Below are 60948 nucleotides of genomic sequence, written 5' to 3'. Positions count from 1 at the left end.
TTCCAACTGGATCTCTGGATCGCCGACCTTCCCTGGCTCGCAGAAACTACGCAGTGTGGGTTTCCCTCGGGCCTGCCCTGTTCCTGTCCTGGGTTTCCTCCCCCTCCTCCCGGTCTGAACCACCTTAAACCCCAATGTGCAGCCAGGAAGGTGAGGGTGACTCTCTAAAAGACCATTGAGGAGGGACTTTCCTAAACACCACTGGGACGAGCACCCAGGAGTTCGCAGGGCTCTTCCCCTCCTGTGTGTCACATGCTACTCTTCCCCGCCCCCAAGCCCAGGCGCAGCCTCTTCCTACCCAGCAGCCAGCTCTCCTGTCTGCATCTGCCCCTCCAAATTCTGAGCCACAAGAAGCAGCACGTCGTCACTTCCTCAGATCTCCCCATCTCTCCCCCTGTTCTCCAAGCCTGGGAGAGCACCAAGTCCCTGGGCAATTCCAGCCCTTCTGTGGGTTCTCCCCGAGCACCGCCAGGGGGCACTCCTGAGCACAGCTGGGTGTACGAGGGAAGAAAAAGGAAGGAGAGCAAGGGAGAGGAGGGAAAGGAGCAGAAGGAAGGGAGGAAGAAGGGAGGGAGGGAGGAAGGGGGGAAGGAGGGGAGAAAGGAGGAGGGAAGGAGACAGGAAAAGGAAAGAAGGGAAGGGAAGGAGGGAGGGGAAAGAAATGAAGAAGGAAGAGCAGGAGGAAAGGAGGAGAAAGAAGGGAGGGAAGGAGTCAGGGGAAGAGTGAAGAAAGAGAGGGGAGGAAAGCTGGAGGAAGAAGGAAGGGAAGGGAGGTTGTAAAGAAAAGGAAAGAAGGCGAGAGGAAATGAGAGTGAGACGGATATACAGACGGACAGACAGCTTTGCTCCCTCACCAGGATTGCCCTCAGGTAGGTCAGAGAGAACCAACCCTCAGGCCTGGTCACTGCAGTGCTGACCTCACCGCCACACCCAGGTCTGGGGGGCTGTGTGCACTGAAGTGGGGGTCCCTACTCAGAGCGCCCCGACATCAGAATCCAGCAGGGCATATGGGGTGATGGGTACGAGGGGCACGTGCTGGTATGGAGGGCTTGATGGCAGGGACTTTGCCATGCTCTGGATAAGGAGGGCATCTGCTGACCTGGGTTTGACCCCCGGCATCCCATGGGTCCCCTGAGCCTGCCAGGAGTATCCACGAGTGCAAAACCGGAGTAAGCCCTGAGCTCATATGGTGTGGCCCCCAACCCACCCCCTAAAAAAGGGGGAATAGTGCCATGTCAAGGCTTAAAGCACAGGTGACCAGCAGGAGATCTGATTCCCTCCCCAACACCCCAGGGTCTCCTGAGCACTGCTGGGAGTGACTCCTGAGCCCTGAATGGAACCTGAGCACAGCCAGGTGTGTGTCCCCGACAGAAAGCCAAAAGCACCTAAGGGCCAGGGAAGCAGGACCACGGGAGAGTGTCTGCTGGCTCGGCCACCTCCTGTTCCATCCCGGACTGCCAGGAGTGATACTGAGCACAGAACCGGGAGCAGCCCCTGAGCACCATAGGGGGCACTTGAGCACAGAGGAGCACTGGCAGGAGGGATTCCTGAGCACAAAGAACACCAACAGGCAGGAGGGATTCCTGAGCAAGACAACAACAACACTCCTCCCCCCCACACACACAAACCACCACCCCGCCCAAGATGGGACAAAGAGATGCTACTAGGAGCCACATCCACCGCTCGGAGTGGGGGATTGCCGCCGCCTCCCGCGCCCCCCCTGCCGGCGACCGTGTGGAACTGCAGGCGGGTACCCCGCCGCGGTGCCAGGACCCAGCGCGCGGGTGATGCGACCACCCCTAGCTGCGGCGCAGAAGCGACCCCAGTCCAGACTGGCATCAGGTTTATTATTATCTCTGGTTAAATATTTCAGCCCTGCTCGGAGCCCGGGTGGGGGGCAGGGAGGAGCGGCGGGGCTTCTCCCGGTGTTTTCCAGACCCGGGGTGGCACAGCCCGAGCAGCGGGTCTGGGGGATCCCGGGTCTCTCGGGCTGAGCCCTCGCCCCTCCGTGTCGCTCCTCTGACGGGGGAAGGCCTCAGGGCATTAACTGGCTCCATCTCGCTGGTGATGTCTAAGGGGGACAGCCCCAGAGCATTCCCGAACCGCGGACGGGGTGGAGGGGGGTCTGCTGGGCAAGCCCCTGCTCACTGCACAATTGTCACTTGTCCTGCAAGCGTCTCCTGGGTGGGGCAGGGGCTGGGTCTTGTTTGTAAGCTGGGAAAGGGTGGGCAGAATGACTCTGGCCTGCAAAAAGGGGGCCTGGCTGCACCCCAGCTGGGGCGGGTGCTTGACCAGTCCGGGAGTGACTAGGGCAGCCCTGGGGGCGGAGCAGAGTGATGCATGACCATCCTGCTGGCCCCAAACCTCCCATGGATCCGTCTCTCCTAGGGGTGAGGCAGATGTAAGAGCCAGATTTGGGTGACTTCAGTGGGGTGCCCTCAGCTCCAGACCTGGGCCCCGATGCCAGCCTGTCCAGGGGCCTGCAGCTCTCCAAGGGGCTCTCTTCTGCTGGCAGAAGCACTTAGGAAAGTGAGCGGTGGGAAGTCCTCACCCAGTGCTCTGCGAGTGTCTACCACCATTAAAGCTGGCACGGAAACATTTTTTTCCAGGGCCTCATTCTTCTGGCCCCCCTGGGAAGTGGCACTGGGCTGGAGTGGGCGCAGGGAGAAGCCCCAAGGGGCTCACTGCTTAGCCCACCTGCGGGAGAGGCCCTGGCGCTCCTCTATTCCTCCTGTGTTGCTCTGACATGGAGCTGGGAGAGGGCCTTGAATACTGGGGTGCAGGAGGGCAGAGGGGGTGCTGGTGTCTGAGGGGCTGCAAGCCCCCCTGCGTGTGCCATTGTGGATTCCCAGAACCCCCTACGGATCCTGTATAGAAATGGGGTCCTCAGTGCCCAGCAGGGGGTGGGGGACTCCCTTTCAGGTAGGCGGAAAAGGAGACCCTTTCCTCCACAGGGCACCCTGGCAGCAGGGGTGATGACTTTGGGGCAACTATGGTCGTCTTGGGGGTCCCTCTCCTCAGCTAGGGAGGGAGAACGGGGGGAGGGTCTACTTCCTGCCAGAACTATGGGTTCTGCCAGTTTTGGACCCCTCTGCTCGTGGCGACGCAGAGCCCAGGGTTTGGGGGGCCGCGTGGGCAGCGTCAGAAGCTGCTGTCAGTGGAGAAAGGCTCACGGGCCGACACACAGCCCCCCTCGGCGCCCGGCAGCTCTCGGTACTCCCCGTTGTAGAACACCTGGATGGCGCGGGATCCGCGGGGGTGTGGGGATGCCCCGGTGGCCTCGTCCCCATCCCTGTGGTGGCCAGAGGTTCCTTTACAGCTGTGGGGACAGGAGAGGGCGGGGGTGAGACACGGGGAGAAGCAAGGCAGGAAGGAACGACAGTTCCCAGAACTCGAGGCATCAGAAATGCAGGCACGTGCACATGCACAGATACAGGCATTCATGTGCACTCACATACACAGGTGCAAGCATGCACGTATGAGTATGCGTGTGCACACACGCACTCACATACACATGAGTGTGAGAGAAGGTTCCAGAATACATGGAAGAGCCTTGTTGGCTCCTGACGTGACATCAAAGGTGTGGGAGAAGGTTCTGGAAAAATGGAAGAGCCATACTTCGCATTGCTTGGTGGGGGTATGTGGTGCCAGGGATCAAACTCAAGAACTGTGCCTGCCGGGGATCAGAGCAACAGTACAGTGGGAAGGGCGTTTGCCTTGTACACGGCCGACCTGTACAAGTGGTTCGATCCCCAGCATCCCATGTGGTCCCCTGAGCACCGCCAGGAGTGATCCCAGAGTGCAGAGCCAGGAGTAACCCTTGAGCATCACTGGGTGCAGCCAAAAACAAAACAGAAAAGAACTGTCCACCTTGGCTGGGCATGGTGGATCTTCCCGGGTATCAGAGCAGCTTTCCCACCTCACAGAAGGCAAGGACAGGGACAGGTATGGCCTGGCATGGACAGGCTGGGGGCCCTGGTACCTGAGCCTGCTTTCTTGTCTGTGCCGGTTCTCCAGCTGCTCGAATTCCTCCGAGGCCAGCACCATGCCGCTGTCCGTCTGGTTGTCCTGTGCGGAACAAGTGTGCCAAGGTCGGAGGCCCCATCAGGGTCCATCCTAACGTTAGGCAAAGGGGTAGCTGTCCCCCGCATGGTTGGTCCTCGGTCACTAACATGCGTCCTGTCCAGTGGATCCCGAGAAGACCCTTTCCCCAACCTGGGTATGAGTCAGGGCTAGAAAGAGGAACTGAGGCTGGGAATGGGGGAGAGGGGAGTGAGTGGGATGGTCTGGACAGTGCCTACGAGGTGGCTGATGGGGGTCCCTGGAGGGTGGTCAGTGAATGCTGAGGGCAGAAAGGAGCAGCAGGGGAAAGGGGCCCAGCAGCAGGAGGGTGCTGAGCTCTGCGGGAGCTGCTACATGGCCCGGACGTGGCCTTGTGCACGGGTGCCCTGTCTCTGTGGGTGCCGTGTCTGGGGGTGCCGTATCTGTGTGGCTGCCATGTGTCTGTGGGTGCCGTGTCTTTGAGTGCCATGTCTGGGGGTGCCCTGTCTGTGTGGGTGCCTTGTCTGTGTTGGTGCCGTGTCTGTGGGTGCCATGTCTGTGGGTGCTGTGTCTGTGGGTGCTGTGTCTGTGAGTGCTATGTCTGTGTGGGTGCCGTGTCTGTGGGTGCCATGTCTGCTTGTGCTGTTTGTGGGTGCTGTGTCTGTGTGGGTGCCGTGTCTGTGTGGTTGCTGTGTCTGTGGGTGCTGTGTCTGTGTGGGTGGTGTTTGCAAGGCTGCTGTGTGTGTATGCAGGTGCAAGGCATGTTCATAAGTGTGTGCGCACACACATGTGCGTATACAAATGTTTGAACATACACAGTGTAATGTGCATATGCCTATGCATGAGCTTGTGTGCATTTCTGTGCAAGGGATGCCTATATATATATGCACACACGGGGCTGGAGTAATAGGGAGAGAACTTGCCTTGAATGCAGCCGACCCAAGTTTGATCCCCAGCATTCCAAAGGGTCCCCTGAGCCCACCAGGAGTGATTCCTGAGCACAGAACCAGGAGTATGCCCTGGGCATTGGGTGTGACCCAAAAACGAACAAAAAACCCACAAGTAAATGCAGGTATATGCATTTACAACACATGAGTGCAAGCATGTGTACACATTTCTGGTGTATATACATGAGTTTGACACATGCACATGGTGTGCGCTGTGTATATGTACTGCACATACATGTATGTGTGACCTGCCTGCGTTTATATGTCCTTGTGCTGTGTGTGCATGCATGTGTGACGCATGCGTATCTTGCTGCAGGAAAGGGCGCACTTGAGCTGCGGGTAGCCAGATCACGTGTGACGTGGCTCTCCCAGGAATGGCCCAGAAGGACAGGGCACTGGTGAGCTGCAGGGGCCCTTGGATCTTCACGAGGCTGCAGGACCTGGGTCCTTGTCTGCAGAACCAGTGCCCACCGCACTGACCGCCACCCAACCTCCCGCCTCCAGCTCACTCAGACCCAGCTGCGGGGAGCTCGAACTGGAAGGTTCCAGAAGCCTCAGGCTGCCTTTCTGGAAGTGGAATCGCTGGCTTGGACAGGCTCTGCCCACAGTGGAGACCAACACGGGCCCCAGTGCCTGCTTCTGTCCTGGGGACCACCAAGCCCTTCCCCCAGGGCAGGGAGACACCCCAAGGCGGACCCTCGCAGGCAGACTCAGGAGGTCCTGCAGTGGCAAGACCTGTCCTTCTCCTGTGGGTGCTGGGGGCTGCACGGGGGCAGAGTCCATGGGAGAGGTAAGACTCGGAATTCAGCCCCCTGCTGCTCGGATACCATCCGTGCCCTGCCCATGCCAGCTTCCGTCTGCCCCCCAAGAGTCTGGGGAGAGGCTGGGGCGCAGCATACGCCACTCCCTACTACTTACCACTGAGGCTTTGTAGGTAGTAAGGGTCATGGGAAACTCCTCAAACGTCTTCATTCTGGACGGCTCCTGGGCCTGCGGGCCCCGGGCCAGGCACCCCGGGAAGGACACGCAGTTGTAGTATCTGTGGAGGCAGGTAGGTAGCACAGGAACACCTAAGCATGCGCGGCCTGCCCCAAGCCCCTCCCCTTCCCTCCTGCCCCCCTAATTCCCAGGAGGGGGGGACCTGGGGTACAGGACGGGGACCTGGGGGTGCTGAGGGCTGGCTTGGTCCCCTTCCTGGGGCCCCTCCCAGGGATCGCCCAGAAAAGGCCGGCACTCAGCTTCCCAGGGACACATGTGCATGCATGTATACTACAAGGTGCGTGTTTACACAATCTTCATATCACATACATGTTTACATTGCATGTGTGTGCACACATGAGCACACATCTATTCTGTGCACCCAGGTGAATATGCATGTAGATCCACATGACTGTTTGTGCACTGTGAGCATGCGCACATGGATATGTGCGCCCAACAGACATGAACTATGTATGGGTACATACATACACAGGCACACATAAATCGACATGTGCACTGCGTGTATGCACATAAGAACACGCATGTGTGTTTGGTGTGCGTGTTTGAGGGCTGGGAGAGAAACCAGATTCTCTGGTGAGTTGCAGCCTTCCTTAGGGCTCAGCTGCCAAGATCAGGAGCATCTCACTGGGGTCTGGGGGGCGAGGTGGGCTCTGTGCTTGCCTCTGCTCCGTGGGGGGCCTGCCCGGCGTCCGGGATCCACATTGGCAGCCCCTGATTCCCCTCCACTGCCCCACCTGCCCGCTGAGTGCCCTGTGCTCTGCCTGTGCTCCAAGGTCACGCCCTTGAGGGGTGCAGAAGCCCACCCCAGCAGCCCCCTCCCACTGCCACACACTGCTGTCCTCTGCTGTTTGGGTTGACACCCAGCGGTGCTGAGGGCTGACTCTCAGCAGGGTCAGGGCCACTCTGTGGTGTGGGGGCTGGAACCCAGGCCAGTGGCCGGCCAGGCCTTCCATGCCATCCCGTCTCCGCAGCCCCTTAACCCCTGAATTCGTGTGTGGCCCCTCCGTTATCCCCTCCATACACTCTGCTTTCCTCTCTCTTCCTAGCTGCATAGGGGAGGGCGGGGCTGACCTGGCGGCCAGGCTGTGTCGATGCTGGCTGGGGGGGCTGTGGTCAACCTGGGCCACGTGCAGGGCGGTGGTGGATGCCTGCAGGAAGCTGTCGCCATCATCGTCTTCGTCTAGGCTCTGAGAGCCACCGGGGGCTGAGACCTCATCATCATCCTGCGAGGGGCACAGAAGCAGCTGGACGCTCCATCCCCGCTGAGTGGGTTCCCCGCTCAGCTCAGGAACCCGCAGCCTGTGAATCCCCATCAGCCCCACTGCTGGGCTGTGGATGTCCGTCTCTCCGTGGAATGAGCAAGGCTGGTCCTCCCCAGTGACCCCCGGGGACCTAGGGGAGTGACCCCAGGGATTTTTCAGAGCATCCCCCCCTCAGTGCAGAATCCACCAGGGTCCAGCTCACACCCTACCCTCGTGAGAGGTGCAGAAAACTGGCCGCCCGCTACCCACCCCGGTACTGGCCATCATGAGTCTGAGCCAGGTTTGTCCCCTGTCCCTGGGCAGCCCTGTGGGGAGGGACACAGCCACCAAGGGGTGGTCAAGTGTGGGGGGCAGAGAGATGAAAAGGGGGTGACACCAGCGTCTAAAGGTGCAGAACCTGGGTCTCACCTGCTGCCCCCTGCCCTGGAGCAGGTCCCCCAGGATGTCCACGAGCTCAGAGAAGGATGGTCTGTGCTTGGGGTCCCCTGACCAGCAGCTGAGCATGAGGCGGCGTCTGAGGGGAGAGAGATGAGGGGTGAAGTGGTGTGGGGGCATTGCCCGTCCTGGAACCCCCGGGTTTGCGTCTCTGCGGGATGCCCTCCCTCGGGGGGTGCAGGTACAGGGGGCAGTGGGGGCTACTGCTTCACAAGCCAGGCACGCACATGGCGGGGGTGGCCAGGTCCGGGGTCCGCATGCGCGTGCCCTCCTTCAGCCGCTGGCAGAACTCCTCGTTGATCTGCACCCCGGGGTAAGGAGAGGCGCCTGGAGGCAGAAGTTAGCAGGGGTGAGGAGAGCGGGGCACTGGTACCTGCCCCTGGCACCTCTGTTCTGGGCCCCCGCTAGGTGCCTTCCCCTCAAGATCTCCAGCCCTCAGAGAGGAAGTGGGGGGCAGTGGGGGTGGGCATGTGCAGAGGGCTGGAGCGAGCCGGACCCCGATTTTTTTCCTCGGCACTGCGTGGTGTCCCTCCCCCAACCCCGCTGACACCACTGGGCTGACTCATGATCCCCACTGGGGTGACCCCGATCATGGAATGACCACGACGGGCACTGAGCTTCTAAGTCTGCATCTGCTACAGACACCTGTGTCGGGAGGTGGGGTTCTCGCCCTGCACCCGCTTCCCGAGTCCTGTGGCTCTGCCTGCCTTCGAAGTACCCACAACTCTAGGCCTTTCCTCCTGTCCCCAGGGATAAGCCGCGGAGCCGGGGCACCCCTCGACTCTCCACACCCCAGGAGGTCTCAACCCCCAGCCCCCACCCCACCCACTGGTTTGGGGATATAGATGCCACCCATCCCCAGCCTCCTTATCTGCCCTGTAGCCACCCTTGGGTGCTCACCTGTTTGAACTGGCCCTGGGGAACCCTGCAAAGACCACAAGGGCCCCTCAGACAGTCTCACCACCCATCTGCATCATTCATTCCAGAACTTTCTATCTTGCCCAATGAGGGCCTCCCCTCCCCAGACAGTTTCTGGATCCTGGGGTTCCCATGGGATGCTTCAGAGAGGTGCCCCTGTGAACTGGGCACCAGGTTCCCCCTGGTCTGCCCCCCTTTACTAGAGCAGGCCCGTCTCAGCAGTGAGCTGCCCAGTCTACTCTAGGATTTGGGTTCAGACAGGAGCACCCTGCCCTTCCTGGGGCTGGTCTGTGCCGGAGATGACAAGGGCTGGGGTATTATGTGCCCAGCACTCACCCTGGGGCTGATCTGTGCCAGAGATGACAAAGGCTGGGGTACTATGTGCCCAACACTCACCCTGGGACTGGTCTGTGTGGAGATGACAGAGACTGGGGCGCCCAGCACTCACCCAGGGAGAAGATCTCCCAGAGCAGCACCCCGAAGGACCACACGTCGCTCTGCGTGGTGTAGACCTTGTCGAAGATGCTTTCAGGCGCCATCCACTTCAGGGGAAGCCGCGCCTAGGGGTGGGGTGGGAGTTCCATGGTAGAGGGCTGAGAGGGCAGGGCCATCCCTGGACCCACACCCCGAGAAAGGCTTGGGGGAACGAAGCAATAGTCCAGTGGGAGGGCGCTCGCCTTTCATGCAGCTGACCCAGATTCCATTCCCTGCACCCCAAAAGCAAAAACAATAACAACAACCAAAAAAACCCACCTCTGATGGCACCCTTGTAAAGGGTTCACAAGGGACCTCCTCCCCCCTCTATCCCCCAAAACAACATGCCATCCTTAGCATCTAACCTTTCCTCTGTGATAAACCAGACTCCATCCAGACTCGGGGATCTCTGCTAGACAGCTTTGTATTTTTATTTATTTTGGGGGACATACCTGGCAATGTTCGGGGGTTACTTCTGGCTCTGCACTCAGGAATCACTCCTGGCAGTGCTCAGGGGACCATATGAGATGCAAAGCCGGCACCCTACCCACTGTACTATCTCTCTGGCCCACACATATGTGTGTGTGTGTGTTTGTGTGTGTATGGGCTGGAGCGATAGCACAGCAGGTAAGGTGTTTGCCTTGCACGCAGCCAACATGGCTGACCCGAGTTCGAGTCCTCCGCCCCTCTTGGAGAGCCTGGCAAGCTACCAAGAGTATCTCGCCTGCACGGCAAAGCCTGGCAAGCTACCCGTGACAAATTCGATATGCCAAACACACTAACAACAAGTCTCACAATGGAGACATTACTGGGTCTGCTCGAGCAAATTGATAAACAATGGGACAAAAGTGAAAGTTTTATATATATATTTTTTACTATATATATATATATATATATATATTTGTTGATTGTTTGCCACGCTCAGCTGTGTTCAGGATTTATTCCAAACTCTGAGTCCGAGCTGACTCCTGGCAGTGCTCAGGGGTCGCTAAGGAGTCCTGGGGGTTGAGCCGGGGTTGGCTCCTTGTAAGGCTCCTTGTAAGGCCTTCGCCACTGTCCCATCTCTCTGGCCCCTGCTTAGCTTCTTAAACACTTTCCCCATCCCAAGCACAGGGGTGCGGCTGGGGGACACCCAGTTCCTTGAATCAGGGTCTGATCTTGCACGTGGACAGTGTGTGTTCAGCGCTCCTCCATCCATGGCCCGAGGCACGTGTCAGCAGCCCCCCACCCCCCCAACACCGCCCATGACCGCACTCACGCTGCCTTTGCGCACGTAATCAGGGTCCTTGTAGATGTCCCTCGCCAGCCCGAAGTCACAGATCTTCACCACATCGCTCTCTGAGAGCAGGATGTTGCGGGCGGCCAGGTCCCTGTGGATGCACTAGCGGATAGGGAGGAGGCCGCGGGGACCGCGGGGTCAGTGCGGCCTCCTGGAGGGGGCAGCCGCCCGCCAGAGCTGGGGCCCATCTCCGGATCGGGTGGGCCGAGTGCTGGGCAGGGCGGGGCCGGACTCTGGAGGGGGCACAGCCTATCACTGGGCGCGAAGAACTTCAGGGGACCCCGAGCTCGGAGTGAAACGGAACTTGAGGGGGTGGAGCAGAAAGCTCCAAGCGCGCGCACGGAACTCTGCACAGGGGGCTCTGGCCGTGGTGCTGCGCTCTGGGGCCCCCAACAAGGGCCACTTCCAGGCGCTAGACCGGGGGTCCTTCTAGGCTAAACGGAGAAACACGCCTCAGGCCCGCCCGAGTCCCGGGGGAGTGGGCTCATAGGGCCTGCGGATGGGGGTCGTGGGCACACTGGCTGGGGTCGGTGGCACCCGGAGGGGGTCAGGAGCACGCGGGTGGGGGTCGGGGACCCCCGGGCGGGGGTCGGGGGCGCGCGGGCGGGGTCGGGGGCGCGGGCGGGGTCGGGGACGCGCGGGCAGGGTACACCCCCTGGCCCCGCCGCGCCTCACCTTGCGGGAGGCGAGGAACTCCATCCCGCGGGCCACCTGGAAGCTGTAGCTGAGGAGGTCCTCCATTGTGAGCGGGCGGAACCACAGGTCCTGGGCTGTTCAGAGGGGCCGCTCAGGATGGGTCCCCCAGCCCACGCCCCTCCCAGCCCACCCCGGGATGGTCTAGGCAACCAGACTCGGCTGGAGCGGCTTAGACCCCTGAGCCCCCCCCCCCACCGGCTAAGCAGTAAGTGGACCCCTGCCCACCTCTGTCCCTGGGCTGCCACCAGCGTCCACCAGTCTGGAGCAGTGAGACGGCTGCGTTCCAGGGTGCAGCGCCCACTCTCTCATCCTGGACGCCCCTACCCCCTCATCCAAGCAAACCCCTTCCCGGGATCCCCAAGGCAAAGCCCAGGGCCTGGGAAGCCGCCAGACCCCTGGGCATGCAGTCTCTAGCGCAAACCGTTCTGGCACGTGGGGGATCCCCGCCCCAACTCCTCCCTGGCACATGTCCTTGGAACAGGCCAGCCAGGTGCTCTCACCTTCGTGCACGGGAGGGGCCCGCCCCGCCGCACCCCTGCCCACCAGCAGCCTGGCCAGCAGGGCCCTGTCGCTGCCCGGGGGTCTCCGGTCGGCCTTGGCACCCTCCACCAGGGCGCGGATGTTCCTGCGCTGCTCGGGCGACTTCTCCTACAGGGTGTGAAGGCGGTTCGAGTTGGGGCCGTCCCCCATCTCCCCTTCAAGCTCCCGCACTTATTCTATAGGGCTGTGAAGGCTGGCCGGGGTCGGGGCCGCCCCCCACCCCGCACTGATCCCCGCACTCCCCGGGACCCGGTGTGGGCGCCCACCTACCGCATAGGGGGCGAAGGTGTCACGCTTGGCGCGCAGGAAGTTGGAGAGGTTGCCGTATTTGCAGAACTCCACGATCACCATCAGCGGGCCTGGTGCGGGGGAGGGGGGAGAGGGGAGGGGGCCGCTGGGTGACTTGGCAGGAGCACTGTGTGCTGTGGGCCCCGCAGGCTCCAGTCACGCGTCCCCCACCCAAGCCACATGCCCCGGGTCCCGCACCCCCATGGCGGGCGGTGCCCCTGCGGGGACCCTCACCATTGGGCTTGGTGGGGCCCCTGAGGCTGACCGCGCTGAGGTGGACCCTTACCGTTGGGCTTGGTGCAGGCCCCCAGCAGGTTGACCACGTTGAGGTGGTTCCCGATGTGGATGAGGATCTTGAGCTCCGACATCAGGGCGCGGTGCTCGCTGGCGGTGGCACCCTCTGAGGGGGCAGGGGCTGCGTTCCCCACCGCTCCTGCCCCCCCTTCCCGCGTGTCCCCCTCTCCGGCCACTGCCTTGGTGCCCATGCTGCCTGTCCCACAGGCTCCCCGACCCTGCTCTGGCCTCCCCCACCCGGAGGGCCCGGGCGGGACCCTAGCGAGTACCGCTTCCCCCGTCACCCTCCAGCACCCAGAGCATCACCCTGGCACCTCCCCACCTTTCAGCATCTTCACCGCCACAGTGTCGCAGCTGCCGCCCTTGTGGATGCCGAACGCCGACGCCTCCACCACCTTCCCGAAGGCCCCGTGGCCCAGGACCCTCCCTGGACGGGGTGGTGGACAGACAGGTGAGGCGCCATGGGGTGGGCAGCCAGGGCCACCCGCGGGACGGCCAGGAAGGAAGGCCAGGCTGGGGGAGGGAAGCCCCCCCCCACTGCCAAACAGGAAGCGCAGGGGCGCGGGAAGGGCGCAGAGGGGCAGGAAAGGCTGCATCCTCTCCAGCAGGTGTGACAGGCGGGCCCGTCCCGCTCACCACGCAGGAAGTGACCTCGGGAGCCTGGGAACGGGTCTCTGGGCTGCAGGGGCACGCACGCCCAGCTGGACAGCCAGGCCAGGTGGAGGCGGGAGGCGAGGCCGGCTGGCCAGCTCTAACCAGGGAGGGGTTTCCGCCGCCTCCAGCAGACCCCGGCGGTCAGCGCGGGGGGCCTCACCCAGGTGCAGCCGCTCGCGGGGGAACTCCCACTGGCTGGCATCGTAGGACAGGTATTCACACTGCTCCTCCAAGGGCACCTCCCCAGGGTCCATGATGATGGACAGGTAGCCAGTCTTGATGTCTGCATGTGCCGGCTGGGGTAGGGGGCGGAAAGGGCTTGCTGACTGGGCAATCCAGCGGGGGCAGGAGAGAGGGCTAGCCTGGGCATTTGGGACTCTCAGACAGCATTGGGGCTCCTGGGCCAGGGAGGCGGCTCCAGGGGTCCCTTAAGCTGGAGCAACAGTGGCGTGTAGGGGGCTTGCCTGCATGTGATCGACCTGTTTTCTGTCCCTGGCACTTCATGGGGTCCCCCAGCCCTGCCAGGAATGATCCTTGAGCACAGAGCCAGGAATAAGCCTGAGGACCGCCGGGTGGGGCCCCCAAACCAGTAAAAAATTAAAAAAACAAAAGAATCAAAAGGGCAACTGAGCAGACTTTGCGTGCAGAAGGCTCAATTCTCTCCCTGCACCGCGTGGTCCCTCAGCCACGTCTGAGTGTCCCCTGCCAGTGTGGCCCAGGACAGGCCGACAGGATGGAGAGTGCTGGGAGCTGAGACTTACAGGAGGTGGGGGCGCGCACGTGTGGGAGGGGGTCTTACTCCTTAGGGGGTGGCAGGGTGGAGGGCCAGGGAAGGGGACCGCAGGGGGAGGCATGCGCACCCGCCGCATGTTACAGAAGATGAGGAGGAGGAGGATCCAGAAGAAGACGGCGATGACCCCGGTGCCCACCAGGATCACGATCTCCATGCTGCCTTTCTCCTCAGAGCCTGCGTGGGCAGAAAAGGGGGCGGTGTCCGTGAGCACATGTGCAGAGGTGCTGGGCTCAGCTGCGCTTCTTGAGAGGGGGGGGGGCTTCCCTGGGGGAATATTGGGCAGGGCAGAGCGGTGCAGGGCTGGGTGGGCGGGGCAGGATAGGGCAAGGTAGCACAGGGCAGGGTGGGCTGGGTGGGGCAGGGCAGGGCGGGAGAGGAGGGGCGGGGCAGGGCAGGGCGGGATCAGGGCAGGGTAGGGTGTGGCGGGGCGGGGCGGGCAGTGCAGGGAGGGGAGGGGCCGGGCGGGCCGGGCGGGCCGGGCGGGCCGGACCTTCAACCGCCAGCGTAGCGGAGGAGTTGACGCAGCCCTTGGGGTTGCACACGCTGCACAGGTAGCGGCCCGCGTCCTCCTCGCGCACGCGCTGGATGCTCAGCTTCTGGTTCGAGTCGGCCAGGTCGATTCCTGCACAGGTGCGGTTGGAGTGGGGAGGTTGAGGTCCCGGCTTGCCCTCTGACCCCCGCGCCCCCCTCCCCCAACCCCTTACCGGACTCCTCCTCCAGCAGCCGCTCGTCCTTGTACCACACGATGCTGGGCACGTGCGCGCCGGCAACGGGGCAGCGCATCTCCAGGGAGTCGCTCACGTTGACCAGGAGATCCGTCAGGTTCTGCGTGAGCCTGGGGGCCTCCAGGGCTGGGGGCGGGCGGGGGGGTTGTAGGGGGCAGCGGAGTGCGGGCCCGCGCCCCAGTCCCCAGCCACCCCCGGGCTAGCTGGGGGCGACCCTGCAGCTCCGCGCGCCCCGCCCGCGCCCCCCAGACCCCCGCCCGCCTCACCCTGCACTGACAGGTACTTCTTGTGGCAGTGCTTGTCATGGCTGCGCCGGTCGCGCACCTCGCACACGTAGTCGCCCTCGTGCTCGGGCGCCACGTGCGGGATGGTGAGAGTGAGGGTGGCGTGGCGCGCGCCGGGCGCCGCCTCCTCCAAGCTGGCGGCCAGCGGCGTGGCGAAGAGGTGCACGTTCTTGCAGTCCAGCAGCGGCGGGTTGCCCCGCGGGGCGGCGGCGTCCTCGGGCTGGTGCAGCGTGGACAAGTTGAGGCGGTACCAGCGCAGGTTCTCGTAGGTGTAGCTGTCGGCCTGGCAGCTCAGGCGCACGGTCTGGCTCTCCAGCGCCTCGTCCGGTGGCTCCGACTCGATGCTGAAGCCGTCGGGGATGGCTAGGAGGGAGGAGACCCGTGGGCGCGTGGAACGGGGCCCGCGTCCGTCCTGGGGTTCTAGGGCTCAGCCCAGGGCACAGCTTGCTCCTGGCAAGTGAGCTAGCTCCAAAAACCAACGCATCCCTGCCCCCCACGTCTCCCAGGGATTTCTCCTCTTTCTGCCCTCCACCCTCAGGAACCCTGGTTCCTTATTATGTGGTGCCTGCTGGCCAAGCCCCCTTATTCCTCACTGACCCCCTCTCTGTCTGTCAGGCCCTATCTGCAGATTTCTTTAGTCCCTGTTGCCTAAACTCTTCCTGGGGTGCCTAGCTTTAGAACCCCCCCATCCTTACATCCCCCCCCCAATCCTCCAGTCAACTCTCCTTTATGGCTTTTATTATTATTATTATTTTGGCCACACCTGCAGTGCCCAGGGTTTCCTCCTGGCTCTGTGCTCAGGGATCACTCCTGGTGGGGCTCAGGGGACCCTATGGGGTGCCAGGGGTAGGACCAGGGTCTGCTGTGGGCAAGGTAAGGCAGGTGAGCACGTTACCTGCTTGTGTACTATTCTCTCTCGCCTGTTTTCCTGGTGTTGTCAACATTGTAAAGGGATGAACCAGAGAGAGATGACCACTGTTCCAGTCCTGGTACTGCATAGGGTCTGGGTCAAGCTGCACTTGGGATTCCCCAAATGTAGCCACCAGTCTGGCTGGGATCACTGGAAGTGCCCCACTCCACCCCTTATGCTCAGGGCGACATACAGCAAGAGTGAGTGCCGGAGAGCTAGGACAACCAGGAAGACACTCGCTTCGCATGAAGCAGAGCCAGGTTCAGTCCCCAAGACCCCAGAAGATCCTGAGTGATTCCTCAGGAGGCCCATGAGCACTTCAAAACCAACAATTACTTTTAAAAAGATGCTTACAAAGGTGGCAGGAAGGGAATGGAGCTGGTTGAGATTGTGGGGAGCAAGAGGGCACCCCAGGGTTGGTGCCTTGAGGTTGGGGACAGAGGGTGTCACTCAAGCACATGAACCCACACCTGCGCTCACATCCAAGTGTCTTCCCCGGGGACCCTGGCGATAGTCAAAGGATAAGCACTTACCTTGCACATGGCTGATCAAGGTTCAATCCCTGGTATCCCATATGGTCCCCTGAGCCCACCAGGAGTTACTCCTGAGAGGAGAGCCAGGAGTAACCCCTGACAACTGCTGGGTGTGGCTCCCAAACCAACCAAACAAAACCAAGTGCTCTGCCCAACTCCGGGCTTATTCGGGTCTCTTTTTCCCGGGCAGTCCGCTGCCCTCTGGAAGTCTCTGCCCCTCCCCAGGACTCACTGGTCACGTAGAAGTAGATGAGCCGCTCATCCTGGCCCACCTTATTGAAGACCAAGCACTTGTACATGGCCGACACGTTGGCATCCTGAACCACCAGCTTGCTGACCGTCTAGATGGAAGCCAAAACCGGGGGTTGCCTCCTGTCCTGTCTCTTTCCCTCCGCCTCCCCCCACTGCCTGGAGGCTGCTGTGGGGCTCAGAGTCCAGGGAGGGAAACTGAAGCTCCACTCTGGGTCTGTCCTGGAAGCCAGGAGACCAGGTGTGGAAGGCAAGGAAGGAGGAGCTGAAGCCCTCGCATGGCAGAGGGCTGCAGACTCCCCTGGGAAGCTAAGGACACAGGGCTGGAAAGGGTACAGTGGAGAGGGTGTCCCGGCATCCCACATGGCCCCCTGAGTGCGATCAGGATTAATCTCTCTGAGTGCCAAGCACTCTCTGAGTGCTCCGAGGGCTTCTTAGCTGGCTTAGCTCCACAGAGCAGCTCCTGGGGCACAGACGCATGTGCGAGTCGGCCCCAAAATGCGCATGGTTCAGAGAATTTCTCCTTGTATTATTTTTTCTTTGTTAATTTTTTTCAGGGGGAGGGAGTTTTGGGGGGTCATCACTGGGTACGGCCCCCCAAAAAACAAATAAACAAACCCCCGAAAAACCTAAGGGACAGTGTCCGAACTATGAATTCCAGGCAAGATGGGGGGCAGAGGGTACACGAGGGTGCGAAGGGTATAGAGGGTACACAGCCCGAGAGTGCCCAGGCTGTGGCCCTGCAACTGACTACGGCAGGAGGGACCTTGGTCATATCCCCCTTTTGCTCCCTGGACCACTTCATGTCCATCTTGGGGGAGACACTGTGTGTGTGTGTGTGTGTGTGTGTAGGGAGGGGGGGTAGGAGGCTGGGAAGCAGGGGAGATGGGTCAGGAGACCCTATAGTCCTCCCTAGTGCATCTCCAGACCCCGCACCCCCACCCACAAGCTGGGCACTTCCTGGCAAGGCCTGGAACAGGAAGAGGCTCCGAAGGTGTGGAGGGGACAGGAAGTGGCTGGAGGAAGTGGATGCCTTTGTTCACTCCCCCTCCCCCCGTGTTTGGGTTCCTTGAGGTTTGATCCCCAGCCTGGGCTTGGCCGCTCAGCAGCCTCTGGTGGGGACCTGTCGGCCCCTACGCGCCCCCACACAGAGGCCTGTGACTGGCTGAGCCCCATGACTGGGCCACATGACTAGAACCTCAGTCCCTGCCTCTTGCGGGATTGGGACCCAGACACACCACGGACAGGTCCCGTTCGCAGCCTTCCACGGGCTGGGCAGGTCAGGAAGGAAAGGACAGGATGGATCGCCTGTCCAGCCTTGCAACCCGATGCCTCACCTCCAGGCTCCCCTCCTGCAGCCCACGGGCTTGTACCTTATTCTTTCCCTCCACAAATTCGGTCCAGGTGTCCAGGCTCTCAATGGGGTTCACGGCGTCCTGTGTGGTCACTTCCCGCCAGTCCTCACATTGGGGTATCTCATCCCGCTGTCTCCGGGTGCTGGAGACATGAAGGGGCACTTGGAGATTGGGGCTAGAGTGCCGAGGGTGGGGGAAGGGCTCTGTCATCATCCGTGGCAGCAGGGCACTAAGATTAATCCTCAGGCCAGAAGCAGCTAGGGCCTGAGGTCTCAGGGGTCTCTGATGTGGTCATCAGCAAGTGGGGGTGCTCCTAGGGCTTCTTAGCTGGCTTAGCTCGGCAGAGCAGCTCCTGGGGCACAGACGTATGTGCCAGTTGGCCCCAGAATGTGCATGGTTCAGAGAATTTCTCCTTGTATTATTTCTTGTTATATTTTTTCAGGGAGAGGGAGTTTTTTGGAGTCATATTTGGCTGTGCTCAGGGTACCTATGGGGAGCTGGGGTTGAACCCGGACTGGCCCCATGCTAGGCGAGCACCTTTCCTGTTGTACTGCTCTCCAGCCATATTTTAAAATTTATAATATTAATAATTGTGGTTTTGGGCCCACAGCTGGTGGTGGTGAGGGCTCACTCCTGGCTCTGCACTCAGGGTGCACTCCTGGTGGGCTCAGGGAACCATATGGAATGCTGAGAATTGAACCGTGTGGGCCATGTGCCAGCAAGTGCCCTACATGCTGTACCATCTCTCCAGCCCTTCTAGTTTTTTAAATAATCTTTCCCCCGGGTTTGGGGTGACCATCCCGGGCAGTGCTCAGAGGATTCCTCCAGGCTCTGTGCTCAGAAATCACTCCTGGGTGGTTCTGGAGATTATGTTGGCAAGTGTGCCTTGCCTGCTGTTCTATCTCTCTGGCCCCTAGAAGAATCTCTTTTTATACAAAATATTGGAGGAGGGCCAGAGATAATATAGCAGATAAGGCTGTATTGCTTGCACATGGCATGCCCTGGTTCAATCTCTGGTTTTCTGAGCCATGCTAGGAGTGGTCCCTGAGCACCGCTGGGTCCCATTCAGAGAAAGAATGTTGGGACCAGGGGCTGGAGCGATAGCACAGCGGGTAGGGCGTTTGCCTTGCACGTGGCCGACCTGGGTTCGATTCCCAGCATCCCATAAGGTCCCCAGAGCACCCTCAGGAGTAATTCCTGAGTGCAGAGCCAGGAGTAACCCCTATGCATCGCCAGGTGTGACCCCCAAAAAAGCAAAAAATAATGTTTTGACCACACATGCTTAGCAACCATACTCGGTTATGCTCCAGGGATCGTGCTGTAGCTGGGATCAAACCTGGGGCTCCCTTGTGCAAAGCAACTGTCCCCGCCCCCTGAGTGCCTCAAAGGGTCTCTCCCGCTTCTAGAAAAAAATCTCTGAGAAGCCCTTGAACTTGTGGTATTGGAAAAGCCCATGGGTCCCCTGAACGCTTTTTGTTTTGTTTTTGAACCATACTCAACAGTGCTCAGTAATTACTCCTGGCTCAATGTGCAGGGATCACTCCTGGCAGGGCTCGGCAGTCCCTATATGGTGCCATGGATCAGAATGGGATCTTAGGAGCCCTCCACTCCCCACAAAATAGAAAATGGGAAATGGGACAGGCCCTCCCCTCAACCATCACGGGCTCCCTAGTACCTTAGAGCGGGAAGCCCCACCCACCTGAAGCCCCACCCACCGGTAGCCCCGCCCCGGAAGTGCCCTCCCCTCACTGGTCCAGGTCCTCATTTCTGCTGGTGTTTCTCCTTGGCTATCCTCCCGATGCCCAGCACCATGGACAGGAGGAAGACCCAACAATCAAGCTGCTACTTCTTTGTTTTGGAGGGGCAGGGGCACACCCGGCGATGCTTAGGGGTTACTCCTGGCTCTGCACTCAGGAATTACTCATTTCCGCTTTGACCCTCAGCTTTCTCCTCTAAAAAGGGGTTCGGGGGAGGGGTGCTGGAGAGTTAGTACAGCGGGAAATGTACATTGCCTTGTAAGTGGCCGAGTCTGAACCCTGGCACCCCATGGGGGTGATCCCTGAGTGCCACTGGGTGTGGCCCCCAAACCCAAAGTAAAAGGGTCTGCCATATGCAATAAGCCAATGGGAGGGAGCCTCTGGGATGAATCTGGGTCCACCCAGGTCCTGTCTTTGGCGGGAGGCAGACTCTCCGGATAGCGCAGTTATGTAGCATCAGTGGTCTCGGCCTGCCCCTAGGCTCAGAGGATGTGAGCTGCCAGGCAGGAGACCTCAGGCGGGGGGAGGGCAGGCCGGGACTCTCAGGGATGGGTTTGGCAGTGACGCCTGGGGAAGTGGGGGTGCTGGGCTGGGGCCACAGGCGAGCCCACTCACAGGCTGCGCTGGCTGAAGAGCTTGCAGGGTGTCCACGGGCGCCAGTGCCACTGGACGCTGAGTGGGGCGGGCACCCCATAGGCCGTGCAGGTGAGGGCCTGGCGGCTGTGGCGGGAGTAGACGCTGGGGGATGAGGCCTCCTTCTCGTGGATGTGCGGGGGCACTGTGGGCGCAGGGCACTGGTCAGTGTCCCCGCACACTTTCTGGCAGAGCACAGCTAACAGGGCCTGTCCTCGCCCCACTCCCCCGCCCTTACTGATTCCTAGTGCCCTAGGGAGGCAGTGTGGCCCCAGGGATCCAGGGCCCCTGCCCTACTTGGCCCCTCGGGAGCCTTGCCCAGTGGGAAGCCCACCCCACCCTGGGAACCCTCCCTGGAGCCTGCTCACAGGGGGCCCGCCCCAGGAGCCTTGTTCCACCCTGGGAGCCCCACCCCACCTCTCCCCAACCCACCCCAGCCATCCCCTTGAGCTCCCCCCGAGCCCCAGCCCACCGCCCCTGGAAGCCCCCAAGCCCCTTCACCGTTGACCACGAGCTCCAGGCTGATGTTGCGGCGCAGGCCCGCCGCTGAGTTCCACAGGGCCAGCGTGTACGTGCCTGCGCTGGCCTCGGTCACCTCCTTGAGCACCAGCGTGTGCGGGCTGTGGCGTCCCGACACCGCTTTGTTGTCCTTGAACCTGGAGAGGACAAGGTGCAGGGATGTGTGAGCCAGGGGTGCTACTCCAGCTCTCCTCCCGGGCCTGTCACGGGGTCCTGGAGGCCTCAGGACCAATCCAGACCAAGGAGTGAGTGTGTGTGTGTGTGTGTGAGTGTGAGTGAGTGTGCATGGGGGGGGGGGGTGTCAGCGCTGGTCAGGAAAGCAGAGCAAGGGGGTGGGCTCTGGTCTGCTGCACCTAGAGGCCCGGATACCTGGAAGCCCCTCAACACCTCGTGGCCCTTCCCAGGCTGACACTCTGGAGGTCAGGGATACTCCTCTAACCCCTGGCACCTCCCACTGCTGACACCTGTGGGCCCTCCCATGTACCCCCGCGGTACCTGGGGACCTAAACGGGTGCTCCCGCCCACTCACAGGTGAGCGCTGTTGGGGGGGTCTTTCTCCCAGGGTTTGGGGATCTCAAGAAGGTGCAGACACCTCACCCCATAGGGATAGGGCTGTACCCGCACTCCCACTGGCCCCAGGGCTGGGTGAGGGTCCCAACCCAGTCGGCGTTCCCCCAGTGGGATACTGCATTTGGAGGGAGATCCCTGCGGGTGAAGGGTGAGACCCAGGCGGGGCGTCAGGGGGCGGGCAGTACCACTGGAACTCGGGCGCCGGGTACGCAGCCAGCTTCACGGGCAGCTTCACCAGCTCGTCCCCCACCGTGGCCTCCAGGACGGGCCCCTTGAGCCACTCGACGCTGATGAAGGGCTTTTCTGCCAGACAGGAGCACGCGGGTCAGTGGGAGGGTTGCTCCCAGTGGCCGGCGGGAAGGGGCTGTACTCGCAGGAAAGCAGGTGGGCCCACCCGGCCCGGCCTACCGTGCACGATGACCTGGGTGCTGTCGCGGAAGCGTTGCACGCCGTTGCTGGCCTCGCACACGTAGGGGCCCAGGTCCAGCTGGCTGACGTTGTGCACCGTCAGGATGCTGGACAGCTCGGTGTGCGTCTGCTGTGAGCGTCGCTCAGGCACCCAGGAGCCGCGCTCGGCCTGCCCAAGCAGGGGCGTGTCGGGGTGGGGCGGGGCCGTCCTCAGAGCAGGGGTGGGGCGGGGCGCCTGTTAAGTGACCGCCCCCAGCCCCGACCCGGGAGCCGTGCGGACCCAGACCTCCTGTTGGACTCTCCCTTGCGGGGCAGGGGTGCCCTCCGCTAGCCTCTGCCCTGCACCTTGACTGCCCAGCGGACAGGCCACAGAGGGGCCGCTGGGGGGGGGGGGCAGCGTGGGGCGGGAGCCCTGGGGCTGCGGGACAGTGACAGGGGCCCCACGGCCCCGGGGGCGCCCCTCACCTGCTTGCCCGGGTAGTCCCACTCGAAGGTGACCCCCGAGTTGAACTCGGCCCACACGGTGCAGTTCAGCACCAGCTTCTCCCCGACCAGCAACTCCAGCGACTTCTTGGGGTACAGCTGGATGTCGTAGAGCTCGTTGCCTGCGACACACGGGAGTGACCGCGCGCCCCGCCAACCGAGCCCCGGGGGGCCCCCCTGCGTGGCGTACCTGTGACGTGCACCAGGAAGGGGCTGGACAGGACGGCGCGGCCGGCGTTCGTGGCCTCGCACTGCAGGTAGAGCGCGTCCCGCAGCAGCGCCACGGGCACGCGCATGCCCCGCCGGTCGTCCCATACCACGTCCTGCCCGTCGGGCCGCAGCACCGTGCTTTGCTGCGGGGACGGGGCGGGGGGGGGGGGGGGCGGTCAGGGGCCGGCCGGGAAGGGCCGGCCGGGGGAGGTGGGGGCGGGGACACGGGGACACGGGGCGGGGGGCTGTACCGAGCGCAGAGTGACGTTGAGGCCGGGGACCGACACCAGGCAGGGGACCCACATCCAGTCCTTCCTGTCCACCAGGAGCGTGCCTGGCTGGTTGATGAAGGGCTGCTCGGAGTCTGGGGGATTTGAACGGTTAGTATTCCTGGGTTTGAGTTGCTCACTCCTGGCTCTGTGCTCAGAGGTCACTCCCGGCTCTGTGCTCAGGGCTCACTCCTGGCTCGGTGCTCAGGATTGACTCCTGGCTCTGTGTTTGAGGCTGACTCCCAGCTCTGTGCTCAGGGGTCACTCCCAGCTCTGGGGCAGGACCCTCCTCCAGCCCCACGTCTTGGGGTCCCAGACCGCTTCCACCCCACTGGCCACACCTCAGGGCTGTCTCCTGGCTCTGTGCTCAGGGGTTACTCCTGACTCTGCGCTCAGGGCTCACTCCTGGTTCGGTGCTCAGGGCTCACTCCTGCTTCGGTGCTCAGGGCTCACTCCCGGCTCTGTGCTCAGGGCTCGTTCCTGGCTCTGTGCTTGAGGCTGACTCCCAGCTGGGGTCACTCCCGGCTCTGTGCTCAGGGCTCACTCCTGGTTCTGTGCTCAGGGTCACTCCTGATTCTGTGCTCAGGTGTCACTCCCGGTGAGCCCAGGGGATTATAACGGGCCCCAGGGACTGAACCCGGCTGGGCAGAGTGTGCGCCAGGAAAGCGTCCTACCCACAGTCTATGCCACTGCCCAGAGCTCTCACCCCAGCTTCCCTTCAGGCCTCAGACCATGCTCGGACCCTGCCCAGACCAACCTCCAGATTCAAGGCCACGGCCCAGGCCGCGAGCCCAGGCGCCAGGACGTCCTTCTGGAACCCAGGCCACATGTCCAGACCTGAGGGCTGGCCTTGGGCCGCCTGGGCACCCGGCCCACCCACAGCCCTAGCCAGGCTCCCAGTCTCAGGCCTATCCTCTGGGTCACGCTGGACTCTAGGACACGCCCCAGCCTAGGTCACACTCCAGCCACACTCCAGGCCTCAGGACCCTCCTCCAGCCCCACGTCTTGGGGTCCGAGACCGCTCCCACCCCACTGGCCACACCTTCAGGCCACCCCCTGACCTCGCACGAAGACGTAGGTGCCCGCGGCGGTGGTGCCATCGATGCGCGCCCGGATGTACTTGTAGTAGCAGCGGTAGGCGCCTGTGTCATTGGCACGTGCCGCCCGCAGCACCAGCAGCTTGCAGTAGGGCTTGGCATCTGTCCCCGTGCAGTCCTGCACGGCCCCAGCATCCTCGGCCTCCTTCTCGCCTGGCGCCGGCACCTCCTGAGCCCCGGGCCAGGCCCACTCCAGGGGGTGCTGACCCCTGGAGGAGAGAGGCACAATTCGGGGGGCCACCCTTGGGGGGGTTCTCTGTCCACGCTTGGCTCACACTGGGAACAGCCTGATGCAACGCAGCCCCCATTCCCTGGAGGAAATCTGGGCTTTGGGTCTTAGTTGGGTCTGCAGAGAGGACGGGTGGGCTTGGGTGGTGGCAGAAGCATGGGGGTGCGTGATGAATTGGGGTTCCTGTGTCTGAATCCCTCCATAAACTTAGCCTCTCTGCTTGGTGTTTGGGCCCCCTCGGCCTGCCTGGAAGGAGTGGCCCCCCGCCTCCCACCCCCGTCCCTGGCAGGGACTCCGTACCTGCAGGAGATAGACAGGCTGTTCCCAGAGTCGATGACAAACGTTTCCTCTGTGATGTTCAGGGTCGGAGGGGTCATGGAATAGCTGCTGACCAGGCCTGGGGGGGTGCAGGGTTAGTGGGGGGCTGCCTCAGCAGGTTCTGTGGCCCCGTGACAGGGCAGGCCTGAGCCCACCACAGGCCTTGGTGGGCTGCGCTCAGGTCAGGGAGGAGGCTGCAGCCTCCGAGCAGGGGGAGGCCCGAGGGCATCTCCTGAGGGTTACCCCCTCTCTCCTGTTACAGACATGTGGAACCCTCCCCAACTCACCCAACACCAAAGACATCAGACCCCCCTGAAATGTTGCATGGGGCCGTGCCCCTCCCTGGCTCAGCGAAGGGGGGGGTCCCTCTCACGCCTCTGGCTCCATCTCCTTCTGTTCTCCCTCGTGTCCCTCTCACCCACTTCTGGCCCCCTCAAACCTCCAGATGTTCCCACGGGCTCACCATAAGGATCCCACTTTGCCACCTCCGCTGGGAATTTCCTCTGGCCCCCCAGACCCAGATGGCAACCCACCCAGCTGCCACCATGTCCTCATGGTGGGAGATAGAATAGACATTTCATACATGTATGTATGCATGCCTATGCACCTGTGTGTGCATATGCATGTGGGTACATGTGTATGTAGGCATGTGCTGATGTGCACACATGTGTACATGTATACATGCATGCGTCCACATGTAGATATGTACATATACCTCCAACTTGCACATGCATGCATACATGTGTGTGCACACATGTGGATGTGTAGGTATTTATATATTGTGTATATGTGTGTGCATGGGCATGTGTGTAGGTGTGCATGCATGTATATATTTATAAGTACACATATGCCCATGCAATATGTGTATAGATTGCATGCACACCTGTGCATTGCACAGTACATATGTGTACATACATGTACCCTTGCACATGGGTGCATATTTACACATGCATGTGTGTGCACACACTTGTACATACACGCCTGTGAGTGCACATGCACACTTGTGTGTGATTTTTTTTTTCCTTTTGGATCACTCCCGGCGATGCACAGGGGTTACTCCTGGCTCTGCACTCAGGAATTACTCCTGGCAGGGCTCAGGGGACCATATGGGATGCTGGGAATCAAACCCGGGTCGGCCACATGCAGGGCAAACGCCCTACTCTTATCCGCTGTGATATCGCTCTGGTCCTGTGTGTGATATATTGTGCATGTTTGCATGTGTGTGCATATATACATTTGTATGTGTATACGCATGTGTAGCCTTTTATGCAAGTGCTGGCTGGTGTCTTTTTCTGTCTTGTGGACTTGGCGGGGGGTCACATCTGGCTGTGCTCAGGGGCTACTCTTGGCTCTGTCTTGGGGGTGGTGGCTTCCAGGGGAGCTCAGGAGACTCAGCAGTTCCAGAGACCACTGGACTCCGAGCATCCTGCACACAGAGCCTGCGCTCCAGCCCTGAGAGCCTGCCTGGTCCTGTATGTGTCCCGAGTATGTCTGTGTGTGTGCACAAGCAGACACGTGGGGACCTCTCTGGGTGGGCACAGGCCCCAGAGCAGGGCTGGCCGTGGGTCTGTGGCAGATGCATCCTGCCAGGCACACCCTGAGACAACAGGAAGAGGAGAGAGCATGGCCAGAACCCAGAGCTGCGTCCTGTCCCCCTGGCCCTCGGACATAGCCTGTGGCTTCTTCTCTGGCATCAGGTGGCAGAAGCAACACCCCAGACTCTCCAGAACTGAAGCCATCCTGGGACGTAGTGCTGGGGGGCAATTGACCCCCCACTTGGACTTCACTTTAGCCTCAGTGACCAGTGAGCCCCCAGCCAGGGCCACCACCTGTCCTGGACCACAAACATCAGAGTTGACAGCCCGCTGGGCAGAGCAGAACCGCAGGAAGGGTGCTCGTCTTGCACATAACCTGCCATCCTGGAAAGTCCTCTGAGCCTTCCCAGGAGTTATCCCTGAGCACCAAGCCAGGAGGCAGCCTGAGCATTGCCTGGTGTTGGCCCCAGCCCCCGGCCTCCAAAACCCAAGCAAAAACCACAGCTCCCGACTCTCGTAGGCAATCAGTATGCACACAGGGAAACAATCCCCTCAGGACTAGCCGGGCCCCTCCAAATTCAGCCCCCTTCCACCTTGCTGCCCCTCAATGCACTTTCTCTGGGGCTGCTGACGAGGTCCATAGGGGTACCAGGCTTGCCCCCATTTTTGGGTGCTGAAGGGCTAGAACATATCTGGAGGGTATCTGGAAGCTATGTCTGGAAAGAGGAAATGGGTCTTGCAAACAGATGAAGTCTGAGCCACCCCAGAAGATGGTGATGGGGTGGCCTTGGGTTTGAACCCATGGGGGCATCAAAGAGCCTCATGAGGGGTCAGTTAGGGTCACATTGAGCCAGAGGACAGTTGTGGAAGCCAGCCCGTCTGCTCCCGCCCCAGCACCCCACAGGGAGTCCAGGGGTCCCCTTACCTGGGTGCATCCCCTAAGCTGTGGAGGCCCACAGCTGACCCTCCCCGCTATCAGGCTGTGACAGGTGTCAGCTCTGCTTTCTTGGTGGGGAGCAAGGAAAAACTGGGATGTCCCAGGCACCTCCTTTTGCTCTTGCCCTTCTTTCCAGCTTTAATGGGCGACTCTTCTCCTAGAGGCCTGCCACCATCCCCAAAGGCCAGGCTCGGTAAGGCAGGAGTTGTAAACCTTGGTCTCTCTGTATCTTGATGACATAAAAAGTTTTTCTTGCTTGGGGGCCACACCCAGGGATGCTCAGCTATCACTTTATGAGGTGGTTGGGGGACCCAACCGATGCCAGTGTTGGAGGGAGTGGATAGATATATGGATGGATAGTTGATGAATGGGTGGATGGGTGAGTGGGTGGATACATGCATGCATGCAAGCATGGGTGGATGGGTGGGTAGATGGATGGGCTTATAGATGGATGGTGGATGAATGGGTGAATGGTTGGATGAGTGGGTGGATAGATAGATGGGTAGATGTATGTATGTATGTGTGAATAGATGGATGATGGATGGATGGGGACATAGATAAGTGGGTATATCAGTGAGTGATGGATGGATGAGGAGGTATACGGAAGGATGAATGAATAATAGATTAGTATATGGATGACTGGACTATTTGGATGAATCAGTGATGGATGGATCATTGGTTATGTGGACGGAAGGATGGGTATATGGATGGATAAATGAATGGGTGGATGGACAGATGTATGTATGTACGGATAGGTAAGTATATATATGGGTGTGTGGGTGGATGGATAAATGGGCCCATGGATAGATGGATAATGCATGAGCTGATGAGTAGGTGGGCACATGGTTGGGTGACTGAGTACTGGTTGGGTAGCCAGATGAATGGGAGGATTGAGCCTGTAGCAGCTTCGTCCCTGGAGCCCACTTGACCATTCAACGCAGCACCCTGAGCACCCACTGTGCTGACCTGTTGGCGTTCTGGCAGCCCACTCACCCATCAGTGCATTATCCAGCTTTCCATCCATGCTTCATCTGCCGCCCCCTCGCCATCCCCGAGGCCTCCTGTTCTCACACCCACTCCCCTAGGGGGTGGCTGGCTGAGCTGGAGGTCACCCCGTCCTCCCACACCCTTCCTGCTGTCAGCAACACAGGACCTTCCAGGACCCCCGGCCCCGGGATGGCGCCTCCACCACACGTTCCGGCACCTGGGGCCTCGTGAGACCCTAAAGCTGTCATCAGTCTCATCCAAGTCACTTCCCCTCATTCTCTGCTGCCGGTGCTCCTGCTCTCCACCCCCCAGACTCTCATGACCTCAACATCCACAGAGTGACTCAGTGGCACCATGGCTTGGGTTCTCACCTGACATCCTCCCTCTTCTCTGCTATCCCTTGATTGTCCACTCCTGGGTCTAGCCTGGACTGGTCCTTCCTAGGAGATCCCTCGCCAAGTGCCCGCCTTCCTGACACCCCATATCACCTACTCTGAGTGCCCTTGTTCTCCCCTGCTTGGCATACTCAGGCCAGCACCCCTCACCTCTCCATCTCCTCTGGCCTCCCACCCCCAGCCCAAGTAGCTTAGCGTGACTCAAGTCATCATTAGTCTCTTTGCCTCCTCCTCAGTGACTCCATACTGCACCCCCACACTTCCCCGTCAGCAGATGCTACACTCTTGGGGTCATTCCAGGGCCCCCATCCCTGTGGTGCACAAGAACAACGAAATTGAATGGAGATTCCCCTCAATTTCCATACCCAACCCCCCCACCCCTGCTTGATGCCAAGAACCTCAGCATTCTCAGGGCCAAGTCCCCCCCTGGACCCCTGTCCACACACCCTAAGCCTAGCTTTTATTTCTTTGGATGGGGGCACACCCAACAATGCTCAGGGCTTACTCCTGCCTCTGTGGTGCCAGGGATTGAACATGGATCAGCCATGTGCAAGGCAACTGCTCTACCTGCTGTAGTACTGCTCCACCCGAAGATCTGACTTTTCTATCTAGATCCTTCCATTTTCTCCTTCCCCACTCCCACCCCAAGGCTCAGGGGTTACTCCTGGCTCTGCATTCAGAAATTACTCCTGGAAGTGCTTGGAGGACCCTGTGGGAAGCCAGGGATTGAACTGGACCAGCTGCAAGCAAGGGAAACACCTCCCTACTGTGCTATCGGCCTGGCTCCTCTCCTGATGCCCACGTTCCCCGTGGAATCGTCTCTGCTAAGCCCCACAAGCCCAACTCCTTAATCTGCTGCTTCTGTCCACAGGTGCTGGTGTACTTCCCCTTCACTGCTAAAGGCCCCACTATCCTCATCATTTTCCCACTGTGAAAAACAGACTCTTCTGGGTCTACAAAGCCCTTTTTCCCATGGGCGGGGTGATAGTACAGCAGGAAGGGTGTTTGCCTTGTACACAGCCACGCCAGATTCTATCCCTGACACTTAGCGTGATCCCCCAAGCCTTCCAGGAGTGATCCTTGAGCACAGAGCCAGGAGTAAGCCTTGAGCATTACTGGATGTGACCCACAAACAAACAAGCAAAAAAAACACTCTCCCCCCTGCCTCACCTGCCCACGCCCAGGTCCCTTCATCTCTGTTCCAGCCTCCACTGCCCCCTCTTGCCCACTCTCTATTTTTGTGTGTGTGGCTTTTTGGGCCACACCAAACAGTGCTCAGGGGGTCACTCAAGACTCTGCATTCAGAAATCACTTCTGGCAGTGCTCAGGGGAACATATAGGATGTTGGGGGATTGAACTTGAGTCGGCTGCGTTCAAGGCAGACACCCTACCCAACATACTATTGCTCTAGCCCTTCCTGATCGCCTTCTAGAACCTGGAACTTTTCAGCACTACTGTGTACTCACCCTGAATGCCTCTCATTTCCCTCACACACTGTGCCCCCCACTTCCTGCCCACAACCCCAGCATCTAAGAGCCAGCACTTACACTGGGTGCTGGGGCTTGCCCAAACGTCCACCCCCAGTGAGGTTCCTGTGTGCCCCTCTCTGAGTTTGCCCCTCCATGCATTGCTGAATGATTGTTTCAAACACCAAAGCTGGGGCCCTAGAGAGAGGGAGGGGGAGAGTGGGGAAGGGGCTTGCCTGGCACATGGGCCAATTTGGCTTCGATCTCTTGCACCCCAGAAGGTCCCCTGAGCCCCACCAGGAGGACCCCTGAGCACTGAGTTAGGAGTCAGCTCTGAGCACTGCTGGGTGTGGCCCCAAAGCCAAAAGAAAAGAAAAACAAAATCAAAGCTCATGAGAAAGGCCCAGTGGCCACTTCCCATGTGCTGGCAGGAAGCTCCAGACTCCCGCCTGTGCCCTAGTTCCAGTCTCACCCACTCTCCCAGACCCTTGTCCCCGCTCCCTGTGTTCACACTGTCCAGCCATCCTGGTTCCCAGTCATCGGCCCATGCCCTCTCGTGGGACCCTCTGGTATGTCTCTTCTCACCTCATTTCCTTTAGCTTCTCTTCACTGCCCGCAATGACTTGACTGTCTTTAGTTGTCAGCTGGTGGCACTAGGCAGAGTGAGCAATGGGTGAGAACGAACACAGTTCTCTGTCGACACCACCCCACGCTTGCCTAGCACCTGAACAGAGTTCAAGGCTCTTTTTTTTTCTCCTTTTGGGTCACACCCGGTGGTGCACAGGGAGTACTCCTGGCTCTGCACTCAGGAATTTTACCCCTGGCGATGCTTAGGGGACCACGTGGGATGCAGAGAATTGAACTCGGGTTGGCCCTGTGCAAGGCAAATGCCCTATCTGCTATGCTATCGCTCCAGCCCCTAGTTCAAGGCTCTTTAAACACTTCTTGGATAAATGAAAGAATGGTGGGAGGGAGGGATGGAACAATGGGTGGATGGATAGAAGGAAGGATGGTTCAAGGGAAGGACAAGTTAGAAGTCTGGACGGCACACAGGAGAAAAATGAACGAAAGATGAGTGATAGGAAGAGGGAGAAATGGGTCCAGGGAAAGAAGGATGGGGGAACAGAGGAATGGAAAGATAGGTGGGTAGATGGAGAGCAAAGAGTGGAGGAATGCACTCATGGATGAAAGGAAGGAGAAAGGGACTTGATGTAACAGGGAGGATGTATGTATGTATGTATGTATGTATGGATGGATGGGTGGATGGATGGGTAGAAAGATGGAAAGGTGAACTAACGGTGAGGGGGTGGATGAATACAGGATGAGTGGATGAATAAGAGGAAGAAGGGTGGCTAGATAAAGGATAGGTAAACATCTGGGTGGATGGAAGGATGAAAGGTAGAAAGATGGGTAAATAAGAGGAAGAGGTGGATAAAAAGCTGAAAGATGGTGGGTGTGGCACTGCTAGCAGGTCAACCTGGACCCGGGGAGAGAGTGCCTCAGCAGCCTGATTGTGTCTTCAGACTTCCTGATACCCCAAAATTGCTTCTGGCTGGACCCCAACAACTCAGGACTTGGTTTTCCAAGAAATTAAGCAGCCAAAAGTTAGGTATGCCCACAAACCACCTCCGATTCAGCTATACAAGTTTATTTATAGGCCTTGCTTCAGAGACCCATAAATAAATCTCGAAAGAGATCAAAAGCTGCAGTTAATCTCAGACCTGCGCAAGACTAAACAGACCAGGGTAAATCAGAGGGGGGCGGGTCAGCCTGGTGCCCACCCAAGCAGAGCCCCTGGCAGCCAATTGCTCCCACAATCCAAAACTACGGCCATGCCCCTGGCCAGACTCTACTATCTCAGGATGAACCTCACTGAGATATAATCTGCTGAAAATTCAGGTATGCAAGTTCTGTGACTGAAATCTCCAGGCTTTCTCAGGGTCGGGGTAGGCTACCTTCCCCACCTCCCTGTATTTTTGGAAGCCTTAACAATCACATCCACACCACAAGCTGCCACTCAGGTAAAAGAGCTACTCCAGCCTGACCTTCCCGATAAAAATACTGGATGCCCTGAACAAACACAATGACCTCTTAGTACCTGTATTGCAAACCGTAATGCACAAAAGGAGGGAGAGAAAGAAGAAAAGTGCCTGCCACAGAGGCAGGCTTGAGGGGGGGGGAGGTGCTGGGGGATGGTGGGAGGGAAACAGGGGACACTGGGGGTGGGAAATGTACACTGGTGGGGGGGGTTGTTTTATTGTATGATTGAAACCTAATCATGAACAGTCTATCTCACAGATATTCAATAAAAATTTTTTTAAGCTGAAGGATGGATGTGTGGTGGGTGGGTGGTAGGTGGTGGGAGTAGGTGGATGAATAGGAGAATGGATGGGTGGGTGAAAGGATGAGTGGATGGATGGGTGGCTGGGTGGGTGAATGGAAGGGTGGATGGATGGATGGAAGGGTGGACGGGTAAATGAATGAGTGGAAGGATGGATGGGTAGGTAGAAGGACAGATGGATGGATGGTGATGAATGGATGGATGGATGGATGGATGGAAAGGTGGATGAGTAAATGAATGGGTGGATGGATGGATGGGTGGTGAATGGGTGGATGGTTGGGTGGATGGGTGGATAGAGGGTGATGGGTGGATGCCGGCAAGCATGAATGGAAGATGGGAGAGCTGGCTGATGGTTAGATGAACCTTTGAGCCTTCCCTCAGCCGGAAGCCATGTCTCAAGACCCTATCTTTCCTTTGGAAGAGAGACTTAAGCTCCCCAGAACAAGCTCTCGATGCCCCGCGTATCCTGAGTCGCAGAGGCTGCTGCGCCCAGGGGCTCCGGGCGCCCCGCCCCCAGCCAGCCCAGGGGACGCATCCTTCCTGCCGGCTGTTGTCGTTCCCGCTGTCCTTCCCTTCCCGCAGCAGGAAGCTCAGCCATCCTGGCCTCTGCCGCGCTCCCCCTGCCTTCCTCTTCCTGGCCCAGGAACCGGCTCCTTCCTTCCCCTGGCCCGCGCCCCTGTCCCCAGCCTGCAGTCGGGCGGCCAGGGCAGGCGCCAGGCTGGGGTCAGGGGCCTGGGTGCTCTGTCCTTGTGCTGTCAGCAGTCTCCAGCCGCTTGGGCCGGCGTCAGAGCTGGCGGGGGAGCAGCACAGGGACTGACAGAGGCCCAGGGTGAGGGCTGGGCGGGGGCAGGGAGCCCTGGCCTGGGCTGCCCACAGCTGCCGCCTCTGACCCCCACTAGGGGCAGTCTAGGACTGGGAAGGGCCTGGAGGGCACCCCACGCAGAGCTGCATGAGGGGTAGGCTGGGGTGGGGGGCACCCATTGCGAGGTGGGGGTGGGGAGTGCGCTTTGTCTCTGCCAAGGCCCAGTCCTACCTGGTTCCTCTTCCACTGCGCACCCCCAGCCCCCGCCCCAGAAAAGTCCCCTCCCTGCCTCCTCCTGCCCCAATATCCTTCACTCTGGCCTCTGCCCTGTCTCTCAGTCCAAAGGGGGAGGCTGGGCCCAAAGGCATCTCCACGAGGGGAGCTGGGAGTCATGTGCACCCCAGTTTGGATTACCTTCCAGGCTGGCTTCACCCTGGGGGTCTCCAGACCCCAGAGCCACTGAGACCCACCTGCCTCCCTGTCCACTGAGGCTGCACCTTTGTCTTCTCTGCTCTGAGGTCTGGGTTCCAGCCCAGCAGAGCCCTGTAGGCTGCATCCTGGTCACCCTGGTGATGACCGTCCCAGCAGTGAGACTCCCCCAGCCCCCAGAGCAACTGTGCCCGAGAGCAGGCAGATGTCAGGAGCAGCTATGTCACAGCCTGGACCCAAGTCAAAGGGAACTGGGGAGCTGGCTGGGTGGGCACAGAATGAGGAATCCCCAAGCAAGGATGCTAGGACTCGGAAGGGGGAGTCGAGGAAGGCCTCCACCCTCCCCCTCCACGATGGGGGAGCCAGTTCTGTGTGTTTCCTGGCCTGAGCTGATGGGATAGGGACGGGGTCCCCAGAGAATGTGGGGAACTCCCCAAGTCAGAGTGCACCCTGGATGCCTCTGACCAGTCCCTTCTGCCTCCACAGACTCAGTATGCCAGGGCGCAAGGTCGGAGGGGGAAGACCTGGGATTAATCCCCAAAACTGCGTGGTGCTCCTGTCTGCATATGAGCATATGTGTACATATGTGTGTGCACATGTATACACGGCTGTGAGCGCACATGCATAGGACTCATGATGACATTCACACACATATGTGCACACCTATGTGTACTCATATACATATGACCATGAGTACATACATGTAATTGTGCACACACCTGTCTCCTACAAACAAGCACACACATGTACATGCCTGTAGGCCACATACATGCCTCCTGCCCCAACATCCTCCACATATAGGCCTGCAATTCTGTATACAAGTACATGTGTGTACACATCTGTGAATATACATACACAGTGCATATGCACACATGTCTGTGTATAAATGTTTGCACATCTATGGGTATACACGTGTACACGTGTGCACACATACCTGGATTCCTGTATACCAGCACGCACGTGTGTGCGTGTCTCTGGGTGCACACTGTACAAGTGTGCAGACATGCCTGCATTCCCATACACACATGAACATGTGCGTGCAGGTCTGTGGTGCACGAACACACCGTGTTGCTTCATACAGATACTCCTCTCGGGTGGAAGCCAAGGGAATGCCGAGGGCGCGGCTTGGTGCTGGGGGAGCAGGAGAGCTTGCTCTGAGCTACCTGAAAGCTGAATCCTGGGCCCCCCAGATCACAGCATGCCCTGCACCCTAGTCCCAGCTTCTCCCGCTGGAATCCACCATGCCCCATGGTGGCACAACACTGGGTGTGTGTGTCTGGGGGCCACACCTGGCAGTGCCCAGGGTTGCTCCTGGCTCTGCATTCAGGAATCTCGTCGGGTCCTCTCAGGGGATCCTACGGGATACTGGAATTGAATCTGGGTTGCCTGCGTGCAAGGCAAGCGCCCTCCCCACTGTACCATTGTTCTGGCCCCTGGATGTGATGGGATCTCAACAATCGGGGCCATGGAGAAAGGTTTCTGCAGGTACAATAGCCAGCAGGAGACTCAGCCCCCCCCCCCCCCCCCCGCAACACACACACACGCATCTCAATCCCAGGGGCTTCTGGCAGTGCTCTGCTCTGGAGAGAAGGTGAAGAGCTGGGGAAGGCTGGCCTAGGGGATTTCTCTGCTGGGGTGTGCCGGGAGAGAGGAGAAGCACAAAGTGGCCGGGGAGGATCTGGCTCTGTGGTACAGACACGGGACTCAGGACCCAGCAGGAAGAATCTTGCCATGACCAAGGATGGGGAGCAACAGGGTTTGAACGGTTCCTGGGAGCCCCGCTAAGCATGATCTCAGCACAAAGCCAGGGTCAGCCCTGGGCATGTCTCCCCACACCAAAATAGGGGCCGGAGCAATAGCAGAGCGGGGAGGGCATCTGCCCAGCACGTACCAACTTGGGTTCGGCCCCTGGCACCCCATATAGTTCCCTGAGCATCGCCAGGAGTGATTCCTGAGTGCAGAGCCTGAGCATTGCTGGGTGTGACCCAAAAGGCAGGAGAAAAAAAAAGATGTGTTGCTGTGGGAATTAGGAGACTGAGGCATATCAGGGGACACACAGATGTGAGGTAGAACCAGACGGAGGGAGCGAGTGGGCCCTGAGGCACTGGAGAGGGGGAGCGCCCTGACTCCCAGGGCAGGGGGTGCTGCCAGCTGTGCCCAGGGGCTCAGGGGCTGCGTGTGTCCCAGTGGCAGGACGGGTGGTTTTATCAGCCGGCCCAGCTGGCTCAGAGGTGACCCCCCAGCACGGCTAAATCTGGGCCGTGGGCTCGGGCCACAGGAAGAGGGAAACGCAGGCAGGATGTCCTCTCCTGGGGCAGCCAGGCCTTTCTCATGAACCCCTGCTGACCTCGCCAGCCACGTGGCGGGGCTCCCCCACTCGCCACCCTGGCCAGGGCCACCACCCTGGGCCACTCGTGTCCTAGCCTGGCCTGGAGGGGCCGGGGGAATGGGAGGGGGGCAGGCGGGGGCATGAATGCAAACCTCTCAGCCTCAGCTTCCCGCCTGAGCGTGCTTGGGGGCACCTCCACCCCTCCTGGGCCTCACTGAATGCCCACAAACCTTCCTGCTCCCACACTTGTCCGGAAAAGCCAGATCCCAGAGGAAGCCGGTGTCTGAGGCCTCGAAATGCAAGAACCCCCGACCCAGCCGGCACACTGCTCTGAGCCACCCACACCATGCCACACCACACCGTGTCATACCATGCACTACCACACTGTACCACAGGCCACACGCCATGCCAGGCGGTGCCCTGCCACACAACAGAGCTGAGGGAGGTACCAAGCCCAAGGTGTTCGCTGATTCCCCTTCTGTCCACACTCGCTTCTCTGAAGCCTGGGGGACACACAGGTCACATGCCCCTGGAGAGAAATCTGCCTGCCAACAACCCCCCCCCAGGAGAGAGCCCCCAGAGAGCAGGAAACGGAAGGCACGCAGCTCCTCTCATGGCTAGGACCCTTTCATGTGCCTGGATCCGTGGACCCCTGGACCTCTGGCTGCACCCCACGTGTTCGCACTCTGCTCTGGTCACAGCCCCTACACAGGAGTCCCAGAAAACCCCCTAGGGGCCCCCACTTGGAGGACCTGCTCCTCCTCCTGAGAGCCCTCCCTCCTCTCTCCAGCCCTGCTCTGGCTGCTTGGGGGTGCACCTGCTGCCTCCTGCTGCAGTCCAGCAAAGAGTCTTGCCTGCACCCTCCTCTGCCTCCATCTGCGCCCTCATTCCAGGGAGAGACACCAGAGGGTCCCCAGCTCAGAGCACCCCTTCCCAGGTGAGCCGCCTCTCACTCTTGCCTCCATGCCCTCTCCGCTGCAGGACCTCTGGGGCAGTTCTTGGCCCTCCTGGCATTCCCTTCCATGGGGCTCGCAGAGGGCACTATCCTCCCCCCAAAGGAGTGACCCCTTCTTCCGTGCACCCCCAGTTCCTCTAGCTGAAGCGCGCGTGTGCTCAGCCCCGGGCGTCGGAATAGCCTCTGGATTCAGTGCGGGGCGCGCCGGGGAGTCCCGCCTGTCCCCCACGGGTCTCCTGCCTCCAGGCTTGCAGGAAGGTCCTGCCTGCCGGGAGTCCCGGGTCGGGCGTAAGCCCTCGGAGTTCGCGGACTCGCGGGGACCAGGCCCGGGGGGGAGACTGAGTGGAGAGCGGGGGGCGCCCCAGGACTCCCTCAGCAACTTGGGGGAGGGAAAACCAAGGAAGAGAGGGACCCGGGGAGACGAGCCCCGACGGTCGTGTCAGAGCACAATCAGGGGTCCCGGCGGCGCGGTCTCCCCGCGCTGCGTCCCGCGGGACCTGCCGGCTCCGCGGGCTCCCCAGCCCCGCCCGTCGGAGAAGTCCCACCACTCCCCGGGAGCGCGACCAGCCCGCGGGGGCCCGGGGGTCGGGGGCCGGGCTGGAAGCGAGCTCGCCCCGCTCACCTGGGAGGACTTGGAGGCAGAGCCACAGGCGCAAGCACAGCGCGGCGCCCCGCTGCATCTCCGGCCGCTGCGCGCGGGGGGACCTGCGGGTCCGCGGCTGGTGCAGGGAGTGAGGGCGCGCGAGCGGGCGGGGCCGGGCGGGGCTGCGGGGGCGGGGCCAAGTCGGCGGGGCGGGGCTCCGCTGGGGCTCCGCTGTGGAGGGGCGTGGCCAACCCGGTGGGGGCTTGGCCACACTAGAGATCCGCTCCGTGGAGGGGCGTGGCCAAACCAGTGGGGGCGTGGCCACACTGAAGGTGGCTCCATGGGGGCGTGGCCAAACCGCTGGGGCGTGGCTAACCCTGTGGGGGCTGGCCACACTAAAGATCCGCTCTGCGGAGGGGCGTGACTAAACCGGTGGGGCGGGGCCACAGTAGCTGTCCGCTTCATGGAGGGGCGGGGCCAAACCGTCGGGGGCATGGTCACACTGGAGGTCTGCTCCATAGAGGGGCGTGGCCAAATTTCTGGGGCGTGGCCACACTGGAGGTTCGCTCCGTGGAGGGGCGGGGCCAAACAGGAGGGGGCGTGGCCATGCAGGAGGTCCGCTCTGGCGGAGGGGCGCGGCCGCACTGGCGGGAGCAGGGCCTATTTCACCGCGGGTGGGGCGGGGTCGCTGCAGCCTGGACAATGTGGGCGGGGCCCCGTCCCTCACCTCGTCCCTCCCGGCTCGGTCTGGGCCGCAGCCCGAGATAAGACGGGGCGCGCTTGGCACCGACTGGCGGTGCCAGCGTCTTCTCGAGTCCTCTCCGGGCTGGGTGGGTGGGTGGGGGATGTCCTCGGTCGTTCGTCGAGAAGGTGGGACCCTCTGCTTTTCCTGCCTCCTACCCCGGCGTTTCTTAAAGGAACCAGGAGCTCCCCCCACCTTCTGTGAATTCAGCTGCAAGTTTCGTGTGGAGAATCTGGAGCCCCGGGCCGGACAGACGCGCCCACCCCCACCCCCCACCCGCAGCCGCGCCCCCCGCACCTGCCCCCGACAGTCCTAACCCAGCTCGTTCGTATGTCCTTAAGCAGTCGGGTGACAGCGGACTCGCTGACTTCGCAGCCGGCGCGGATTTCCTCCGCTTCCCGGGGCCAGCTCCAGCTTCCCGACTCCAAACGACCCGCTGGGGGCGACCCCGCCCGCCCGTCCCCGCCCCAGTCTCCACGAAGCCCCCGTCCTCTCCGCAAAGCCCTCCATCCCCGCCCGCCTCGGTCTTCGCAAAGCCCCCCATCCTCTCCGCAAAGCCCCCCCCGTCTTCTCCGCAAAGTCTCCCATCCTCTCCACAAAGCCCCCCATCCTCTCAGTAAAGCCCCCCTCTCTGCAAAGCCCCCCCATCCTCTCCACAAAGCCCCCTATCCCCGCCCCCCTCCGTTCTCTCTGAAAAGCCCCCAGTCCTCCCAGAACCGGGGTCTGAGCACACGCGACCCTCCAGGACAGGAACCGGCGGACTCCCAAAGCCGCGTCTAGACGCAGAGGCTGAAATAGTCAAACTAAAGAAATCGAATAAATAAAAACAGAGTTCCCTGCCCCTCAAACTTCCACTCTCTCCTAATGTTTAAATTTGAAAAAAAAATTAGAAAGGAGGAGGAGGAGCTGGATCACAAACGAAATGAGCTCAAACCGATGTATGAGAAACAAGTCTTAAGACCGACCGCACTCTCCGCCTTACGCCCCCTCCCCATCAAGGAATTTAGGAAAACAGCAACTTTCCAGGTTCCACCACAAACCCCCTCCCATCCGGTTCCCAAATCCTGCTTTGTTATTGTCTTCCTTTATCCTCTCACTAACTAGTTGTTTTGCTTGTTTTGTGTTGTTGTTGCTTTAAATCTCATTGAAAATTGGGGGTGGGGGGGTGGACTCAGGACCACCTATGCTCAGGGTTTACTCCTGGCTCTGCTCAGGGGGGCGAGGGCTGGGGGGGGGCGAGGGCTCGGGGACCCTAGGTGATGCCTTAAAACCCCAGTGCTTTCTCTTCAGTTCCTTCTTGTTTAAATTGTATTTTAAGATTTTTTGTTTTTGGGGTCACACCCGGCAATGCACAGGGGTTATTCCTGGCTCTGTACTCAGGAATTACTCCTGGCGGTGCTCAGGGGACTATATGGGATGCTGGGAATCGAACCTGGGTCGGCCGTGTGCAAGGCAAACACCCTACCTGCTGTGCTAATCATTCCAGCCCCAATATTTTAAATTTAAATTTAATTTTTTTCCCCAACTGACATCGTTGACTCACATCATAATGGGATTTCAGGGGCTAGCGTCACCCCCTGGCTGTGCTTACTTAACACCTCTCCGCCTCTCTACACTCAGGGCCCTTCCATCCCTGAGTTGCTCCCTCCCACCCCATACCCCTTCTCAGGAGCACCAAAGGGAAATTTGCCTTCCAAATCTGGGCATTAACTTCAAAGCTTCTGCCCAGCTGACTTGCTGCAGTGATTCATTCCCCTTGCCTTGAGCCTGACCCTATCCTGGTTGTTTTCTCTACGAAATCCCTCAAGAGTCATTCGTTTTGGGCAGGAGCGATAGTACAATGGGGAGTGCACTTGCCTGGCACAAGTCTTGCCTGGGTTTGATCCTGGCACTGGGGCACTGCCAGGCTTAGGGCTCAGGGGTAAGCCTTGAGCACACTGATGTCGCCCAAAAACAAACAAACAAATCATTTTTATTGGAAGCAAAGACGAACAAAAAAAATCAAATCATTCAGTTTGCTCCAAAGGGCACAATTCTATCTTGAGTTTTTTGTTTAGTAGCAGGGTAGTTGGCATTCCTTTGCCTAGAGGGTCCAACAGCTTCAGGACTCACTCACCACGCTTGGCTTTTTAATTTAGTTTAAGTTTTTGATTATGGGGCCATACCTGGCAATGCTCAGGGCTGACTGCAGGTTCTGCACTCAGGGATCACTCTCTGCAGTGCTCCAGGAAAGCCAGGAATCGAACTCCTGTGGGCATCGTGCAAGGCAGATGTCCTTCCCACTGGACCTTGGCTCCAGCCCCCACTGCTGTGCTTGGGTATTGAGGTGTGTGCCAAGTCTTGGCTTTAGTGAATTCAACGTGCAAACGCTCCTTCTCAGCTAGTGTTCTCATGCCCTCTGGATAAATGCCCAGGAGGGGTGTTGCTGGATTGTAAGGAATTTCCAGATGGACCTTTTTTTTTTTTTTGCAGGGTTGGGGGACACACCCAGTGCTCAGGGCTCTGCACTCCTGGATGTCTCCAGGCAGTAGCTAGGGATGTAGTGGGGATCAGACTCAGATGATTGGGGTGGGGGGACCCTCCTTTCTATCAGCCCTGGGTTTTAAAGTGAATATTTGCAGCCAGACAGCATACTTACTCCATGTGTCAAAAATGTTATGTATCATAAATGCATATTATAAACTTACACATGTCTATTTTAATAAATATAAACATATATTTACAATTATATAAATATATAATGATAATTATGTATATACAAGCATATATATTCTATGTAATATATAATATACATGTACATATACAACATTAAGTTATTTCTTTTTTCCCCTACTTTACTTAAACACAATGGTTTACATTAAGACTTTGTCTGAAATTCAAATGGCCAAAAGGCACATTAAAAATGTTCTTACATCACTAATGATCAGGGAGATGTAAATCAAAACAACAATAAGATATTGGGGCTGGAGAGATAGCATAGTGGGTAGGGCGTTTGCCTGTCATGCGGCTGACTTGGGTTCAATTCCCAGCATCCCATATGGTACCCTGAGCACCACCAGAAGTAATTCCTGCATATATATATATATATATTCATTCATTCATTCATCATCCTGTTATTCGTCGATTGCCTCGAGCAGGCCCCAATAACGTCTCTTTCATCCTAGCCCTGAGATTATATTCAAGGCTCTTTAGGAGAATGAGACCCATCATTGTTACTGGTATTTGGCATATTGGGTACGCCAAGGGGAGTTTGCCAGACTCTGCCCTGTGGGCAGGCTACATTCGATAGCCTGCAAGTTTGTCCAAAGTAGGAATGAGATAATAAGATGTCATAAAAAGATGTCCTGATAAGATGTCGCGTGGCCGCAAATGCGGCCGCGCGGTTCCAGGGGCTGGATTTTATAGTCTCTGAGTCTTGGCCGTTGATGGGATTACACAGCGCCAGGGGGCCAGGTGGTGGGTGTGGGTATATATATAAATATATATATATAAAATATATATATTTTAATGAATCACTGTGAGGTACATTTAAAGACATACAAACTTTCATGCTAATGTTTTAGTTATACAATTATCGAGTACCCATCCCTCCATCAGTGCCCATTCTCCACCATCAATGATCCTAGTATTCCTCGAACCCCCCCCCACCACTCTGCCTCTGTGGCAGGGCATTCCCTTTTGTTCTCTCTCTCCTTATGGGCATTGTGGTTTGCAATGGAGATATTGACTGGCCATCATTCGGTCTATAGTCTACTTTCAGCCCGCATCTCCCATCTCGAGCGGGCCCTCCAAGCACCCCAAACTTGGTGGTCAAGAATGGGAAAGCTATTGACGTCACCTGAAGTCAGTATGGTTCACTTGTTGGTGGTGTGGGCTGGTCATTAGTCCTTTTGCAGATCAGAACTTTGGAGAGCCCAGCAAGCTACTGAGAGTATCTCGCCAGCACGGCAAAGCCTGGCAAGCTACCCATGATGTATTCAATATGCCAAACACAGTAACAAGTCTCACAATGGTGACGTTACTGGGCCCGCTCGAGCAAATCGATGAACAATGGGAGGACAGTGACAGTGATGGTTTATATTTATATACATATATTTATATTTATAGATTTATATTTGTATACATATGCATTTATAAATATATTTATTATAAATTGATTCCTAATTTTATAATAATCCATTTACATTTATATTGATATACACATCCATTAAATAATAATAGATTCATCTGTGAAATAATAGATTATAATTTTCATAAATTAATATTTATTATTTGAAAATAGTTAACATATAAATATAAATAAATTTATGAACTATATTTTGTAATTATTAATTTTATTTGGTCCTACATATTTTATATTTATTTATGATGATTTTAGGTCGTATCATAAATTTCATGTTATTATGGGGCCAAAGAGATAGTATGAAGGGTAAGGCACTTGTTTTGCACGGGGCCAGCCGGAGTTCAATCCCGGGCATCCCATATGGTCCCTGAGCATCACCAGGAATGATTCCTGAGTGCAGAGGCAGGAGTCAGCCCTGAGCATCACCAGGTTTGCCCCCCCATTCATGTTACTTAATATTTATAGATTTAAATGCATATAGGTACCTTTAAATTTAATATACATTTTCACTACATATATATCACAATACATTTGTATATTTACATTTACGTAGAGCGAAAGAATACTGGGTAGGGCACTTGCGCAAGCGGTCAACCAGGGTTCGATCCCATACGGTACCCCAGCACCGCCAGGAGTGATTCCTGAGCGCAGAGGCAGGAGTCAGCCCTGAGCATCCCCGGGTGTGACCCAAAATAAGAACAAGAAATGCAGCCAACCCTGAAGTGTGTAGACTCATTGCACGTTTTCACCCACGTCACTGATGCTCGACTGCCGGGGAAAAAAAGCTTCAAGAGGGGGGTGAACCTCTGCATAAACACGGGGGAAATATCTAAACCGGATGGGGTGAAAATTAGATCAATGGGGAGGGAAAAAAGAACATTAAAATGAAAACACGAAACAAAACAGAAAACCCTTGAGGAAACATCCGAGCACCTGGACCTGGGGTGCGAGCCAGGCCCAGGGTGGTGCTGGGGCGCCGCCTGGTGGCCACTGTCGGATGACACCTTGGCCCATTACATCACTAGGCACAGTGACTGGGGACTATTCCAGAACATCATTCAAAGCCAAGACGGGTCCAGCTGCCCAGATGGCCTCTGCACGGGTCCAGAGCCCGGACATCGCGCCTTTGGGCTTTTGGGAGTGTCTGGGGGTAGCCTCAGAGTGAGCCAGGTCACTACCTGTCCCTCTCCATGAAATCACAGAAGAATCCATCCAGCATGTTTACCAGAATCCCTGGTGGTGTCCGTTTCAGTTTCCTTGGTGGAAATGTTTCCAGGGCAGGGGACAGTGCCTTTTTTTTTTAATGGTTATTTTTTACATTGAATCACCAGAGATACAGTTACAAAACTTTAATGTTTGAGTTTCAGTCATATAATGATCGAACACCGTTCCCTCCACCAGGGCACATTCTCCACCACCAATGTCCCCAGTACACCCCCGCTTTCCAGCCCTCCCCCTGTCTCTATGGCAGACAGTTTTCCCCATACTCTCTCTCTATTTGGGGGCATTATGGTTTCCAATACAGATACTGAGAAGCCATCATGTTTGGTCATTTATCTACTTCCAGCACACATCTCCCATCCCGAGCGATCCCTCCAACCATCACTGACTTAGTGATCCCTTCTCTATCCCAGCTGCCTTCTCCCCCAGCTCATGAGGCAGGCAGGCTTCCAATTACAGAGAATCTTCCTGGCCCTTGTGTCTATTGTCCTTGAGTTTCAGTCTCATATTACGTTATTTTATATTCCACGAATGAGTGCAGTCCTTCTATGTCTGTCCCTCTCTTTCTGACTCAATTTCACTTAGCATGATACTCTCCATCACTATCCACTTATAAGCAAAGTTCATGACTTCATCTTTCCTAACAGCTACATAGTATTCCATTGTGTAGATGTACCAAAGTTTCTTTTTTTAACCAGTCATCTGTTCTCAGGCACTCCGGTTGTTTCCAGATTTTGGCTGTTGTGAACAGTGCTGCAATGAACATACAGGTGCAGATGTCATTTCTCCTGTGCTTTTCTGCACCCTCGGAATATATTCCTAGGAGGGCTATTGATGGGTCATATGGAGGCGACAATGTCCTAAAGGGGTGTGTGAGCATGGGAGATATGCAAACAGCTCCTCCTACCAGGCTAGGCCTGAACGGGACAGTCATTCAGCAGCTCCTGGGCTTCTGTTCACTTTTTCAGTCCACGGGACACAGATCTGGGTTCCAGGAGCTAGTGCGCCTGGCAGAAAAACGCACAGAGCATTAAAACGGTTTCCCGAAGCTCACAGTTCCTACAGGCAGAACTTGAGTGGTCACGCAGGGGAAAAGGGGCTCAGCATGGCCTGCAGGGGAGGAAATTAGAAACCAGATTTACTTGTGGTGGGATGCCTGGGGCCACAGCCTGGCCCTGAAGCCCTGAAGCCTCACACATTCCATCTCTCCTGGCAGTTCCAATGCTCGGGTGACAACATGGGGTGCCAGAGATCAAATCCAGTCTCCTGCATGCAAGGCAAGCAACTGCTGTACTGCCGTTCCAGCACCAATGTATAATGTATTTGAAGTACCACAAATTCATTCATTATATGTTTATGTTTGTGTTTATAAGATTTTAATTATCATTAAAATAGTTACAAATTAATACTTGTATTTGTTCACTGCATTAACATTTATTTTGACATATTATCTACTTTATAATATTTATTTTAGATAATAGTGTTGGAGCGATAGCACAGCGGTAGGGCATTTGCCTTGCGCGCAGCCAGCCCGGTCGAGCTGGGTTCGATTCCTCCGCCCCTCTTGGAGAGCCCGGCAAGCTACCGAGAGTATCTCGCCCACACGGTAGAGCCTGGCAAGCTACCCGTGACGTATTCAATATGCCAAACACAGTAACAACAAGTCTCAAAAAAAATGGAGACGTTACTGGGCCCGCTCGAGCAAATCAATGAACAATGGGAGGACAGTGGTCTATTTTAGATAATATTTATTTTAGATAATATGCGTTTAAGTACTGTACTTAATATGCGTTTATGTTATTTTATATTTATTTGCTCATTATGCACCAGGCTGTTTTCACTCAGGGCACCCCAGAGTGGGGCGGGTGAGAGCCCTCCCCGCCCCAGGGGACCCAGCCCTGGCAGCCAACCTACACAACCCAACTGCCACCACACTCCAGACCACTTTCTGGACCATCATAAGACATTTCCTACCCATTTTCCATAATTACCACACCATATTTGATGAAGTTCAGACATTAGGCAACAAATCATAGCTACCAAGAGTATCCCACCCTCACAGGCAGAGCCTGGCAAGCTCCCCGTGGTGTATTCGATATGCCAAAAACAGTAACGATAACAGGTCTCATTCTCCTTACCCTGAAAGAGCCTCCAATCATTGGGAAAGACGAGTAAGGAGAGGCTGCTAAAATCTCAGAGCTGGGAGGAATAGAGACGTTACTGGCGCCCGCTCGAGTAAATCGACGAACAACGGGATGTCAATGATACAGTGATAGAGTGATTTGCTTATTTTAATATATCTAAATGTTTATATTTATTAAAGAAAAGCTCAACCCGCTCCCCTCCAACGGGCCCCGGCGAGGACAGCCAGGCGCGGGGGCAGGAGACTGCACTGTTCTCTTCCGGGAGCTGGTTTTTATAGTCTCTGAGTCTTGGCCACTGATGGGATTACACGGCGTCAGGGCGCCAGTTGGTGGGTGTGACCCCCGCCTACTGGAATTTGGAGGATCTGGGTGGGGGATGCTCGGCCCCAATCCGAGTAGGCTTGGAGATCTCGGCCTCAGAACCCGTGTGGCTTTGTCCCTCTGCCAGTACCTTCATGTGTGCGGAGAGTGGTCTCAGCATGGTGATGGCTGATCCTGGAGGTTTTCGGCTGCCGGAGCCCTGGTCCCCCTGGCGCCGTGTAATCCCATCAGCGGCCAAGACTCAGAGACTATAAAAACCAGCTCCCAGAAGAGAACAGTGCAGTCTCCTGCCCCCGCGCCTGGCTGCCCTCACCGGGGCCCCTTGGAGGGGAGCGGGTTGAGCTTTCCTCCCTGCCCTGACCAGGGCTCCGGCAGCCGAAGACCTCCAGAACCAGCCACCACCATGCTGAGACCACTCTCTGCACACATGAAGGTACTGGCAGAGGGACAAAGTCACGCGGGTTCCGGGGCCGAGATCTCCAAACCTACTCGGATTGGGGCTGAGCATCCCCCACCCAGATCCTCCAAATTCCAGTAGGTGGGGGTCACACCCACCAACTGGCCCCCTGGCGCCGTGTAATCCCATCAGCGGCCAAGACTCAGAGACTATAAAAACCAGCTCCCGGAACCTTATTATAACATCTTATTATCTCATTCCTACTTTGGACAAACTGGCAGGCTACCGAATGTAGCCTGCCCACCCGGCAGAGTCTGGCAAACTCCCCGTGGCGTACCCAATATGCCAAATACCAGTAACAATGATGGGGCTCATTCTCCTAAAGAGCCTTGAATATAATCTCAGGGCTAGGATGAAGGAGACGTTACTGGGGCCTGCTCGAGGCAATCGACGAATAACAGGATGATTTGTGATTTGTGATATTTATTACTGATATGTTATTATGTTTCTATTATTACACATTTACATTTATTCAGTATCTACCTATTGATTTTATATAATCATAGCTTCCAAAGAGAGCTTGGAACCAACCTGTGAGGACTCATTGTTTGATTTTGTGCCAGATATTGTGGTTTTCAGTGTTGACTTTTGGTTTTGTGCTCAGGGATTGCCCTTGGCAGAGCTGTATGTGGCCATATGTGGCAAAGCAAAGCCCTACCTGTTATACTAACTCTCAGGCTTTACGACTTTACTTCTTTACCAAGATATGTTTGTTTACTTATTTTTTGTTCCACTTCCCACTCTGCTCAGGCTGGAGGGACCCAATGGCATACCGCCTTAGATCAAACCTGGGTTGGCTGAGTGCAAGGCAAAAACCCTACCCACTTGTCTCCTGCCCTTGACCACTTATAGTGTGGAGCTTCCTGGCCAGGAAAGCCAAACCGAGGTCAGAGACAGCATCTTCCCCTCAGTTCGGATGGAGCAAGCAGGTGTTTTCCCCAAAGACAAACGCCCAGCTCATTCTTGACCCCACAACTGAGCAGGGCTGAGACCTGAAGGAAGTCAAGAACAGACTCCTCTGAAGAGCTTCCAAAAACAATCATGTTCATACAACTAAGAGTCGGGAATGTCTGAGCCTAAGGGAGGCTCAGAAATGTCAGAAGTGACGGTGAAGAATTATCTCAGGGGGTGGTGCTGATAGGTTTGTCCAAGATGTAAACCCCACAAGAAGGTGATTCAGGAAATGGAGAGAGCCCAGGGAGGATGCAGTGAGCAGAGCCTGCTCAGGACCCAAATAAGCCACAAACATCGACTCTTAGACTTAGCCCTGTCTCTGAGCCCAGACTTAATTGGATCACTCTGTGCTACATCAGCCCGGGGCACTGTGAAAACAACAGGTCTTCGCATCTGGCAGGGAGATGGTCCCAGGGGCCAACAGGACAGCAGAGGACCCAGGATCAGCATCCACAAAGACCTGTCTGCAGGTCCCCAAGCAGGGGAGAAGTGGGTGTCACTGAAAGAGCCTTTAAACAAACAAGAACCAATAAGAAGTCATGGGGGAGAAAGAACGCAAATAGGACCAACCCTGAGTTGCTACAGGGCATTACTGTAAGTGTTCTAGGATCTGGAAATTAGCAGATGTGGAAAGAAAATCCCAGGAATATTTGACCCTTGTACGGGGAAAACTGGCATGAGCAGCTTCCAGTGAATGGGACCCGGTGTACTCAAACAAAGGCTTCAAAGCAACCACTGAGAATATCTTCCAAGAAGGAACATAAACCACACTGCAAGTTCCAGAGTGTGAATGGCCCCTTCTCTTGGGAGGGAGAACGGGAAGCAGCAATAATTAAAGTGGATCCAAAGGGGTTTAAGAGACACAGAGCTCAGGTACTTGCCTTGAACATGGCTGACCTAGGTTTAATCCCCATAGGACCCCCCCCCCCAGGAACATAAAGAGTAATTTCTTTTTTGGGTCACACCCGGTGATGCACAGGGGTTACTCCTGGCTTTGCACTCAGGAATTACTCCCGGCGGTGCTCAGGGGATCATATGGGATGCTGGGAATCAAACCCGGGTCGGCCACGTGCAAGGCAAACGCTCTACCCCCTATGCTATCTCTCTAGCCCCACAAGGAATAATTTCTGAGTGCAGAGCCAGGAGGAACCTTTGAGCATCACTGGGTGTGGCCCCAAAGTAAACCAAACCAAACCCAAACACCTGTTTTGTAGATTTGGTGGATTTGAGTCCTTTATTTGCGGTATGTAGAGAAAGAAAAGAGGCTTGGACCAAATATCACACACAGACGACCTGGGTCCCACCATCACCAGCACCTCACTAAGTCCCTCAAGCCCGCCAGCACAGAGCCAGGAGTCACCCCTAAGTATAGCTGGATGTGACCCCAAAGCACTCCCCTACATTTTAAAAATATTTGATTTATTTGTAATAATTCGAAATTTTGAAGGTGGGAACTGAGGTTTGGGGCACAGCTGGAGGTGCTCAGGGGCTGCTCCTGGCTCTGTGGACCAGCGTCATTCCTGGTAGATAGCTATCGAGGAGGCTGCATGAAAGGCGAGGGTCTTAAACCGGGTGTGAATCACTGTCTCCCATAATTTGCATTTGGGGGAGGGGCGTGGACTCCTCCCAGTTCTGAAATATTCAAAGCCATTGCTGACCATTGAGCCGTCTTCCCCTGTTCTGATTTCTGGTCACTATTACTGCAGGAAAATCAGATTCTCTGTAAAGGGCAGGAGAGGAGCAGGGCAGGGGTTCTGCAAACGCTCCCACCTATGGAGGCGCCCTTCTAGGCGCCTCCAGCCCCCCACTCACCGCTCACCTCTAGGTCCGAGGTCGAGTTTCTCCCGCCCCGCCGGCCCGGATCTGAGGATACTGGAAGATTTTTGCCCAGGGTGCCAGAAGCAGTGGGTGGGGGACCACCAGTGACCGCACGAGGCTGCACCAGCGCCTCAGCTCCCACTTGGAGCGCACACAGCAGCGCCCACGGAGCATCCAGGGGAAGTAAGAGTGTAGTCAGAGGGGAGGGCGTTTGGTTCACGGCGTTTCCCTGCACGCGGCCGACCCGGTTCGATCCTCGACATCCCATAGGGTCTCCCGAGCACCGCCAGGAGGGATTCCTGAATGAGGAGCCAGGAGTCAGGCCTGAGCATAGCCGGGTGTAACCCAAAAGCCAAAAAAAAAAAAAAAAGAGTTGAGTCTGGCTCCTTGAAGATGCTGGGGTCCGGTGGGAGCCCGAGGATGAGGGGGTCGACCGAGACTCGAAAAGCAGCGCGGTGCCTCGCTGTGCTCTACCCCTCTGCAACAACTCTGGTACCAGGGAGCCCTGGCGCAACTCCGCCCGCTACGCGAGTCCCAGCCCACACCGGGAGGTCACGCCCAGTCTAACCCCGCCCACCTGCGGTTCGCGCCCACACCGCGAATCCCCGTCCATCCCTCGAATCCCCACCCACCCCGCCCACACTGGGAGGCCACGGCCACTCTAACCCCGCCCACCACGCGAGTCTCCCCCACTGGGAGACCACGCCTACCTCTCTGACCCCGCCCACCGCGAGGCCACGCCCACTCTTCTAACCCCGCCCGCCCGCGTGTCCCCGCCCACCCCGCGAGTCCTTGCCCACCCTGCGTGGCCCTGCCACCTGCTCGCGCGTTCCAGCGCTGCGTCAGCCCCTGTGCGCGCTCGGCTGGGCGTCCCCGTTGGCTCAGCCAACGGCAGCCCCCCAGGAGCGGGTGCCGACCGTGGAGGGCCCCTACGTGCGCCCCTACTCTGCATGGGCAGCTACCTGAGCCGGCCGCCCCCGAGGCCGCCGTCCCCGGCCACACTGGACGGGGAGCTGCCGGACAGCCCCGAGTCGCTGGGGCCCGCCCACGGCGTCCGCCGGGGGCCCCACGCGGCGCGGGTGTCCTCGACGGCGCCCACGCCGGGCCTGGACCGCAGGATGTCCCACGAGGACCCGCTATTCTGGCCGCGCCGCCTCCGCCAGCACCGCCGCCGCCGCGGCTTTCTGTTGCCCCGGCGGCCCTGCCTGCTGCAGCAGGCGCGCGGGCTGCTCCCGGGGAGCTGGGCCCGGGGGTCCCGGCGCGCCGGCCCCGGCGCCGGGACGCTGTGCGCCGCGCTGGTGCTGCAGACGGTCGCCGCGCGCGGCAGGCGCACGGTGCTGTGCGTGTGGGCCTCGCTGTCCGGGCAGCGCTCGCCCGCCCGGGCCACGGCCAAGGCCACGACCGAGGCCGTCGGGGGCGATGCAAAGGCTACGCCCCCGCAGAGGGACCTGCCCGCCCCGGTGGAGGGCGGCGAGGGGCACCGGCCGCAGGACGCCCCCGCCCCCGAGGCGCAGAGGCCGCAGCCCGTGGGGGCTTCCGACGGCAGCGGCGTGGGCAGGAGCCTCGAATCCGCCTTCCGGCGCTTGATGTCCCGCGGGGCCCTGGCCTCCTTCGTGCCCAGGCCGGGACCCCTGCGGCTGCCCCACAGGGGATTCCCGGGGGACCGCACGGAGCCGGGCCCCTTGTGCCGGCGCAACGCCATCTCCAGCTCCTACAGCTCCACCCGGGGCCTCCTGCCGCCGCACCTGAGGCTGCTGGTCGGGCCCGCGGGACCCCCCGACGGTGCAGGCGAGGACTCCCCCCGGGCGCAGACTCGCCCCCCGTCGGCCTCCCCCGAGCGGGTCCCCGAGGAGCCCCCGGCGCCGGACGCGCCAACCCAGGGCACAGAGACGGCGGCTCCGCCTTCACCGCAACCGTCGGTGCAGGGACAGCAGGAGCCCGGGGACCCCCCGCAACCGGCCATGGACGCCCCCCGGCCCCGCAAACGCAAGGTCTGTCTGCTGCGACCCTGCAGGCCGAACGAGCCCCTGATCCTGCCCCCCGCGCCCCAGCCCGGCTACCCGGTCACCTCCGAGGACCTGGACGCAGAGAAGCGGGCGGCCCTGCAATGGATCAACAGGGCCCTGGAGGGGTAAGCCGCGGCTCCGGGGACCCCCCCCCCCCCCGCCACGGCCCCCGCTGCACCTGCCGCCCCGGGAACCCCCTCACCCTACCCCCCCAAGACTCAGAAGCTCCAGCCCATGGGAACAGCAGCCTGGAGGCTGTTCTTGGTCCTGCCCCGCGCCCTCCCCCGGCTAGGGGCTTGGAAATTACTACTGCTTGCTACTCTTACCCACACCAAGGGCTGTGTGAGTGGAGAGAAAAGTCGACCATACAATCCAACTCTGCTTAGCCTGGCCCCAGGCGCCTGGACTTTTTGTTTCTTTGTTTGTTTTTGAGTCATTCGGCTGTGCTCAGGGGGGTACTCCTGACTGCACTCAGAAATCAATTCTGGTGGTGCTCAGGGAGCCATATGGGATTCCAAGGATGGACCCAGGTCCTGGGTTCAAGCGAACGCCCTCCCCGCTGTGCTCTCTCTTTCCCGCCCAGCATCTAGGCTTGATTTGGTGGCGGGAGAGAATTCAAGAGCATAGGAGGCAGGGAAATTGAGTGCAGGTCGGAGCAAACGGTTTATTTAAGCGAAGGGCACACGTAAGGGGGGGCTGGAGGCATCACCTCGAGAGTCACCTTGCTTCTGAGTAGTAGGACAAGTGATTTATTTTAATTTCAGGATGGTTTCTCATGCACATAATTCCAACCCCACACCCCTTACCTGTGTATCTGCCTTCCTCTCTGGAGGAGCCAACACCCCTTCCTCCTAGCAACTCACCAACTCAGTTATGTGGACCCACTCTCCCATTGTGTGGCCTTTGGCCCTTTGTGTCTCCTTGGCTGTGTATCTTCATGAACGATCATTCTGTCTTGGTCCCATCCCTTCTGACTGACTTCATTAAGCATGATCTTCTCTAGTTCCAACCACTTGATCACTTGATCACTTGACATCCTGTTACTCATCGATTTGCTTGAGTGGGCACTAGTAAACGTCTCCATTTGTCCCTGTCACGTGCTAGTGTAGCCCAGTGGTGTCTGCTCATTCTAGGAACACCAAGAGCCTCAAACCAATCGTTCACCGTCTTGAGACGAAAAAGTCTGACCATCTCGTAGGTGGGCAGCCATGCCATCTTTTGACATCCCGTGGAATCCAGTCGCTAACAGCTCTAGTCCAGCGGTCGTCTCCAAATCTCATTACCTGTCCAGCCATCTGATAGTTCCAGACTTCCTCTGATCTTGGCTCCTCAGTTCCATCCATATTGCTGCAAATTGCAAGATTTTGTTCTTTCTCAGTGCTACATAATATTCCATTGTTTATGTACACCCAGTAACATAGTGAAACTTGTTACTATGTTTGGCATATCAAATACATCAGGGGAGCTTGCCAGACTTTGCAGTGCAGGTGAGATACTCTCTGTAGCTTGCCGGGATCTCTGAGGGGGCAGAGGATTTGAACTTGGGTCAGCAATGTTGGCTGCGTGCAAGGCAAATGCCCTACCCACTGTGCTATCGCTCCGGTCTATGTACACTGTAACTTTTAAAAATTTGTTTTTGAGCCATACCTGGCAGTGCTCAGGGGTTACTCCTAGCTCTGCACTCAGGAATTACTCCTGGTGGTGCTGGGAGACCATATGGGATGTGAGGGATTGAACCCAGCAGGTCTTAACCTGCTGTCCTAGGCTCCAGCCCCTCATAGTGCTTTGTAAAATAATTTTTCATCATGTTGTCACCTAATGGTTATTTTTTATCACATGCATCTGGTATAGGGTGGTCTATAATGAGACTGGAAGGCATGCTTAATTGCTTTGCTCCTTCATATTTCCTTTTGTTTATGTTTGATTTGGGGCCACACATAGTGGTGCTCAGAACTTCCTCTTGGCTCTGCATTCTGGGATCTCTCCTGGTGGGGACCATATGGGATGTCGGAGATTGAAGCTGGGTCTGCCACAGCAAGGCAAATGTCCTACCCATTGTACTATCTCTCTATAATATCTCTCATCTTTTAAAAAAATTGGGGGGCCACATTCAGCGGTACTCAGGGCTCACTCCTGGCTCTGCATTCAGAATCACTCCTGGTGAGGCTTGGGGCACCCTAAGTGGTGCTGGAATTATGCTCAGGTCAGCTGCATGCGTGCAAGGCAAGTGCCCGACCTGTCGTCCTATCTCTCTGACCCTGGTCCCGCATTTTTATTTAACTTGACCCCAACTGGTGCTAGGCTTCATTTCTTTCACTTTTTTTCCCCTTCTCTCACATTTTGAGATGCCCATTTAGCACCTATAACGCCTGACCTGCTTTGTGAAAAGCATATCAAACCAGGGCTGGAGTGATAGTGCAGCAGGTAGGGAGTTTGCACGTGACTGCCCTGGGTTCCATCCCTGGCATCCCAAAGGGTCCCCCTGAATGTGCCAAGAGTGATGTCTGAGTGCAGAGCCAGGAGTGAGCCCTGGGCATTACCAGGTGTGACCCCCCAAAACCTACCCCCCAATAAAAGAACATTAAACTTCTGGGCATTTTCCATGCAGGATAAAGCTGCTCAGAGATGAAAAGGGTCATGAAGCCTGGAGGCTCTGTATCAGAGCGGAGGTCTTGGCCTAAACACACTTCAGAAGGGAGTGAGCTGCTGTCGCGGAGACCTTGGTGTCTGCTCAGAGGCCACCTGTCCCACGAGATGCAGATTCCTTCCTCTCCTGAATCAGGCTGTGCCACATTCACCCTGGTTGCTCTTCTGTCTCCCATGCAGAAACAGAATGATAGGCCCTCGGCCTCCTGAGAGAGGGACCCTTGGGTGCTCCTGCCTCTGGGGGTCCACTCCCCCGCCAAGTTCATCAGCTCTCCACAGAGACCTGTGTCCCAGGCTCCTGACTTCTGGCCAGCATGGCCCTGCCATGAAGGGTGGCCAGTGCATGTCAGGTTGGTCCCCTCTGCTGGAGACTGCTGGGGAAGCAAGAGTTGACAGGTGCCCTCCGTGTTAGGGCTGCCTTCCTCATCTGTCACCTGAGCCTTGTCCCCGAGTCTCAGCTGACCATTTGGTATCGCGTGAGCCTCCCCATAAATGATGTCATTTATGTCACCTAGTTATGGGATACAATTTTTCTAGTTTTATATAGAAAGTAAGATGTGTAACATATTATAAACATCTATAATAGTGAATATCTAAAATGTGCATATGTGTGTTTTTCATACCAGTGTAAAATTTAGAGATTTTATAGGTCAGGTAAGCATATAATAAGTATCATACAACACGGAGATTATATTCTGTATAATGTTATATAAAAATTTATAAAATTCTGTAAGTGCATATCATGTATATATGTCTTAGTACAGCATCTAAGATATGTAGTGCCTTATGTCTAACAATATAAAATAGGTATATAAAATGTGATATAAAATGTCTTATATGATATATATGCCATATAAGATGTCAATATGATACATATGTCTGGTTGATAAATATATTGCATGTAAAGTGTTCTATATAATGTATAGAATACATGTATATTTGTATTATATGAATAGAATATATGGTATATATTGAATACATTTGCACTGCACTATAGAACTGTCTTCCCATTGTTCATCGATTTGCTTGAGCGGGCTCCTGCAACGTCTCCATTGTGAGACTTGTTGTTACTGTTTTTGGCATATCAAATATACCACGGGGAGCTTGCCAGACTCTGCCATGCAGGCAGGATTCTCTCAGTAGCTTTCCGGGCTCTCTGAGAGGGAGGGAGGAATCGAACCTGGGTCAGCCACATGCAAGGCAAATGCCCTACCCGCTCTACTATTGCTTCAGCCCATTGAATACATTTGATAATACAGATTGTATTTTATACTGTCTGATAGTGAATATGTTTATGTTGATTTTTGATGTTGGGGTTTATCTCCAGGTTGTCTGACCAGGGAGGCAAGTATCAATGCTTGGGTTTGGTAATGCAATGTTCTCCATGCTTGGGAGCTTCCAGAGTCACAGCTCGCAGTGTTTTGGGGACCATGTGGTGCCGGGGATAGGATCAGGGTTGGGTTGGCTATCTTTAAGACATGTGCCTTAAGCCCTTTACTGTCTTGCTATTTTTCAACTTTTTTTTGTGGAGAAGGCACAGCCAGCATTACTCAGGGCTTCTGACTCTCCACTCACTCCAGGTGGGGATTGGGAGACCCTATGGGGTGTGGAGGATCAAACCTGGTCAGCTTCATGCAAGGCAAGCACCCTACCTGATATACTATCTCTTCATCTCAAGTCATTTTTGTTTTGTTTTGTTTTGAGTGGGCCACACCCAGAAATGCTCAAGCCTTACTCCTGACTCTGCACTCAGGAATTACTCCTGGTGTTGCTTGTGGGACCATATGGGATTCTGAGGATCAAACCTGGGTTGGCCACATGCAAGACAAATGCCCTCCCAGCTGTGTTATCTCTCCATCCCCATTGTTCCTTAATTCTTGACAGATCACCTGAATGGGTATAAAATTTTAGATTGACACCTAAAGTCTCTTCTTCAGCTGAATCTCACAAAGACAATGCTTATGAGAAACTTCTCGTTCCTTACACTCCATTCACTCTCAGCTGAACAAACATCTCCGAATGCAACAGTTATGTGTACCTAGGTCAAGAAGTCAACATGATGAATGACCTGGCACCTGAGTTGCGCAGGAGGAAGAGAGCGGCTTGGAATGCCTTCGAGAACGTCAAAGAAATAGCTAAGAGGACGAAGAACCTTCAGCTCCTGGCACATCTCTTCGATTCCACTGTTCTTCCTGCATTAACATATGCCTCAGAGACCTGGGCCCTACAAAAACAGGATGTGAACGCTATTCAGGTCTCCCAAAGAGGAATCAAAAGAGCTATGCTTGGAGTAACCCGCTTCAGTAAAATGAGAGAAAGAATCAGGAGTTTTGACCTCTGTCGATGGTCAAGAATCAGGAATGCTGTCTCATTTGCCAAGGTGTTGAAAATCAGATGGGCTGGACACGTAATGAGATTTGGAGATGACCGCTGGACTAGAGCTGTTAGCGACTGGATTCCACGGGACGTCAAAAGATGGCGTGGCCGCCCACCTACGAGATGGTCAGACTTCTTCATCAAGACCCTGAATGATCGGTTTGAGGCTGTTCATATTCCTAGAACGAGCAGATGCCATTGGGCTACACTAGCATGCGATAAGGATGAATGGAGACGTTACTGGCGCCCGCTCGAGCAAACTGATGAGTAACGTGATGTCAAGTGATCAAGTGACCTAAAGTCTCTTAGTTTTTCTATTAGCACATGGTCCTCTGAAGACTGGAAATGTTGAGGTTGTGGGGCAAAGACTCTTTTGCGGGTAAGACTTTGTATTCTGGGGCTGAAGCAATAGTACAACAGCAGACATGGGTTCGATCCCTGACATCCTATATGGTCCCCAAGTACCACCAGGAGTGATTCTTGAGCACAGAGTCAGGAGTAAGTCCTGAGCATCGCCAGGTGTGGCCCAAACCCCCCTCCCCTCAAAAAAGAAAATTCTGTGTTGTGGTGTCAAGTCGTTCTAATGTGGATTCATGTATAAAGAACATCTCCAATTAATATCAACAGGATATAATAAGATCTTGATCCTATACCAGTTATTTCCTACAAATTCCCAATCTGTTTACTAACAGATAATATGGGGGTGTGGGAGGACATGAGAGTTACCTCCACTGCATATGTTGAATACTTCGTGCCACTTCCCTTCATCACCACTTTTTTTTTTTGCAGGTAATGAAGACCCAGAACAATGAAATAATTTGTTGATGACTACGTGACTTATCTACTTATGAGTGAATCTTCCCTCAAAGCTAAGCAACTTGGCCCTATTCTGTGCATTTAATGCGATGTCACCTTCCGTGTTTTGATACATAAGAGAATTTTCTACATGCTAACTAGTGTGTCTGGCATTTCTTCCCCCTGTGCTGGTTACTGAACTTACTGAAAGGCATGTTCCGTTCCGCTGAGCTACATTTCTGTTTCATGGTTTATTCATTCCCTCCTCCCACATATTTTTTGTTTTTTGGACCATACCCAGTGGCGCTCAAGGCTTACACCTGGCTCTATGCTCAGGGATCACTCACTCGTGGCAACATTCCAGGTACTATATGTGGTGCTGGGAATTGAATCCTGTTCAGCCACATGCAAAGCAAATGTCTTAACCTCTGCACTGTCTCTCTAAACCCCTGTGTTTTATTATTTGTGTTTTGTTTTGGACCACACCTGACTGTGCTCAGGGATTACTCTTGGCATGTTCAGGGGGCCATCTGTGGTGCCAGGGGTTGAACCCCGTTGGCTGTGTTCAAGGTAAGGACCCTCCCTGCAGTGCTGTCATTCAAGTCCCTGTTCCCTTTCCCCTCCTCCTAACCTGAAATCCTCAGGTTACAGAGATTTGTATCAACGAATATGTTCCATGTTCTTGATTTTCTTCTCAATGGACGACAGATGTGTGAGATCATTCTGTATCTGGACTCTACCTTTGGCTTATTTTCCTTGGAATGATCCCCTCCAATTCCATCTCAGTGGCTATGAAGCTCTTGTCTTTATTTTGCCGAGGAGCTATGTCGTATATACCATTGTGTGTATGTCCCACAGCTTCTTTATCCAGTCAAGACCCATTATTTATGTACTTTTGATTTGGGAACCACATCTGATAATGCTTAGATTTTATTCCAGGTTCTGTGTTCAGAGATAACCCTGGGTGGTGCTCAGGGGTCATACTGGGTGCCAAGGATCAAACCTGGGTTAGCTGCATGCAAGACAGACTTCTTATCCATTGTACTCTCTCTCTCTGGCCCTTTTATTTTTTCCTTAAATTTTTATTAGTGAATCTGGTCCTTCCTTAAGGCTGTGTTGGATCTCGTGATTTAGATATATACAGCTACTTTGCCTCTACCCCATCAAGAAGCCCTAACCCCTGCCCCATATTACTTCTGGGCTTCCTTTTCTTGCTTTCCTCCTCCATTTCTCTCTTTCCTTGGCTTTTTTTAAATTAACTTAAAATTTTTTATTGAATCACCATGAGATATACAGTTACAAAGCTTTTAATGATTGAGTTTCAGTCAAACAATGTCCCAGCAACCATCCTTTACCAGTGCACATTGCCCACCACCAATGTCCCCAGTTTCCCTCCCACCCTGCAACCTGCCTCTATGAAAGACACTTTTCTTTGACTCTTTCTGTCTGTTTGTCTGTCTGTCTGTCTGTCTGTCTTGTTTTCCTTTTAGGTACTGTGGTTTGCAATACTGTTACTGAAAGGGTATTATGCAGATTACTTTCCCTCCTTTCAGCACTCAGTTTTTGTCCAGCGTGAGCAGTTCCAACTGTCATTGTCACAGAGGTCCTGTCTTTGTCCTAACTGTGCTCCCCCTTTAGTTGCATGTTTACTACCCTTGACCAGTCTTCCCGGCCCTTGGCATTTTGTTTCTGTAATCTAGAGCCAAGGATTTCCCCCTACCATCTCCTAGACGTGTTATTCTATAAACCACAAAATTAGTGAGAACATGCAGCATTTGTCCTTGTCCTTCTGACTGACTTCACTTAACATGAAGACTCCCAGTTTCGTCCAAGTTACAGCAAATCTATGGCTGAGTAATATTCCACTGTGTGTATACTCCTGTGTGATATACACGTACATATATACTATATAGAGCCCAGCAAGCTACCAAGAGTATCTCGCCCACATGGCAGAGTCTGGCAAGCTACCTGTGATGCATTCGATATGCCAAAAACTGTAACAAGTGTCACAATGGAGACGTTACTGGGCCCGCTTAAGCAAATCGATGAACAACGGGAGGACCGTGACCGTGACTATATATATATACTACTGTGTGTATACGCATATATATGTATGTGTATACACACATTCACTCTCCCACTGTCAGCATCTGGCTTGTCTCCATAACTTGGCTATGTACCAAGGGCTGCAGTGAATATACATAATGCCCCGAATAGCCAGTCATTCTGAGAAATAATAAAATGGGAGAGATTGGTTTTGGGGTCACACTGGGAGTGTCTCAGAGATCATTTCTAGGTCTGCTTTTAGGGATCACTCTTGGTGGTTCTCAGGGGACCCTGTGGGGTGCCAGGAATAGAATCAGGTGCTGTGTCAAGGCAAGTGTCCACCCCACTGTCCTATTCTCTCTCAGCCCCCCCCCCCCCCCGCTTACACTTAATGCCTACATTTGTGTTTCATACACTTATTAAGTAAAGGCCCTCCCGTTGATCATCGATTTGCTCGAGCGGGCCCAGTAACGTCTCCATTGGAGACTTTGTTGTTACTGTGTTTGGCATATCGAATACGTCACGGGGAGCTTGCCAGGCTCTGTCGTGCGGGCGAGATACTCTCGATAGCTTGCCGGGCTCTCCGAGAGATACACTTATTAGTAACTTAATATTATAATGTATTTCTATTCATGTCTAATAAATGTGTAGTCAGTTTACTGTATACTAGAGAAAGGAAATGGGAAAATGGTCAAATGAACCAGAAATGATCCACAGTCAATATCCATATGCTTGAAATGGTTAAGATGGTTAACACACCAACTGTGCATGTTAACTATGTATATTTCGTCAGGTCAATTATACTTGGCTGTCAGAAAAAATGATTTATCAATAGCATTAACCTTTTTTATACATGGGAAAGGTCTCTATACCAGATGAATGTGAAAAAGACAAATGGGGACTGGAGTAGTAGTATAGTGGGTCACTTGCTTGTATGCAGCTGATGTGGGTTTGATCCCTGGCATCCCTGATTCCTGCCAGAAGCAATCCCTGAGTTCAGAGCTAGGAGTAAGCCCTGAGCACCATCGGAGTGGCCCAAAGAACAAATAAATAAAGTTGTTACATTTGGACTGGAGAGAGAGTACAGCAGGTTGCTTCGCATGTGGCTGACAGGTTCGATCACTGCACCCCATAGGGTCCACCAAGGCCCCTCAGGAATGATCCCTGAATACAGAGCCAGGAGTTATCCCTGAGCACCACCAGGTGTGGCCAAAAACTAGAAACAGAACAAAACAAAAACAACCAAACAAAAACACCATGGAAATTAACATGATTATAGGCTGAGTACAATGAAATAAATTAAAGAAATAAAATTAAAATGATAGTGGGTAGGATGCTTGCCCTGCATGCCCTGACCTGGCTTCTTGGCATCCCATAGGGTTTCCTGAGCACTGGCAGAAGTAATTCCTGAGTGCAGAGCCAGGAGTAACTCCCGAGAATCACTGGGTGTGGCCCCCCCCAAATTTAAAATTAAAATTTGGTTTATTAAATCTGGTATTGATGTTTCCTATTTCTTAAAAAAGTCACTGGTATTTAGCTGTTCCTTTCATTTTTAAAAAAATTTTATTTATTTTGGCTTTTTGGGTAACACCTGGCAATGCACAGGGATTAGTCCTGGCTCTGCACTCAGGAATCTCTCCTGGTGGTGCTCAGGGGACCCTATGGGATGCTGAGAATCAAACCTGGGTCGACTGCGTGCAAGGAAAACGCCCTACCTGCTGTGCTATCGCTCCAGTCCCTTCGTTTTTTTTAAAAGTTGTTCATGATTGGGTTTCAGTCATATAATGTCAAGACCTGTCTCTTTACCAATGTACATTTCCCACCACCAGTGTCCCCAATTTCCCTCCCTCCCAAACCCCTGCCCCACCATCTCTATGCAGGTACTTCTCTCTCTCTCTCTCTCTCTCTCTCTCTCTCTCTCTCTCTCTCTCTCTCTCTCTCTCTCTCTCCCTCTTCCCTTTTGGGCATTATGGTTTGCAATACAGATACTGAAAGGTTATCATGTATATATTCTTTACCTTCTTTCAACACCAAGTTCTTGTCTAGAGTGATCATTTCCAACTATTACTGCCATACTGGTCCCTTCTTTGCTGCTCTTTCTAAATGAGGGATTCGCAGAAGCCTCACGAGAAAGCTGTTACTCTCAGAATGATTTGACTTTGACCCGAGCAATAATGCTTAGGGTCTTTTCCAGTAAGTGAAATCAGTGATCAGTAAGTTTACTTTTTTCTCCACTCTGGCAAAACTGTAGAATCAGGCTGATGAAGGAGGTGTTTGTTCCTTGAATGCCCCAGGGAGTGTCTTTCTGGAAAGCACTGCCAAATTGAGCCCAAGAACCCTCAGCAATGAAGAGAATAATTTGTTTTCCCAT

General features: G+C 56.3%; 1 protein-coding gene across 1 annotated transcript; it reads right to left on the bottom strand.

Moving 5' to 3' along the window:
* Nucleotides 1-2966: 2966 nt before the first annotated feature.
* On the bottom strand, nt 2967-37061 carry FLT4 (fms related receptor tyrosine kinase 4). The gene is made up of 30 exons (XM_056115567.1): nt 36968-37061; nt 24152-24248; nt 23587-23831; nt 22508-22620; nt 22237-22399; nt 22029-22168; nt 21564-21732; nt 21341-21458; nt 20568-20722; nt 20049-20211; nt 17695-17818; nt 16305-16413; nt 14612-14992; nt 14325-14471; nt 14111-14242; nt 13688-13794; nt 12988-13123; nt 12496-12600; nt 12166-12279; nt 11862-11950; nt 11552-11699; nt 11031-11125; nt 10335-10457; nt 9051-9162; nt 7912-8011; nt 7658-7763; nt 7059-7210; nt 5907-6027; nt 3983-4068; nt 2967-3319 (listed from the first exon to the last, which is right to left on the bottom strand). Exons 1-30 carry the CDS (start codon nt 37023-37025, stop codon nt 3142-3144), a joined length of 4086 nt encoding a protein of 1361 aa, XP_055971542.1. The 5' UTR covers nt 37026-37061; the 3' UTR covers nt 2967-3141.
* Between the last annotated feature and the right edge of the window lie 23887 nt (nt 37062-60948).

The sequence above is a fragment of the Sorex fumeus genome, unplaced genomic scaffold, assembly GCF_029834395.1.
Source record: "Sorex fumeus unplaced genomic scaffold, SorFum_2.1 ptg000029l, whole genome shotgun sequence".
In the NCBI taxonomy this organism is placed as follows: Eukaryota; Metazoa; Chordata; class Mammalia; order Eulipotyphla; family Soricidae; genus Sorex; species Sorex fumeus.
Note: the sequence above shows the minus strand (reverse complement) of the source record. Positions and strands in the feature narration are given on the sequence as shown.

Coding starts and splice junctions, on each gene's coding strand:
- FLT4 (XM_056115567.1), bottom strand. CDS start 37,025: ATGCAGCGGGGCGCCGCGCTGTGCTTGCGCCTGTGGCTCTGCCTCCAA. Junction 22,400..22,507: donor TCAACGTCACTCTGCGCTCG/GTACAGCCCCCC, acceptor CCGTCCCCGCAG/CAAAGCACGGTGCTGCGGCC. Junction 21,459..21,563: donor CACCCAGGTCATCGTGCACG/GTAGGCCGGGCC, acceptor CCTGTCTGGCAG/AAAAGCCCTTCATCAGCGTC.